We start from the raw sequence: 72,089 nt of genomic DNA, 5'->3' as shown, positions 1-72,089 counted from the left end.
TTATTGCTTGTCCTCAAGCAATTCAGTTAACAACTGAGCGATAAAAGAACTTTCACGAACACACTTGCTCATATGATGTATATATTCTCATGCTATGGCTAATACTTAAGCAGTTCATAATGAGGTACATGCAAATAAGATCATCTAACAGCTATGTTAATCATGGAGAGGTACCAACAATTAATAATAAGCATCATGAATCATGTATATAAGCAGGATTGCAATGTTCATAAGAGAGTATGATAAAGTGGTATCTCACTTGCCTGTATTTGATTGGCAAAACATAAATGCCCGGGCACCTCTGGAGTTCATAGAAAGACTAGAAGTAGTGATTGTCAAAGATAAAAGCATCAAAGTTATACCACAATCAATCATATTTTGAGACAAGCATATTATACTAAGAATGACAGTTGTGCTCTCAAGATAGTGCTCAAAGAAATAATGGAGACACAACATAAAAGTAAAAGATTGACCCTTCGCAGAGGGAAGCAGGGATTAACATGCGCTAGAGCTTTTCATTTTTGAAATCAAGAGTAAAATTATTTTGAGAGGTGTTTGTTGTTGTCAACGAATGGTAATGGGTACACCAACTACCTCGCCAACCGGACTTCCAAGAGCGGCTCCCATGAATTATTGCATATTTATTTGGCACTCCTTCCAACCTTTCTTACACAAACCATGGCTAACCGAATCCTCGGGTGCCTGCCAACAATCTCATACCATGAAGGAGTGCCTTTTTATTTTAGTTTTATTATGATGATGACACTCCCCCCAACCTTTGCTTACACAAGCCATGGCTAACCGAATCCTTCGGGTGCCGTCCAACAATCACAAACCATGGAGGAGTGTCTATTTAAGTTAATTAATTCGGGACTGGGAATCCCATTGCCAGCTCTTTTTGCAAAATTATTGGATAAGCGGATGTGCCACTAGTCCATATGAGAGTCCGTCAAAAGTAAATGACAAGGTTGAAAGCTTAACACCACATACTTCCTCATGAGCTATGGAACATAAACACAAATTGAGAAGCATTTTGAAGGTTTTAAAGGTAGCGCATGAGAATTTACTTGGAATGGTTTGAAATGCCATGCATAGGTATTTATGGTGGACACTCTGGAATAACTTGGTTTTCATGTGTTTGGAAGCACGAGCAGCGTTCCCGCTCAAGACAAGTGAAGGCTAGCAATAGACTAGGGAGCGACAAATCAAGAGAGCGAAGAATCGTCATAATCATGCTTGCGGCAAAATAAATTAACGGAGGCATAAAAGTGATACAAGAACTCTGAAGCAATATAGATCATCGAGGCTTAATTGACTTTTTGTTCAGTCATATGCATGCGTGAGCATGTTCCAAGTCGATATAAATGAATTATTCAGAGGAGGATACCACAATGCCATACTTACTTATGAATAAAACAATGCAAACAAACATCCATGACATGCTACTCATATTAATAGATTGGAGCTAAACATGAGAGATCATAAACTACTAGAATTTCTCAAATAACATATACCTCACATGAACCAACTAAGCATGCTCACATGGATGAGTATATGTACAAAAATGAAAACAAATAGAGTTCATACCAGCCTCTCACCACAATCAGATTGTCGTAGATCGTCATTATTGCCTTTTCACTTGTGTAGCTTGGATAATATGAAATGAAAACCACGCTCCAGCCACCGAAGACCATTGAACTCATAAAGAACTTTACAAAACCAAAGAAGAACAGCAAATATTTTTGGTGTTTTCAAATTGCAAACAAGAACAAGAGGAAACAAACAAACAAAGCAAAATCTTTTTGGGTTTTCTTATAGCAAACTGGCAATAGCAAATAAAGCGAAACAAATGCAAGAAACCAAAGCAAACAAATGGTGAAGAGAAACAACAGAAATATTTTTGGTCTTTTCATGTTTTGGGAAAGAAACAAAGCAAAAACAAGAAATAGCAAACTAGAAGAAACACAGAAAAGCCAGATGGCAGAAATCTGCCAAAACCTGACAGCAGTACAGAAATCGATTTTTACAAAAATCTTACGTTACTCAGCTAGAAAAGTGTTCAACTAATGAAAGTTAGATAACAACCTGGGGAACCTGCAAAAAAATTGGCAGCTCAAAATAACGCTCTGGCTGTGCGCACGAATTTTTCTAGTAACAGTCCAGAATCTGTTTTCAGGCAGCACTTCCCCAAATATCATCTTCCTCTCATTAGAAAACCACTCAAACGAACAAAACAAATATGTACAAGTATCCAGCAACCATAATATGCAAAGAATGAGTGATGCCGGTATACCTCCCCCCAAGCTTAGGCTTTTGGCCTAAGTGGAGTTCAATCCCATCGAGACCATGAGGTAGTATCTCCGTAGTATGACGAAGATGGATCGTATTCCGGGTATGTGCTAGAAGAAGCACCCGGATACGTGACGGTGTAGTCGTGGGAGGCCTCAGCGTCCTCGGAGTCATGCTACTGGTGGAAGTCTTGTATCTTCATATGTTCATCCACCTCCTCCTTAGTGCACGACCATGATTGCCTGTCAATACTGAACAAACCTGGTTGGGGAAGAGGGATTTCCTTCTCATCCCCGTCAGCAAACAACATTCTATAGACCATATTATCTAAAGTAGAATCAGTGGTAACAAAATGATGACTCTTCATAGCAGCAATATCGAGTCTCCTAGGGGCCAATGGCACATCATTAGGATCAAGAGGAAGCCTTAGATATGTTAAAACGCGCAGTGCAATAGTTCCTCCAAAAATAGGCCCTCTATTAGATAGGCGGCGAGCAATAAGAGAACCAAGGTGATAAGATGTCCGACCAGTAAGTGCAATATTCAAGAAAGCAAGATGGTAACTAGAAATATTGCTAGTGTTCTCCCTACCAAGAATGCTAGTAGCAATGTAATATGCAAAATACTTAATGGCGGGGAGTTGAATGTTCCTTATCTTGCCACGCTGAATGGTGCGACAATCATCATCGGTAATCCCTCGATAGAGCTCCAACAAGTCCCGGGGGTTGTCATCAATCCTACTTGCTGTACCTACAGGGGCAATATCCAATGCACGACAAAAATCTTCCAATTCCATAGTAACAGGATTACCATAGATCTTGAATGCAACTGTCGGCTCATATTGCTTGTTGTGGAACTTGAAGCTCTCGACGAAGATTTTGGTGAGCATGTAGTATTGCTCCCTTTCGTCTTCCATGTAGGTGGCTAAGCCCGCCCTGTTGACAAGGGTGAAGAAATCCTCCAATATCCCTGCATTCCTCAGAAAATCATAGCATGGAAAAGACGAAGCATTAGGAGCCCCGTTGTCCTCTTCGGGCGCGAAGCTAGGCGCGATGATATCCTCGTTGTACGATCGCCTAAGCTGGGTGGCAGCCCTAGAAGGTCTCCCGGTGCTGGTTGTTCCTTTCTTGAACAACTCTCCAAAGTTGAACTTCTTCATCTCTTCTCTGAAATTTTCAACAAGTGATATAAAATTTGATTTGGTGACATATAATTGAGGGAAACTACCATAGGAACTTGCTAGAGTACTAATCATGCATCAAAACTAGTTTATACAACTTAGAACAAGCATGCAAGCTCACTAAACATGTTACCTACAGCAGCAAAATATTCAAGATATACTCAACCAAACAAAATTCTACTTGGATGGGTGGAGGAGTCACATACCAAGGAGCAAATGTGCCAAATTTCAGCAAGAAATCTGGGCTGAGCAAAGAGATCGAGAAATCTGGAGCTCTTGAGCAAAAACGCGAGTGAGAGGAACACAGTGCGAGTTTTTTCGGGAGAGAGAAGATGCGGGAGAAAGAGATGAGATAGTGGGGCAAGGAGGGGCCCACACCACAGGGTGGCGCGCCCTCCTTGGCCGCGCCGGCCTGTGGTGTGGCACCCTCTGGTGCCCCACAGTCATCCCTCTGGTGCTCCCAGGTGCCTCGTCGAAAAATAGGACCAACGGTATAATTTTTGTGAATTTTTGAAAACTTTGAAAAATGCACATTTCTGGGTATTTAGTTTATTATTACTGGCCAGGAAAATTTTTGAAATCTCCAATTAACTAAGGAACTTTGCAAATTAAGAGTGCTACAGCAACTAGAGCAAGTGGAGGAAGAAAGAGATGTTGTTTACCTCCTCTATGCATATAAAAAGTATTTGTTAACAAGGTTGATCAAGTCTTGCCACCAAATAAATTTTACATAGCATAAGAAGAAATAAACCTCAAATCAATCATGTTACCTTGAATTGTATTGATATGGATCCAATCACGAGAGTTTGATATTCTTCCTTAGGCTCATATATAGGACAATCAATAGTTCCCACTTTGATAGTTCTCACATTAAAAATAGTATTGACTCCACATACTTTATCAATCTTCTTGGGGAAATAAACGGTATGCTCCCTATCATCAACATTGAAAGTAACCTTTCCTTTATTGCAATCAATAACAGCCCCTGCGGTGTTAAGAAAAGATCTCCCAAGAATAATAGACATATTATCATCTTCAGGCATTTCCAACACAACAAAATCAGTTAATATCAAGCAGTTAGTAGTAACTTGAACAGGAACATCCTCACATATACCAACAGGAATAGCAGTAGATTTATCAGCCATTTGCAAAGATATATCAGTAGGTATCAACTTATCTAAATAAAGTCTCTTATAAAGAGAAAAAGGCATAACACTAACACCGGCTCCCAAGTCACATAGAGCAGTTTTAACATAATTATTCTTGATAGAACAAGGAATAGTAGGTATACCTGGGTCGCCCAACTTCTTTGGCACTTTGCCATTGAAAGAGTAATTAGCAAGCATAGTGGAAATTTCCTCATTGGGGATTTTCCTTTTGTTAGTAACAATATCTTTCATATACTTTGAATAAGGAGGCAATTTAATAGCATCACCAAAGGGATTTGCAAGAATAAAGGTTTCATCCAATCACAAAATTTATTATAATGTTCTTCTTCCTTTGATTTTAGTTTCTTAGCAGGAAAAGGCATTTGCTTTTGCACCCAAGGTTCTCTTTCATTACCATGTTTCTCAGCAATAAAATCTTCTTTAGTGTACTTTTTATTTTTAGCATGCTTTTCAGGTTCTTCTTCAACCTCTTCTTTATCAGGAGCATCATTCTTATCATTATCTTTATCATGTTCATTACCACTTTCAGTTTCAGCATCAGAAATAGAAATACTATTAGGATCATTAGCAGGTTCTGAGGGTTCTACAACATTTTTATGTTTCTTCTTCTTTTTCTTCTTAGAAGGAGCACTAGGTTCAATGTGTTGAGAATCTTGTTCAATTCTTTTGGGATGCCCTTCAGGATATAGAGGATCCTGGGTAGAGACACCACCTCTAGTTGTTACTTCATAAGCATGTTTCTCTTTAGAATTATTCCCTAACAAGTCATTTTGCACTTTAGTGAGTTGATCAATTTGAGTTTGAACCATATGAAAATGTTTAACAAGCATCTTAACATCATTGGAGGTTCTCTCTACAATATCATGCAATTCACTAATAGCTCGAGAATTTTCCATTAAATGATTCTCTACTCTCATATTAAAATTTTCTTGCTTAACAATATAATTATCAAACTCATCTAAGCATTGTGCAGGGGGTTTCGAATACGGAATATCTTCCCTAGTAAAGCGTTGAAGGGAGTTTACCTCAATCATGGATGAAGGGGGAATTATCTCACATATATCTTCTATGGGAGGAAGATTCTTCACATCTTCAGATTTAATACCTTTCTCCTTGAGAGACTTCTTGGCTTCCCTCATATCTTCATCATTCAATTTAATTAAACCCTCTTCTTCAATATTGGCGTTGGAGTTGGTTCAAAGCGCAGTCCAATCATCATGATTCCGGCCTATTTTAGCCAATAATTCTTCAGCGTCGTCTGGAGTTCTTTTACTCAAAACACAACCAGCACAACTATCCAGGTATGCCCTAGACTCAATGGTTAGTCCACTATAAAATATATCAACTAAATCATGCTTTTCCAAATCATGATCAGGCCGAGCTCTAATAAGAGAGCAAAATCTCGCCCAAGCCTCGTGCAATTTCTCTCCATCTTCCTGGTTAAAATTCTAAATTCACTGCAAAGCAATATGTTGAGCACTAGCAGGAAAGTATTTACGGAAGAAAACATCAAGCAATTCTTTTGGACTTTTAATAGAATTAGGTGGCAAACTATTATACCAAGTTTTAGCGTCATCCTTTAATGAGAATGGAAAGATTTTAGCAACAAAGTAAGTACGCATCTTGACATCATCGGAAAACAAGCTACTTAGAGTAGATAACTCAGTCATGTGTTCAACAAAGACTTTCTTTTTCAGTACCACAAAAGGGTGTTTTCTCAACAATAGCTATATGAGATAGATCAAGAGAAAAATCATAATCTTTATCCTTAATGTTTATAGGAGATGTGGCAAACTTAGGATCAGAGACAGCTTTATATCTAATAAAGCATGTTCTGCAAGCAACTTTTTAATTTTTCTTGCATCAGTAGTAGCATTGCATTTTTCAATAAAATCATCATTAAGCTCCACATAATCTTCATCAGGATCATCACTAAAATAATCAAGTTCAGGTGAATTAACAGTGTAGTAGCATTAGGAGTTTCGGTATTTTCAATTTGTCTAGACCTAGCAATTGTAGCATCTAGAAAAGATCCCAATGAACCACTATCATCAAGCACACAGTAAATATTATCAATATTATGAGAGTTTTCAGATTCAAAAGTACCCGCATGTGAAGCATGTGGCGGTGAAACAAGTTTATCAATCACGAGATGGTGAATCAAGAGCAGCGGAGGTATTCGTAATTGTACCTTTTCTTGTAGTGGATGGTAATATGGCGACCTTAGTATCGCGAGGTTTACCCATGATGGAGAATTTGCAGCGAACAATATCAATCCAAGTGAACTTCCAAATAAAGCTATGCTCCCGACAACGGCGCCGAGAAAATACTCTTGATGACCCACAAGTATAGGGGATCGCAACGAGTCTTCGAGGGAAGTAAAACCCAATTTATTGATTCGACACAAGGGGAGACAAAGAACACTTGGAAGCCTTAACGAGCGGAGTTGTCAATTCAGCTACACACAGAAACAGACTTGCTCGCAAGAGTTTATCGATATTAACAGTTTTATAGCGATAGCAGTAGTGAAATAACAATGAAATGAGTAACAGAGCAAATAGTGATTTTAGTAAACAAAGGATTAAACTACTGTAGGCACGGGGACGGATGACGGGCGTTGCATGGATGAGAGAAACTCATGTAACAATCATAGCAGGGCATTTGCAGATAATAATAAAACGGTGTCCAAGTACAAAGCAATCAATAGGCATGTGTTCCAATTATAGTCGTACGTGCTCGCAATGAGAAACTTGCACAACATCTTTTGTCCTACCAGCCGGTGGTAGCCGGGACTCAAGGGAAACTACTGGATATTAAGGTACTCCTTTTAATAGAGTACCGGAGCAAAGCATTAACACTCCGTGAACACATGTGATCCTCACATCGCTACCATTCCCTCCGGTTGTCCCGATTTACCATAGGGCCATCGGTTCCGGACAGCGACATGTGTATACAACTTGCAGGTAAGATCAATAAACAATGAATATCATGATGAAACAATAACATGTTCAGATCTGATATCATGGCACTCGGGCCCTAGTGACAAGCATTAAGCATAACAAGTTGCAACAATATCATCAAAGTACCAATTACGGACACTAGGCACTATGCCCTAACAATCTTATGCTATTACATGACCAATCTCATCCAATCCCTACCATCCCCTTCGGCCTACAGCGGGGGAATTACTCACACATGGATGGGGGAAACATGGCTGGTTGATGTAGAGGCGTTGGTGGTGATGGCGGCGATGATCTCCTCCAATTCCCCGTCCCGGCGGAGTGCCAGAACGGAGACTTCTGGCTCCCGCGACGGAGTTTCGCGATGTGGCGGCGTTCTGGAGGGTTTCTGGCGACTTCGACTTCTCCCCGTGCATTTTTAGGTCGAGGCCGATAAATAGTCCGAAGGAGGGCGTCGGAGGCCGGCCGAGGGGGCCACACCACATGGCCGCGCGGGCCCCCCCTGGGCCGCGCCGCCCTATGGTGTGGGGCCCTCGGGCCTCCACCTGACTTGTCCTTCTGGCTCCGTCAGTTTCCTGGGAAAATAGGGCCTTCTGCATAAATTCCGAGGATTTTCCCGAAAGTTGGATTTCTGCACAAAAACGAGACACCAGAACAGTTCTGCTGAAAACAGCGTTAGTCCGTGTTAGTTGTATCCAAAATACACAAATTAGAGGCAAAACAATAGCAAAAGTGTTCGGGAAAGTAGATACGTTTTGGACGTATCACACCTCATACAATTTAACCCTAGCATGGTAAAGATTTAATTTCATCAAAAATCTCATTTGAAAAGTTCATGACAAGATTTAAATGAGAGAAACACTCCCATGTTATTGTTAAATAGTTTTGGACAATATCTTTGACTAGAAATAGCCATATAGTCCTTTAATTAATCTAGGCCATGATCATTCAAAGTAAGCATGGCATATTTTTGCATAAACAATTAGTACAAGTGAAATGTGATTTATAGGAGTTGGAATTAACTCAAAAGCATTTCTGGTTGATTTTTAATAATTATTCTAAGTCAGAAAAGTCTCTGTCTTGTTTATTTTGCTACTTTAATCTACAACAGATCTAGCTTTCAAACCTGTGGCATTGTGTAGAGAAAACTCTAAGATTTCCAAATATATAAAATTTGTAAAATTTGGCCAAGTAGATTTGGAGAAAATTAAATTTGAAGTTGTCACCAGTATTGCATTTGATGGAATTGATTTAAATCGAATTTGAACAGCTGGGCCAGCGCGGGAAAACTACTGGGCCGAAAGATTTGAAACAGAGGAAACCAGCCCAGTATCTCTACGGGCTGCTGACAGCATGGGGCCCAGTGGTCAGCGAGTCACTCACCCGAAGCGGTACGCAGGGCTTAAGGCCGTTGGATCAGACGACGATCGAACGGCGCAGGGGCGTCGTCTTCGTCGGGGGGAGGAGCTTGCTGGAGCGGCGGAGGTAGGGGTCGGCGGCGCGCTAGAGCTCCGGCGAGGGGTGGCGACGTGCGGCGGCGACGTTGTCGAGGCAGGGGAAGTCGATGGCACCGGCGGCGTCTCCAATGGTGGCCGCAATCGACGGCTTGCTTGGTGGTGGTGCTGCGGGTCTTCAGCTCGCAATTGGGCGGCTGCCGGCGACGAGGTGGTTGGGAGAGGAGCGGTGGAGGATCAGAGAGAGGAGAGGAGTGGAATGGCGTGAGAAATTTGATCGGAGGGTGCCTCTATTTATAGGGTGAGGGGGTGCTGCGGGGTGCCGTGGAAGGTCGACGACGAGCTCATTGTTCCAGGGCGACGAAGGGGCAAGGCATGGGCGTGGCGTGTTGGCGACATCCAGGCGAGGCTGACGAGAGTGGTGGCGAGGCCAGAGGAGAGACAGGCGCGTCGTCATCTTCTTCGCAACATGGCAGTACGGTGGCGGAAGGTCTTTGACGAGGGCGTCATCTACAGCAGGTCCACGGCCAATTGGCGATGTCCGTGAGGTAGAGGGGACCGTGGTGAGTCGACGGGCGCATGGGGAGAGCGAGGGGAGGCGTGAGGCGATGGGATACGGCGGCGTCCTGTCGCGCTCCGGGGCGTCCTCGTGCGTGTCCTGGCGAGCGTGGGCATGTTCTGGGCGTGGCTGGGCGCGCCAGTCCTGGGCAGTGCTGACACTGGTTCGGTCAAGGGAGGGCATGGTCATGCTCATCAAGGTCGGGGCAAGCTCAATGACATGCTGTGGCTCAGCTGAGGTGAAGGGATCGAGATGGTGATGGCATGGTGGGTGACAAGAGGGCCGGCATGGTTGTGGTTTGGTCAAAGTGAGCAAGGTGCAGGGCTTGCAAGTGGATGGATTGATGCTGAGGGGTGAGAGGATGTTCCAGGGCAGCAGAGAGGGGCAGAGGTGGACTTGGTCCAAGCAAAAAAAATCCAGCATGGGCTTCATAGTTGATTCTGCTCACCAGGTGTTTGTAAAAATGGCCGCAAGAGAAATTTTGTGGAATTTTGGCAAACTTTTTGGTGGATCTCAATCATATATTCAGAGAGATAGAATGGTGGTGGTGGTGGTCAATTTGGTGTTGATTTGCAAAGTTTCAAAAAGGGGGTGAATCTTCTCTTTGTTTCAATGTCTCTACTTGCCTCATCTATTCTGGTCAACCTGGTGAAAGTCAGCACTAGTAGTCAACAGCAAAATGGTTCACCTTGACATGGTCTTGGATGACATGGAGAGAGTTGGTCAAGGTTGGTTTAGGAAAAGTCAAAACCAGGGGTGTAAAGAGGGTAACATTTTATAAAAGGGTCACATGACCATTATCATATGTAAGTTGCATTTGCAAATTTCTTTGATTTGATTCTGGTTCCTTTGATGCATTTGGGTTTGTAATTGATATATAAGTGTTTTACAAACAATGGCACAAGCCAAAGTGGCCTTGATTGAAGATTTGCAAAAATGGCTAAATGTGTATGTGAGTGAAAATGGGATTTTCTCCCTATTTGATTTCTCTCTTTTTGATTTGATTTTTCTTGACTCTAATGTGATTCTTATTAGTTTAGAAACATTTCCAAACCATGGAAACCATTCCAAAAGGTCTAGCTCAAGGATTTGCAAAAATGGCCATAACACATAAGAGGTGATGTGTCAATTTTTCTTAATCTTGTAAATTGTTCCCCTTGCTTTACTTGGGCAAGGTTGAGCGTCAATTTAGTGTTAGATCAGGTTTAGAGATGGTTTCACATCATTTGGGTAAGGTTTAAAGGCATAGAACAAGAATTGGGTATTATGGCTATGTGTCACATATGCCTCTATGCATATGTTGTATTTGATTTTTAATTTGACTTGGCTTGGCCCAATTGATGTTGTTGAGTGTTGAAATGGTATAGAGGGGTGATCCAACCATTCATAACATGTCTTAGGGTCAAGATTCTTAAATTCACAAATTTGCCATTTTACTCTCATATGCCTCTATGGCATTTTTAGTTTCTTTTTATTTTCTTTGGTTTCAACTTGGGTATGGTTTGATAAGTACTAGGTAAGGTGTATGAAGGTTTTCCAAACCTCTAAACAAAGTAGAAGAGCTTAGGGTAAAGATTTATAAATATAGCCATAGGCACATATGCCTTTTTCCTATTTAATTTCCTTTTATTTTATTTTAACTTGGGTGATGAAAAGGGGGGTGAGGTTTAGGGTTTAAGCTCACTTCAAAATACTTTAACAAGCAATCATGGCAATAGCACAAGAATTAACAAGATAACTATGTATCAAAATTAATTGAATAAAAGTTTTTGTTAGTTCCAAAATTTGGAACTAGGGAAATTCATTTGTTTTGTTTTTAAATTTTTGGGATGTTACAGGCATCCCCTTCTTCATCGACAACATTATCAGGTTCCCCTAGTGAAACTACATTTTTATTCCATCACATCTTATGTGCTTTACTTGGAGCGTCTGTATGTTTTTGTTTTGTTTGAATAAAGTTGGATCCTAACATTCATTGTGTGGGAGAGAGACACGCTCCGGTGTTGCATATGGACAAATATGTCCTTAGGCTTTACTCATAATGTTCATGGCGAAGGTTGAAACTGCTTCGTTAAATTGTTATATGGTTGGAAACGGGAAATGCTACATGTGGTAATTGGTAGAATGTCTTGAATAATTTGATACTTGGCAATTGTTGTGCTCATAAGGATCATGTTTAAGCTCTTGCATCATATAATTTGCACCTATTAGTGAAGAAATACATAGAGCTTGCTAAAATTTGGTTTGCATGATTGGTCTCTCTAAGGTCTAGATATTTTCTAGTAAGGGTCGAACAACAAGGAAGATAGTGTAGAGCCTTATAATGCTTGCAATATGTCTTTTATGTGAGTTTTGCTGTACCGGTTCATACTTGTGTTTATTTCAAATAACCTTGCTAGCCTAAGCCTTGTATTGAGAGGGATTACTTCTCATGCATCCAAATCCTTGAGCCAAACACTATGCCACTTGTGTCCACCATACCTACCTACTACATGGTATTTCTCCATCATTCCAAAGTAAATTGCTTGAGTGCTACCTTTAAATTTCTATCCTTTATCTTTGCAATATATAGCTCATGGGACAAATAGCCTAAAAACTATTGTGGTATTGAATATGTACTTATGTATCTTATTTCTTATTAAGTTGCTTGTTGAGCGATAACCATGTTCCTGGGGACGCCATCAACTACCCTTTGTTGAATATCATGTGAGTTGCTATGCATGTTCGTCTTGTCTGAAGTAAGGGTGATTTATCATGAGTTGAATGGTTTGAGTATGCATATTGTTAGAGAAGAACATTGGGCCGCTAACTAAAGCCATGATCCATGGTGGAAGTTTCAGTTTTGGACAACAATCCTCAATCTCTTATGAGAATATTATTTGTTGCTGAATGCTTATGCATTAAAGAGGAGTCCATTATCTGTTGTCTATGTTGTCCCGGTATGGATGTCTAAGTTGAGAATAATCAAAAGCGAGAAATCCAATGCGAGCTTTCTCCTTAGACCTTTGTACATGCGGCATAGAGGTACCCCTTTGTGATACTTGGTTAAAACATATGTATTGCGATGATAATCCATGTTAATCCGAGCTAATTAGGACAAGGTGCGGGCACTATTGGTAATCTATGCATGAGGCTTTCAACTTGTAAGATATAATTTACATAATGCATATGCTTTATTACTACCGTTGACAAAATTGTTTCTTGTTTTCAAAATCAAAGCTCTAGCACAAATATAGCAATCAATGATTTCCTCTTCGAAGGGCCATTCTTCTACTTTTATGTTGAGTTAGTTTACCCATTTCTCTCCATCTTAAGAAGCAAACACTTGTGTTAACTGTGCATTGATTCTTACATACTTGCTTATTGCGCTTATTATATTACTTTATGTTGACAATATCCATGAGATATACATGTTACAAGTTGAAAGCAACCGCTGAAACTTATATCTTCCTTTGTGTTGCTTCAATGCCTTTACTTTGAATTTATTGCTTTATGAGTTAACTCTTATGCAAGACTTATTGATGCTTGTCTTGAAAGTACTATTCATGAAAAGTCTTTGCTATATGATTCAATTGTTTACTCATTGTCTTTACCATTGCTTCGAATCGCTGCATTCATTACATGTGCTTACAATAGTATTGATCAAGATTATGATAGCATGTCACTTCAGAAATTATCTTTGTTATCGTTTACCTACTCGGGACGAGTAGGAACTAAACTTGGGGATGCTTGATACGTCTCAAACGTATCGATAATTTCTTATGTTCCATGCTACTTTATTGATGATACTCACATGTTTTATACATACTTTATGTCATATTTATGCATTTTCCGGCACTAACCTATTAACGAGATGCCGAAGAGTCGATTCTTTGTCAAGTCTGTTTTTGGTTTCAGAAATCGTAGTAAGGAAATATTCTCGGAATTGGACGAAATCAACGCCCAGGGGCCTATTTTTCCACGAAGCTTCCAGAACACCGAAAGGGAACCGAAGTGGGGCGACGAGGCGCCGCCACACTAGGGCGGCGCGGCCCAGGGGGGCCCGCGCGGCCCTAGCGTGTGGCCCCCTCGTCAGCCCTCCGACTCCGCCCTTCCGCCTACTTAAAGTCTTCGTCACGAATACCCCAGTACCGAGAGCCACGATACGGAAAACCTTCCAGAGACGCCGCCGCCGCCAATCCCATCTCGGGGGATTCAGGAGATCGCCTCCGGCACCCTGCCGGAGAGGGGAATCATCTCCCGGAGGACTCTTCACCGCCATGGTCGCCTCCGGGGTGATGAGTGAGTAGTTCACCCCTGGACTATGGGTCCATAGCAGTAGCTAGATGGTCGTCTTCTCCTAATTGTGCTATCATTGTTGGATCTTGTGAGCTGCCTAACATGATCAAGATCATCTATTTGTAATGCTACATGTGGCGTTTGTTGGGATCCGATGAATAGTGAATGCTATGTTATGTTGATTATCAATCTATCATCTATGTGTTGTTTATGATCTTGCATGCTCTCCGTTATTAGTAGAGGCTCTGGCCAAGTTTTTACTTGTAACTCTAAGAGGGAGTATTTATGCTCGATAGTGGGTTCATGCCTCCATTAAATGCAGGACAAAGTGATGAAAGTTCTAAGTTTGTGGATGTGCTGTTGCCACTAGGGATAAACTATCATTGATTTTTCTAAGGATGTATTTGTTGATTACATTACGCACCATACTTAATGCAATTGTCTGTTGTTTGCAACTTAATACTGGAGGGGGTTCGGATGATAACCTGAAGGTGGACTTTTTAGGCATAGATGCATGCTGGATAGCGGTCTATGTACTTTGTCGTAATGCCCAATTGAATTTCACACTACTCATCATAACATGTATGTGCATGGTCATGCCCTCTTTATTTTTCAATTGCCCAACTGTAATTTGTTCACCCAACATGCTATTTATCTTATGGGAGAGACACCACTAGTGAACTGTGGACCCCGGTCCATTCTTTACATTGAATACAATCTACTGCAATACTCGTTCTACTGTTCTTGCAAACATCATCATCCACACTATACATCTAATCCTTTGTTACAGCAAGCCGGTGAGATTGACAACCTCACTGTTAAGTTGGGGCAAAGTATCTTGGTTGTGTTGTGCAGGTTCCACGTTGGCGCCGGAATCCCTGGTGTTGCGCCGCACTACACTCCGCCGCCATCAACCTTCAACGTGCTTCTTGACTCCTACTGGTTCGATAACCTTGGTTTCTTACTGAGGGAAAAACTTGCCGTTGTTCGCATCATACCTTCCTCTTGGGGTTCCCAACGGACGTGTGCTTTACCGTCACAAGCAGCAGGGGTCACCTCTCTCTTTCGGTTACCACCTAGCCCCTAGCAAAAATCCTATTTTCCCACTTGCGACACCGGCGGCGGTGGCGGAGGCGACCTAGACCTGTACTGCCACATCGTACCCTCGCTCTCCTTAAGAGGAGGAGATTCTCTTCTTTGTATCCGGCAAAGACCCGTGTCAACGTGCACATCAAAGACAGAAGTTGATCTCATTCTTGTCCACCTCTAGCTCCTCTCTATCATCCGGCATGGCGGGGGTGAGCGGCAATCTTTTTCTCTACTTTGGCACAGTGGGTAGCATCGATTTGGCTGCTCCTAATTGTAGATCGATTTTAGTAGGACGACCACATCGAGCTTCCGCATCATGTCACAGCACTTATCACTGTCATTCAGGCCTAGATCTTGATGCTACACAAGAGAGAAGCTAGGCATGTTGCCTATTCTCCTGGCACCTACAGTCCAATGTTACCACAAGATCAGGAGAGGATTGCCAACCTGAACTACATCTACAATTTCAACGATGTAGAGGCAATCTAAATGCTATGGATGAGAAGAGCCCCTTTCTATGCACTTGCCAAAACGGTTCAGGGTTGCTCCAAGATAGCATCCACACATATGTGGAAGAGCAAGTCACCATGTTTCTTCATGTTATTGGTCATAACCAGAGGTTCAGAGTGATACATAGCACATTCAAGCGATCTGTGAAGACTATTTTTCGCTGCTTTCAGCATGTATTTTTTGTAGTTGGGAAGCTCTTAGGCGAAATGATCAAGCCACCATCAAAAAGAACACACCACCCAAGATTAAGTACATCTACATGTGGCTCCCGTATTTCAGGGTGATCACAATTCATGTTCGTTGAATTCTTCATTCTCGTCCTATGATCACAAACATGACTGTCTATTCATTAGTTCACATGATTGTATTGGGGCTATCGATGATACTCATGTGACAGGGTGCGCAAAGCACAGGCTTCAGCATTCCAGGGAAGGAAGCACTACACCAGCCAGAATATCCTTGCTGTTGTGGATTTCGATCTAGGGTTCACATATGTGCTTGCTGGTTGGGAGGGTTCAACTCATGATGCATCCATCTTAGATGAGAGCTTATCCACGCCTGATGGGTTGCAAATCCCTGATGGTAAGTTCTACCTAGAAGTTGGTGGATATGCATGCCGACCTATGATTTTACCACCCTTCGAGAAAACAAGGTACCATCTCATCGAGTTTAGTGCAAGGAATATAGCGCGGAATACGAGAGTTGTTCAACCTGATATACTCAAGCCTTAGAGTCAACATTGGGAGGGATTTTGCTGCTTTGAAGAATAGGTTTAAGGTCCTTGACCAGAAACCCTTTCACACTTACGACGCTGCTTGACTTGATGCATTATTCACAACTGGATCTTAGGTTGTGCAAAGATGAGTACTTCGAAGTACCTATTATTCCTGATGGAGTTAAGACCAGCCATGGCATTGAGGTAGGCGACAATGAAGCCTAGAAAATCAAGAGGCTTAAGTGGGCAAAGCCAATGTGGGAGGCAAGAGGGCATACCACCATCTAAGGAGGAGGAGAAGGAGAAGATGAAGAAGAAGAATAAGATGAAGACGAAGAAGAAACTACCCTTGATCCCTCTTTTGTGAACTCCCCTTTCATCCCCCTCTAATGAATCACCCATTTTATTACCGCCCTACTGTAATGCTAAACCTCCATTCGTAGTAGCTAGTGACTATGCTTTTGAACTGCCACTCGTAGTAACTATCTAGGGACTGTACTTATGAACTGCCATACTGTTTAGTTGAACTGATGAACGGTTATGTGTGATGGTGGTGATAGTATGGTTAAGGTTACCAGTCAAGAGATGAGGTGACCGCAACCTTTGCCTGGGTGACTTAAATTGAACTACTCGGACACCAATCCAATCTTGCAGCCCTGAAGGATGGTACGGATGATAAATGATTCTCAAGTTTTTGAATCTTGAAATTATTAAAAGATCAGTTATTCTAATGATTTGAACAGTCGATGAAGAATGCTTATGAAAGATAAACCTTATAATCTGTTAAAAGGAAATATAATTTACCAGGAAAGAAGACAATAAGGCCCTCAGTTTTGGAAACATGGTGTAGGACTTTTTGTCGCAAAAACGCAAAAAGCATTGCATTTTGATGCATTGATAGAAAAGAAAGTTATATGTACAAGCCCAATAATAGACTAACACCGTGCCATATAACTCAACCCACAAAGCTAACTAGGGAGAAGCTGCTGAAGACCCGTGCTGCTGCGCTAACCCACGATTTTGCCTTTGATTTGATCGTGTCAAGCAGCAAGGATACTAAGGTCTAAGGGTTGTCCAAGAGGTCCTTGTTCCGATGCTTCCAAATCCACCATGCCGTGAGCATGATCATCGACAAGGTTCGGCACATCGGGTTGGGGATGGATAGCATCACCAGGGATCACCAGGGACGTTGTAGGACTAGAAGGTGCTGCCCCACGTTCTGGCTGAAGATCATGCTCTCCATCTCTCAAATTTTCTGCTTGAACCAAGACACCAACAGCCCCTACCAAAGCCCGGTTTGCAGGGCTGCGCTTAGCATATTGTTCAAGAAAAGGCTCTGCCTCACTAAGATACGCTGAGGTTGAGAGTGGCTTATTGCCACACTTCTCTCTAATGTAGACAGCCCTGTTTTAGCAAATAAAAATAAAAATTAACATCTGTAGTTTGATAAAGTAACACTTCAAACAATTACTCCTATGAAGAGAAGAAAAGTTAATATACCATTGATCCAACAGTTCACAAAGCTCTTCCTGTTTACGTGCTGATGTTCCCCAATTCATCATTTGCCTATTAACACAGTCAGGACCATTGATATCAGAGGTAACACTGTTCGTATTCAATACAACAGCACCAGCCACAATTTTATGTAGTCACAATTGACAACTCAGCTTTAAAAAAAAAATCACATGGCTGAAACCTTCAAGCATCAAATCATCATTTGTTGAAGAAAAATTCTTGAATAGCATCGAAGGCCCCCCCAACATGGTAGCGGCCTCGCTTTACATGTATTAATATTTCCTACTAACATGCATATCAACTAAGTAGATGTCTGGAGGATGCATTAGCAATGTTTCGGGCGTTACAAAAATTATGGGCCGGACGAAACTAAATCAAGACTAGTAACTGCAATGCTCATCTATTTCAACAAACTGCAGAAGAAACAGTGGAAAGGTGAAGAACGAAAAATTGAGATTTGAGTACATGACATACCTCAGGTAATAAGTTTGATAATCAGATAGGCCATCTTCTGTGAAAAGGGTGGAGAGGCCATCCCGAATTAAAATTGTCCTGATCTGTCAGGTAGCCATGTAAGAGTACCGTTAGAAGATACAGATGCATATCAATCAGTTCAAACTTTTATGACTGCAGTCCTCTCCAGCGTCCAAGAATAAAAAAGCCTCTAAAGAAAAGAAGTCCATACAGATATGCCAAGCATATAAGCATTATAGTGACTATGTAATACTTATTTTACATGTGCATTGAATGTCAAAATGAAAAAAAGCAATCCAGAGTAAACATCATTTGTACTCATACATCAAGAAGTGACCAATGAACACCTAAGCTCAAAAAGAAGCTTAAAACAATGACAATGAAGTACCTTATAATTCAGGAATTTTAGTTTGAGCATCAAACTTGAGTCCTCACCATCCAGACCATCCCTAGCTGACAAACTTGAATTCAAGGCACAGTCAATAATTTCCAGTGAAGTGTTACTGTCTTTGGAAACTTCAGCAGCCTTCTTATTGTTCACCTTGAACAGGTTTATATCAACGAAGAAACCTAACCATGAAATATTGCATCTGTCAAAGCCACGCGGTCTTATTTTATTAAGAAGAATTTTGAGTCACATCGTCCATCTTACCCCTGTACAGTGGCCATAACCCCTGATTTTTCCTACAGATATACGTGACTGATTAAATCTAATAACAAATACTACTACCTCCGTCCAAAAATAAGCGTCTTACTTTTGTCTAGATTCGGATATATATTTGTAGATACATCCATATCTAGAAAAAGTTGAGACACTTATTTTTGAACAGAGGGAGTAATAAATCTAGAAAGGCAAAGAAAAAAGGTACTGCAACGAATTAAGGTACGCGAGATTGACTTCGCAATCGTACCTCATCTGTTGCTGATAACGTCTAAAAATAGAATCACTGCGCACATGGATAACCATCTTGTAATACAAGTTATCAGCATTTTGGTATTTCAAGTAACATTTGAACGCTGCAGGGAAATGTCTCTGATTCATCAAACGAATCATCTCCTGTAACAGTGCAGAAGAAATAAATGATCATGTGGAACTAGTTATTGGATGCTGACATTTGCAGTTATAAAACATCTACCATGTAAGTATGCCTGTTATCTACAGCAATTGTAAAAGACTTATTGCTGGACAAGAACAAATAAAAACTACTAACCTGCAATTTCTTAGTTGCATAGTCTGTAGGATGTGCTTCCAAAAAGTAAGTGACAAACGATTTATCAGCGCTTGGAGACTGAGCATCAAGCCAATCAGAGTGATCTGGACACAATGAAGATCCGACATATTCAAGAAGTGCTTTAATTTTCTGTTCATGTAAAAGTAATAAGAAGTTACAGCAAGATAGAACCGATACAAAATTAATAAAAATCATGAATAAGGTGAATACCACTTACAACATCAAATAATACCTGTTTTTCATCTGACCTATTAGCCGCACATATTTCACGTAAACTTGGTCCTAAATCGGAGTCAACTGCACAGGAAAGTTACTTTGTACATCAACGATTAAAGTATAATGTATTTACAGTTCCACATCTCGACTGCACTGAGAATTATTTACTATAACATGTTCAGATGCATCACAAAATATTTATTATGAAAAATACAATGTGTCATAAAAAGTGAAGGGTTTTTTTCCCGAGAAATTGCAAAAGCATGCTATAATATGTTCAGATGCATTGCAAAAAGTGAAGGGTTTTTTCCCCGAGAAATCACAAAAGCATTGCGTCTTGTTGCATTAAAAAGGATGAAAAGTATTTTCAAGCTAGAGAGGCTGGGGTACAACTTACGCAAAGATAAAATTAATGCACATCCCAAGTTCCTGGCAAACACAATCGAAGCCCTAAGCTCATATGCCCAAAGCTTTTGCTTCATCCCTAATGCGATTGAACAGACCGTTGCAGTCCAGCCGTACGGCATCGATGGTACACTCGAAAATTGCTAGATGATATTATTATTTGTACGTCTGTAGCAATCAAAATGAGAACTTGGGGGATCAAGCGATAACCAAATAAGAATAGCAGTATTTTATTCCAGTATTTGACATTTTCTCCTTTCTCAGCATTTTTATTCTATCCTTACTTCCATATTATGCAAAATACTAAACAAGGAGAATTTCCTCGTATCTTTTATTTATCATGATCTCGTTTAATCTCTCTACTCCAGGACTTCTCACATGGGGTGTTCGCGGAGGCCCCCCAACCCTAGAAAAAATACCGCCCCAGCTCTCCTCTCCCTGCCGCCAACGAATGCGGCGGGTGGGCTGAGCACGCCCTGGCGGACAGGGGCAAAGCTCCTAGCAGGGCAAGGTAGGGCAGCCACCCTACCTTGATTTTTGGTGAAATATTTCAGATGTACTTGTTTTTTCTGAACAATTTGAGCGGTCATACGTCGAAAACAGACTCCGTATGAGAGAGTTATGCTTGTTTTAGTGAACACTGTGTATTATCAATTTCTAACCGAAAGCAGTTACTAGATCTAGTCTAGTCAGAAACCAACCCTTTCTCTATCAAATTCTCAATCTAACAAAAGCTGACTCTAAGCAATGTTTTAGGTGGGGTAATTAAGGAGGACTCGAGGGCTTGAGATTAATTTTGGATCTTATTATAAGCATGAGCGTGACCATATACAAACCTTGACCTATTCATTATTCCTACGCGCAAATTTGAAGACTTTAGAGATTGCCTTGATATTTTAAAACCACACAATGTTTCATGCTGTTTATCGCCTCATTGAGCTGGTATTGCTTTTACTGGTAACGACGATAACAACCGAAAGGGATTTTTCGGCCAGAAAGATCATCAAGAATGAGTTGCACAACAAGATGTCCGTGATTGCTTCTTGATGACTTGACGATGTGGTACATCGCGCTACGGATATTCAGAAGTCTTGATCAATGATATTATGGAAGATTTTCAAAAAAAGATAGAGCCTTTCCATTGCCTTTTGCTGAAATTTGCTTACATATTTTTGCACTTCACTAACCTAACTTGGAGAGATTGGCTACTTTACCACTCACCCTACCCCATACACCACTCTACCAATTCATCCTACCTTGCAAAGATGGTCAAAACGCATATAAACACTCTTAGACTCATTACCCAATGCAAGGTTAGCAATGTACACTCCACCTAATTTTAGCTAGATAGATGGATTCTCCCAGAACCCCTAGCTACTGCTTTCCCTGACATTTACTCACACCACTTCCACCAAAATGCCTTTGTTCACTCTGTGTTTCAGGATGGGATCGATTTTGGCCTTCGTAACAGACTAACCTCGGCCGCTGCCGATGAGCTCGCTTCTCTTTGCTCTTTGTTGCAGGGGTTGCTGCTTGGCGATGCTGCGGAAGACATGACTCTCCTCGATGGCAACAGATTCTCATCCCGTGGAGCTTACTCTGCTCTCTCCACCCAGATGACTGATGATAGGGTGGGACCTGTATGGTCACATTTGCTCTGCAGTAATTGAAGATTTTCGGTTGGCTCCTAAGCCTAGACAGGCTGAACACTAGAGGCAGCTTGTTCAAGAAGCACATCCTAGATTATCAGTTTTGACCCCAGTGTGGGGCTGGCTGTTAAAGACCAAGACCATCTTTGTTCACCTGCCTGCATGCTGTCACTGTTTGGACACGTCTCCAGATTTCTCTAGTCTTCTCCGGCATCACCGACCTTTTGACTTCGACGGCTCAACACCACCTACCTTGATCGATTTTTCCATCTGTTCTTCTAATAATTCAATGAAAAATCTGGGACTCTAGGAACACAAAGATCTTCAGACATCACGACCACGCTGCCTATGCTACGATCTCAAGTGTAATACTCGCTTTGATCCAAATTACTTGTCGCGGATTTAGGCAAACTGTTGCCTAAAATCTGTTAAGGTTCATTGAATCTGCGACAAGTAATTTGGATTTGAGGGAGTAGATGATCTCACTTCATGGTCAAACCGGTGTAAGGATCCGGTCTCAAAGGAACATGCCGGCCTGTGGCGTGATTTCCTCTCCTCCCATCGCTCCTAAAAACATTTATATGTTGTTCTTTTGAAGTAATATATTCAAGTAGAGAAACTCTCTTGTATGGCTCATCAATTTCACTCAAAAAACAAGGGGACATAATTTTCTGGCTTACCTCCATGGAATGGAGTCTCTGAGAGGCTTCTCAAGACTTCTTTCATTTCATCTGAACTTTGATGACTAACAATACGGGCAACCAGACCTTCAAGTATCTCACCCTGTACCACTAAATGATCCTTTGACCCTACAAACAAACAGAAACATGAAAACATATTAGAACAGCAGTGAGAGTGTAAGACAGCAATTACTATTCAAGATAGACTTACCTGGTACAGATATGTCAGCTATTTTATCAAGGGCTTTGCAAACTTGTGTGGCAGTCCCCTCTTCACACAATGCATCATAGGCACCGAAAAAAGAAGTGGCAGATTCCCTTGCAAAGATATAAACATAAAGAATAATACTCCAATATTAAGAGAAGACCCAGCAGTGTACAGATGTGCACTTTGTGAGGGCACCGCAATAATGGCTTGAACAGATGAATGACACGATGACGTAGACACTAAAAATCAGTTGACCAATGTCTATCAGTATGTACAGTGTAAAGTAACTTCACAGCTACAATAGTTTATCCCCCAAAGAGGTGCATGCCAATGTAAAGAGTAGTTGACGGTACATGGGAGAACAACACAAATGTTCAATAAATTTGCTAGCATTGGCATAGATGAGTGTATGATTCATATCGAAGCAACAATCCATTGTGATAATGAACTAAAAAACTGACAAGACAGGCACTTAGTTATGGAAACACCGAAAGATTGCAAAACATGAGAAGAAAAGTCAAATTTGACATTTGTATCATCAGAAGGTGTTGCGTGAAATGCTCATACAAGGAATATCACTAAATAATAATTTTTTCGAGAAAACGCGTTTCTTTTCACTGAAAAGGTGAAGTTTTGGTTACAAGCCTCCTAGGAGGCGTATTACAGCATGATGACATCTCGTATCAAACAGCTTTGGAACGGAAACTTTAGCAAATGAATTTTCTTAACATAGAGTAGTCAGATGGTCACCTTGTGGAAAATAGCCAGACATGATTTGTTGATAGGCGCCATTTTCGACAAAAGGCAATCACGGCTGGAGTAGAATAGAACTTCGGTTTTCCATGACCCAACTCTGTTACAGCTGTGACCACGGCTTCATAAAGGCCAAAATACAACTGATATAAATATGCATTCAAGAAAGGTAAAATCTAAATATAATGGACTGAAAAATAGTGTCATAATCAAATGGGTAAAGTAACCTCTCCAAAATAGAAGCAAGAAAAATACCAGGATAATGTTGCAGGCAGAATAACATGAGCAGAAAAAGGATGGTGCTGCTTTTTTGTTGAGTTTTTTTAACACCCCAAATAGAACCATATTACTACGTCAATGCAAACATTAAATTTCAAGTTTACCCAAGGAAGCTTCCTACAGTTGTTAGTTTCCTAAATAATAAAAACGTTTCTACTCCAGTGATTTTAGTTTATTCATTATATCAGCAGTTGTGGCAATCTTATCACAAAACGATAATTTTATCTTTGTAAATGAAACCCAATCCCCCCCCCCCCCCCAATAATATTTGCCCCATTTATTATTCTTACATACATCACCTATCCACAATAAAGTGCAGAAAAATGTATGCTTCATACATTTGAAGTTATAACTTAATGAATAACGATGAATAAAGTATGTGGGGAGCACAATTTGCATGAATCAGGGGAATTGGTAATTTAAATGAATCAGGGGAAGAAGGGGAGCATACCATAATCATCCTTTGGCCGTTGCCCATGGTCTCCTAATTCAGCCGTCACAAGTTCCATTGAAATGTTTATCCGGTTTTTCTGGAAGCATAAAACATCGGCAAGATCAGGAATCTTAAGAAAGCTGCTGAGAAGCAGAAATGCGAACGATGAAAATCCCTATGAATAAACTGAACATTGTCGATGAGTGTCTAATTCCAACAAACTATGTATCAAAGGAAGATTAAACGGCATAGCTACAATGGTGATTCCTAATGACCATTCACAGGGGCAAAGGCCAATACATGTACATGTGTGGTACTATGCAGGAAATCCCTTATACACCGGGGATATAGGAAAAGGGACTATACATCTCTAACAACGCTCATCAAACTCATGGTGGATCAACAACACTGAGTTTGGAGAGAAAGAACTCATGTTGCGCTCTAGTCTAGGTCTTCGTGAAGAAGTCAGCCCACTGTAACTCGGAAGGCACATATTGTAGAGCGAGAACCTGATCTTGCACAGCAGCGCGCACAAAGGAGGCATCAACACCTATGTGCTTGGTAAGCTGATGCTTCACTGGGTCACGCGCAATGCTTATAGCGCCAATATTGTCACCTCTGCCCAAACAAGAGAGAAGCTGGGGCGGCAGCAGAAACAACAAAATCCTCTAATAACCAGCGTAACCAAGTCACCTCCGCTGTCAAGAGAGCCATGGCTCGCAAGTCAGCCTCTGCACTCGAATGGGAGGCTGTGGTCTGATTCTTCATCTTCCAAGCAACTAGTAGGCCTAGGGCTGAAGGAGCTGGAACGAGGAAAGAAGAGTCGGCGAGAGATCGTGTCCCGAAGATATTGTGGGACATGAAGGAGGTGATGGTAGTGGACAGTGGTGGGAGGAGACATGAACTGACTAAGAATATGAACAGGATAGGAGATATCTCTACGAGTGACAGCAACGTAGACAAGGCTCCCAACCAAGTGACGATAGCGCTTCAGATCAGACAGGGGATCACCATCAATGGCACGAAGGTGAACATTGAGCTCCATAGGAGTCTCGATAGTGCGCTCATCACTGGGAGCGGCACGAGTAATGAGGTCAGGAATATACTTCTCCTGGGAGATATAGAAGCCATCGGAGGTAGAGGAAACCTCGATCCCAAGGAAGTAGCGAAGAGGACCAAGATCAATCATGAGAAACCGGTCACGAAGACGAGCCTTGACAAAGGTAATGTACTCAGAGTCGTCAGCAGTGATGATCATGTCATCGGCATAGAGAAGAAGAAGAGTCCGACCACGAGAAGATGTGTGGACAAAGAGAGCCGAATCATGGGCGGTAGGGGCAAAGCTAGCGGCAGTCACCACATAGGCAAAGGGCTCAAACCAAGCGCGAGGGGCTTGCTTAAGGCCATAGAGGGAGCGCTAGAGACGAAAGACCATGCCATCAGGAATAGAGTACCCTGGAGATGGTTGCATGTAAACCTTCTCACGTAACTCGCCATTAAGAAAAGCATTCTACATGTCAAGCTGAAAGACATACTAGTGAAGAACATAAGCGAGCCTTGATCTTGTAGACCCACTTGCACGTGATGGGACGAACAAAGGGAGCAGGGGTAACAACATCCCAAGTGCCACTGCGCTCAAGCGCGACAATCTCCTCGGCCATCGCTAGTTGCCATTCGGGATGAGGAACATCATCGCGATAAGAAGTCAGCTCAGAGACAGCAAAAAGACCATAGCGAGTGGGAGAATAGCGATCAAGGGGACGAGGCCAAGCACGAAGATTGTGAGGCGCCTCAGGCGGAGAAGATGACACACGATGACACACCAGAAGTGGAAGGCATGCCAGGAGCATCATCATCATCTTGTGGATGCCGGGAGCATAGTTTTAAGAATCAGACCGGGCCAGCGGTCGGAACAAAAAAAACCGAAACCAGCGAGTTCTCCGGTTTTTTAAGAAGAACTGGTCAAAATTGTAAAAAAACACTAAAAATAAAGGAAACTAAGATGCGCTAGAGGAGAATCGAACCTGGGACCTTCACAAAAGCTACCCTACGTCTTATTCATGAACACAACCGGCTGCGTTGTGTTTGTATTGATGCTATATATTCGATTTTAGTTTAACTTTTTTCGAAATTACATTAAATACTTACAAATTACACTGGTTTTTTGTCGCTCATGAAGCAGATGAACCGGCGAACCGTGAACCAGCAGCTTGACTGGTTTCCGTTTTAATAACTATGGACATGAGTGGTGAAACGGTAAGGGGGGAATCACCGTAGGCAAGGAAGATGAAGAGTGTGGTGAGGAGGGAGAGGAGGAGCTAGTGGGTGAAGAAGGTGGTAGATCGGCCGTGGGTGGACTCGGTGGAGTGGTGACATGACGCACAAAAGGAGGTGAATCTAGAAACATGAGAAAAGAGATGTCCTCCATAGAGAAGGTCGAGGAGGAAGGACGATGATAGAATGGTTGGGACTCACCAAAAGTCACATCCCGATAAATGCGCATCCGACGACCAACGGGATCCCAACAACGATAGCCCTTATGCTCCTCACTGTGTCCAAGGAAAACACACTCAACGGACTGAGCGGTCAGCTTGGTGCATTCGCGCGGACCTAGAAGAACATAGCAAACGCAACCAAACAGGCGAAGCGCCGAGTAATCAGGAGAGCGGCTAGAAAGATGCTCAAGAGGAATGCCCACCTATAGGGCAGTTAAGGGTTGAATGTTAATGAGATTGGAGGAAACAGACAGAGCTTAAGCCCGAAAGTGAGGAGGAAGAGGCGGTAATCATCATCGCATGAGCCGTCTCAAGCAAGTGGCGATGCTTGTGCTCAGCTACGCCATTTTGAGCATGGGCGCCGGGACGAGAACTGGGCAAGAGCATCTTGCTTAGCAAGGAAACCACGCAACATCTGGGAGATATACTCACCAGCGAAGTCAGCTCGAAATGCACGAATAGGCGTAGAATACTAAATATGGACCATGGCAACAAAACACTTATATATAGAGATAACCTCACCTCGAGATGTCATAGAGTAGAGCCAAGTGTAGCGAGAGAAATCATCAATAAAAATAGCCTAGTAGCAATGGACCCCCTTCGAAGCAAAGGGAGTCGGACTCCATACATCATAATGGAACAAATCAAAAGGACGCTTGGACACTGACTCGCTAGTGGGATATGGTAATTGAGTTCGTTTGCCAAGTCTAGAACCTTGACACTGTAACGAGACATTTCCTGAGACATGCCCCAGAAGACCTCGACGAACTTAAGATGACAGACGAGAATCACAAAGATGACCAAGTCGATGAAGCCACTACTAAAAGGAGGAGGTAGTGGAAGCAGCAAGAGCACATGGATTGGCGGGTGTAGTAGCAGCAGGGAACACGAAGCTAGTCGAGCACCCCAAGACCCTAGGAGTCGCGGCACCAAGGGCCAGCCCCAACTAGAGCCCTAGTGTGACGATTCTGGACAGAGGAAGAATCATCATCAAGAATGACACGACAACCGGAATCAGACAAATTCATGATAAGACGGGAAACATGAGAAACATCAGGGACAGAAAAGTACAAAGTGGAAAGGTTGTCGCGACTAGCAACAGAAAGACAAGTGATTAACACGAAGATCAAGGGGTCAAAGAGAAGAAAGAGCGGAAGAATCAGAAGACATGTGAAAAGAATCTCCAGAATCCAGAACCCACGGAGATGTACCTCACTTTGTAGACGGTGGACGCTCATCGCTAGAAGCAGCAGTCATAGAGCACACGTTGAAGAGGAGCCAGAGGAGGCAAGTGCGCGCTTAAGCCGCACAATGTATTGCTCTGTGAAAGAGGCCGCTGCAGGAGGAGCCCGAGTACCAAGAGAGGAGGTGGGCGCACTGTTGCGCAGGTCCAACATCTTCTTGAAGCAATCAGTCTCTCGGTGACCTGGCTTCTAACAATATTTACATGGCATACCAGGACGAGATCGCCCCCTACCGCGAGAAGAACTACAGCTGGGCATGGGCAGCCCGACCCAGCCCGACCTGGCCGAGTCGGGCTTGCACTTCAGGCCGGGCTCGGGCCTGAATTTTGAGCCCGAACGTCGGGCCGGGCCGGGCTCGGGCTTGCAGTTTTTGCGATTTAGGTAAGGTTCGGGTCGGGCTTCTCGATCCGGGCCGGGCTTTTGCCAGTTCGGGCCAGGTTTGGGCTCAATTTATAGGCCCGACGGTCGGGTCGGGCCGGGTTCAGGCTTGACATTTCAGCTTCGGGCTTTTTTAGGCTTGGCCCGAAACCCGACCCGGCCCGAGTTTTGCCCAGGTGTAAGAAGAACGGCCTCCACGACCAAGCAGCATGGGCAAGAGTGGTGGAATACTGTAAGGAGAGGGCACTAGAGCAGCACGAGTGCGAGCAACGAGTATTGTGGGTATGGTAAGTAAACCAGCACCACGTAGATGAGTCTCCTCAGCATGAAACTCAGACAGCACCTCTGAGATCATAACACAGCCTCGAGCAATCAACTGAGCGCGCCTGGGATCAAACATATGCGCTGAAACTCCACATCAGACCTGGCAGTCCGGCAACACGCTGCGGAGGTAGTCAAGCTGACACCAGATCTATGTGTACAACTCGTCAACAGTGGAGTCACCCTCCTAACGAACGACATATAAGTATAGAGAGCCACCAGAAGGCTGATAGCATTGACGACGGTGAGACTATATCTCAAAGACAGTACCAAGGCCCATAAACTGGTTGAACACTTTGAGAGAGAACTGCATCAGCCTTGGCATCCTCATCACACCACTGAGTATAAGTAGCACGATCATCCCGATAGATACCGAGGGCATCTGAGTAGGTAAGTACCTGCTAATCATAAGTATCATCTGCAGCAGCCTCGGCATTCCCGATGGCTTCCTTATCAGCCTAAGCATCAACGGGAAGGACATGTGGCATGGGTGGCGCAAGAGTCACAGGGTCTGATGAAGAAGATGCCATAGTGGGACTATGCTCTCACATTTTTTTGGCCAACCCTCACAGACCAGATCGGGATATGTGAGTTACGAACATAACCGGAGCTCGCTCGAAGTGAATGTACAAGAAAAGGAGCCGATCGGCCCTGACGTGGGCAACGGGGGATGTCCCCAACCAGGAGAGACCGGAATCGGTAGCCGGCAGCCTGATCTGCGAGCGGCGGCCAGGAGGCTTGAGGAAGCTCAGCGATCCGCGCACGAAAACGAGCTAGCGACAGCTGGAATCGGGCCAGCGACGGCCAAGGGCGGCAGGTGGCGACCGGAATCGGGTCGAGATCGATCGGAAAGTGGGCTCACGCGGCCACACAGAACGAAGAAGACCACACATTCTCAACGAAAACGACAGCACGAATCGGAGTAGAGAGAGGAGCACGACGGACAAGTAGAGATTCAATCAGCGAAGGTGGAGAGCAGCACGGAGTTGCAGCATGCAAGAGAGACCCTAGCTGTTGGGAATGAGCAACAATCATTCACAAGGGAGAAAGGCCCATACATGTACATGTGTGACACTATGCATGAAACCCCTTATACACTAGGAAAATATAGGAAAAGTGGTACATCTCTAACAACATTTTGGTTAAGCACGGGGATTAAGGTGGCCATGATATCAAGAGAGCGATAGAGATAAATGACCATGGTACCCATGATTGAGATTTCTCTATTTGTTGAAGGTGGGAGTCATATTTGAATAGGAAAGTTGGGCTCGTTCACTCACAACTTTCTTTGATTATCAATGACTTGGCTTCTTTCTCAAGTAAGCACCAGGCATAACTAATGGCTTGGGGACTAAGGTGGCCATGATTTTGTGTGTGTGTGTCTATGTGTGTGATGTAGGCATATAGCTCGACCTTCGGTCTTCACCACATGTGCGTCAACACCAACACGTCACGCAAAGGTGAATCTTCTTCTTTATGTGTGCCTAGAATTGTCTCTCTTGAATGGTATGCTACTTAATACTCCGTCCTATGTTTACGGTAGGGATGCGTCGACAAGTACGGAGGGAAGGGAGAATGCCATGGAGGCCTGAGGACTCAAGGAGGTCACAAAAGCATGGAAGAGAAGAAGGAAGATGCTCCACGCGAAGCTACATCGGAGTCTCCGGCCTACAAGAACCGGAGTCTCCGACCCATCGACTCGACACCAAAGTCTCAGCCCAGCAACCCCAACTGCCTTGCTCTCAGTATGGGGGTTCGGAGTCTTGGCGCGCCTTCTAGAGTCTTACACCGAAGTCTCCAGCCCATGAAGATCAAGAGCGGAGTGCCCATGAAGATCAATACCGGAGTCTCCGGCCCTTCCTTTGCGCCAAGCATATGGCCACAGGCCATGTACCCCTTGGATGGTCCAACCAGGCCAGTTCGCCCCACAGCAGCCTCTTGTGCCCCTTAGCCTATATATAGGACTCCTTCTCCCTAGAAACCATAGGCATGATGATATGTAGAACTTGACTTATGCCTCCACCTCCCGTGGGGAACCCAACCTCTCTAAGACACAAATGTATGAGTTATATCCAAGGCCCTCTTTATGTGATTGTTTTTTCGTGTGTATGATTCTAGTATTGCAAAGTCTCTTCCGATTGGGAACTCTACTTACCTCTACTCTTTCATACTTGTGATTCTACCATTTGCATACCAATCTCTCTCGAAGATTCTACCTCGTTGTTTTCTCTTGAGATTCTATCGGGACAGTGGTTCAGTCCGTTGAGAGCAAACCGGATTGTATAGAGTTGTTTGTGCATGTGTTCATCGTGTTCTTGTTCGTTCTCCGTGTTTATCCCTCACCCCCTCCTTTTCCTTGGTCAATTCGTAAGATCGGGTCACCCTCGTAGGCTTAACCCGCATCAGTGTGCGCGTATTTATTATAAATATTGAAGAGTGGGGAGAGAAAAAACTTATGAATTCAATCTGCAAGCCTTGTGATTTGAAACAAGGTCCCAAAATTATAGGCCAGATAATTTGAAACGTAGAGCATAGACAAGCTTGGAATTACTCATATGAGGTCTTAAGCTACTTAGTTTGAGGATCTGCCAAATTAAGAACTATAGTGAATAAAATAGAAGAAGTGAAATATAAAATGGAAAATAATATTCTCCTTAGGTGAAGGTTCTGCGTCATTACTATATGTTTATAAATACTCAATGTATCAAGTACCAAAAGATCCCAAGACAAGAAACACAAAAATATGAAAATACAAAGTCAAAAGGCGAGTAATTCTAAAGGAAAAAGGCATGGAATACCTGGAGATAATCATTAAATTCAGCTTGCATTTGAGGAGCTTCCTTCCCCCAAGCTTTATGAAACATACGGTCCAGGACAAAAACGCCCACAGCAGTGTAACTATAAGCAGGAATTACACGTCAGTTAAATAACTCAACAAAAATCAAGACAAACTAGCACAACCTACATGTTTCCAAAGCTATTCTTGGAATATGCTCCACGATAACCAGCATACATGAATAGAGATCCTGAATGCTTCAGCGTAACCTGAACAAACACTTATCTTTTTAGGTAAACAAGATTTAACCATCATTATAAGTAATTCAATAAAATAAAATCAGTAATTAATCAAAAGATGATAAAAGAAAATATCAAATATACCTCCATGGTAGCAAAGCCACGCGACACCATCTCAATCATCCGTTTTCTTGTCTGCCATCACAAAAATGGGGTTAAGGTTCCCACTAAAGGTTTTGAATTACAACTCCATTCAGTAAATGTGAGTAATAAACCCCCATAGTGCCAGAAAGCAGTACTATTACAAGTTTACTACTGTATAGCCAATTCATTAAACATTTCTATGATAAGATAAGCCAAATGAAGTTACATTAACCAACATTGAGGCCACACAGATTGCAGAGAGCATATACAAGAGTTCATCAATGGCTAAAAAGTAGGGCTCACAGTGTGTAGCAGATAATTTCATTTGAATTACCCAGAAGTAAAAGAAAACCTTATTATTCATCAACACAATGGTAACCTATACCAATTAAGCAATGGATGATATAGAAACTAAGCCTGGATTTAGCCATGCTATTTATTATGATAGTCTAGTTTGGTAGAACTGCTTTTAGATTTTTGGGGTCTGCTGATTTTTGTTAATTCGCTCGCAACCAAATAAATTATGGTTTTCAAAACAGTATGAGATGAAATCTGAGGCGACAATCATTGTCACAGAATTTATCCAACTTTAATATGACTTGCCAAACAGAGTCGAACAAAGTAGAGTAGCTGGACTTCTGATACATTCTTTTTCAGGAATATAAGCATAGCAACAACATGTCCCCAGCAAATTAAGGTAATCATTAACTCATAAATACAATTCAGGTCAAAATATTGAAACAGAGAACACAACTCACAATATGGGTAACTTCGACATGTATTGTCTGATCACCAAAATAATCATGGGGGAAAACTCCCAATAATTGCTCAGGAAACACTTAGCATTGTTTGTCACAAGGTGATGGAAGCAAGGAGCAATTCACGCACCTCTTGATCGGACTTCTCGTTCTCGAATTTGGGGTAGAAAGCAGCCCTGATCTGCGCCTGCGCGAATGTGTTATTGTCCACGGCAAAGTCCGCGGCCCCCGTGAACAACCTCGATGCGCCACCCTGCTCAGCCGCCACCTCCGAGGACCAGGGGTGGGCCCAGGTTCTTAAACTTGTACAATATATAGAGGTATAACACACATTTTTTTAGCATAACATCGTAAATTCATAGAATTGATAATAACATCAACAATTGTTCAACGTATCAAAGTGGGAAACATCTGGAAAATTGAGAGGCTACAAAACAAAAAAAAATGATAAGGAAGCTTACAGATTACATACCTTCTGAATGCTTCAGAAATTAGGGATGTTGTCGCCATGCTTAACTAGCAAGAAGAATTCTCTTTTAATGAATCTAACCAAGCCCTCATATGATGTACCTCAAGAGCTGGTTTGCACTTTGCAACATGCAAAGCTTCAATTATTTCCTTCCAATTCAGCTATAGTGACCAAACGTAACTATGCAAGCTGAAGAATCAAAATAAAACAACAATAAAGTCTTTTAAATTTCGGATCAATTCAAATCAGCATTGCAGGTTTCTGAATTTCAGACCAGTTCACTTGTTCGCATCGATCCACAGTTCGACATTGACAAAAAGAATAAAAAATTGTAACATAACAAGAGAGCAAACATGTCAATATGTTACAACATACGAATAAAGTGGATATTATTGACAAGCATAATTAAGCACTAATACTGCTAAAAAAGTCAATAATAAGCAGGAATCCTACTAGGGCAGTTTTTTATTGTGCTTCAAGGAGTTTATTTGCATGTTTCAACCTACCAATCAAGAGATCATCAACGCAGGCAAAACAATAATCTGAGTTTAATAGAAGACCCTATCAATCACTAAATTTAAAATATGTTTGAAAAAAAACAAATTCCAAATCATGGATTGTTCTGATCCAAACTATTGATGGTACATACTCAGCGAAAACTGAAAATACAAACGAATAAATTTGCATCTTCCACTACAGAAAAATAAAGCTAGATCAAAAGAGACAAATCATGAACTCAAGTTACTAAAAATCTACAGAACAATCCAAGCAAGTGAGGATTTTAATAAAGCAACAAACATTGCATCCAATCCCATAGTGTAATTTAGTTACTCATGCTAGAGCTAAAGTTTTATATATCAAAAAACATGCAGCAATCTGACACATTCAATAGGTCAAAATGTGATTAACTAGCGGCAGTTATAGTAGCAGAAACATTGTACACTGTGGAGCCATTTTCTTAAGCTGGAAGTGTTGACCTTAGTACCAAGTATTAAACCATTCGACCCAAATCAGTTAACCGAACATTTACACTCCTAGAACTAAAGAACTAGAGGTATCTTGGCAACAACCGAGAAACTACAGATTTAGAAAATGAAAACAAATCACAAAGCTACAGATTTTAGACCAATTAATTGAGCAGAGCTACAACCCGTCAAATGATACAGAACTACAGATTTGCATAATTGCCTAGTCTGGTCCTTGACACAATCTACAATGGAGACACATTCATGTTTCCAGGTTAATTAAGTTCCTAGTCTGGTCCTTGGCGCAAGGACGAATCAGCCAGGCAATCTAGTACTTGTTCTCTCTAACCTCAAGTTAACCCTAGCACAAGACCGGTACACGTTATTAGTTCAGCCCCATCCTTAATCACATTTTAGTTGATTCTATGGCAACTAAGCAGAGCAAAAATCTAGAACTCCATACTCGTAACAATACAAGAATTCAGAACCGAAAGTCTAGGTGACTGCTACTTAAGTGCTCGGTACAAACTCCACAAGACAGCATCTATTCAAATTAACCTTCAGGATTCAGTTTAGGCCAAATGGTGCCAAACATATCAGGTAAACTTCCACTGCAATCAACAATCTTACGAATGCAACTGAGGTTTCTAAACAGAGCAGGTTCTCAACATCCAACAGGAACGATTACACTAAGATTTACATTACCTTACCAATTTTAACTATAAAGACAACTCGCTGACAGTTTGTTCATCAAACATATTACAGAACCAAACTAGCCAGCAACATCACAAAAAACTAATTCACGTGAAAGCAGCTACTTTGACCTCTTAAAAGTTCCAGCCTCGTCATGTAAATCCAGCTGTAACGAATGCAAAGTAAACCCTAGGTCTAGATATTTTATAACAATCAGTACATTTGGAAACATTTCTAATGGAGCATCAACATGGCTTCTATTCAGCATCTGCACCACAAAGCCAAACCAAAGAGGTTCACTTTTTATCAGTCCTTTTTCAGCCAACCAAGCTGCTATCTCACGGGCTCTACACTCTGTACAATCAACCGGGCTTACTATCAAATACTCATTCCAGGAAAAAAAATTAAAAAAAAAAACAGGTTCTAGCTCATATTTGGAGCCAAGAGAAATCTTGTTTTGGATTGCTAATCGAGCAAGCCAAGAGAAATCTCTTCATTCAGCAACCAGCAAATAGCACAAGGGAGGGTTGTTGAGCAATCATCCATATATTGGCCATACACAAGATACTAAACAAACAAAGCAACATGTCACAATTTGATATCTGTGAAACTGAGAATATACGCACAAATGTCATAAGCTAGAAGGATGAATCCAGAAACTGCGTTCATTCATTCATCCTTCATCAATTAACTAACCCACGTAGATCGGGTAGCCTACACAGCCAAGCAAGAATAACTAACATCACGGCAGAGAACCAAATAATCAACAAAGGGACAAATAAACAAATCAATAACTGACACCACGGGGACGGACAAGCTCACTGACATTGCGACGAAGATCACGAGAACACCATAGCGAAGTGGAGGAGGGAAAGGAACAAGGACGAAGACCTTACCGGAGAGAAATCTAGTGTGCTCCAGGTCGGAGAAGCGTCCAGCGGCGGGAGGATGGGGCGGATCGGGGAAAAACGTTGTACGGCCGGGCGGTGGGACTCGCGATGAGAACGGAGAGGCTGGGGCAAGCGTCGGCGTTGATGAGGCTCCTGCAAGCGTCGGGATGTTGGCGGCGTCAGTTTCTATACGGCGTCGCCGTCGCCGCCGCCGCCGCCGCTTCGAGTGGTCGCCAAAACGACAAAAACCATTAAGACCCGTCAAACATATAGGTCGGACCAGAAACCCACGGCCCCACGGGTATGCAGTTTTTTTTTTCCGCAACAGTACGCCCAATATTTTTTTTCGATAAAGAAAATATATTAATATCAAAAGATACCTATTACACTTAGCATCTGCAACAACGGCCCACCCTAATGGCAGTACGGATGCACATAGCCAAAAAAAGAAAAAAAACTAAGAAATAAAAGTCCCGCTACAGCCTTCTAGAACCTAGCAACAGCAATACAACCACCACCGTAACAACACCTGAAGTACAGACTCTCCAAAAGCGACGTCTCCAAGAAGGAAACAGTGCACCAGCGCCGTCGTCGCCCGACCAAAGGTCTTAGGATTTCTCCCTGAAGATAGTCCCCACACTGAAAACAATGCCTCCAATCTTTCACCCTAAGAGGTAAGACTCCGAAATTCCCCTGTGTCGCCGCCCCCACATGCATATCACTGCTGCAAGCCCGGAACGCCAAGCAGATCCCTCAGCATCACGTTGACTCGAACCTCCTTTAGTCAGTCCACCAATTCGGCTTTCATGATATTCCTTCTTCTGACTTCACCATAGACCAAAAAGCCACCAGATGTCAACACAGAATATAGTTTCGCGGCGCTCCCTCCATAACCAAACGGGCGGAATAAAAACATGGGTGCGCGCGACCGAATACCACCCGATCCAGCAAACTGCATGCAAAATATGCACTGCTCCATTCGCCAGCGGAGCTTTCCGGAACTCATCTCTCCATCCAGATCAAAGCAAACTGACCTCCGGTAGATCTTCACCTTCGCTTGCAAGAAACCCGAGGACCGCCACCAAAAACAAAGAAAGACCAGCAGCCCCCACGCCGCCAGTCCCTCTTGCCAGATCACCAGGGAAGAAGACGGCGGCGCGGATCATACGTACCACCACCGGGGGCGGAGGCCGCCATCGCTCCACCGAATCCTCCATGACTACCGACGGAGAGCATCAAGCCCCGGCCAAGTAGTCGTGCCGCCCGGCTTCCTCCACCGGCGCTTCATCGCCTCCCATGGAACGCCACCGTGGAAACCCTCTCCTCCCCCTCATCATTCGACGGAAGGGACGCCGCCACCGCCGCCGTGGCCGAGGCCAGGGCTGTGGCCGGGCCGGGGCCGAAGCCGGGGCCAAGGCCAAGGCCGGGGTTGGGGCCGAGGCCGGCAGCAGCGGTGGCTGAGGTGCGGCGATCCGGGGGCGGCTGCTCGGAGCGGGGCGGATAGATCCTCCACCGCCGCCCGGGAGGGGGGCGGGAGAGGAGGCGGCGGCTAGGTCAGTACGCCCAATATGAAAAGAGTATTTATATGAGTCGCAAAAGAGTACAGACAACATTGACACTTTGACAGCACATGTGCAAATACGAAAATAAAGGAAGGATACAAGCCGTAGAGCCATACATTACAGAAGACAGCCATACACTACACCCAGGCGCAACAGAACCGGCGATATACCAGAAGTTACACTTTTCAGAAATACACTTAGCTACTATCTCCGTCCAAAATTAAGTTCCTTTATCTATGAATCTTAGTCTTAGAATCGGCGACGTAGAAGGTAATTAATTCTCCATTCTCAAAATGCATGTCCCGCCCACACAAACTTTATATACGAATCGTAATCTTAGAATGCAAAGATGTACAGGAAAACTTACAGCATGCAAGATCCGTATCTACATCAACTGAACCAAGGCCTAGAGCATTACATGCTAATCCACAACTATTCAAGTAAAAGCTTTCAACCCGGTGCACATCAAGGCCTACTGGGCGCCACCCACTGCCTCCAGCTCCCTCTGCCGCGGTGGCTCACTCCGCCGTCTCCTCCGCCGTGCAGTGCCAGGAGGTGCCTAAACAATATGCACCAACAGTTCAGGCCATTAAATGTTGTCCAGGCAAAACTCACAGGATGAACCTCATTCATGCTGCCAGAGGCGATTATTCTTACCTTCTCGTCAGCGTTAAGCGAGTCCACCAGATCTCCCATTCCTGCAATTGCTTCTTGCCCTTGCATCATACCCATCAATTTCTGCATTTGAGCGCGCATCTGGAAGAGCTGGGCTACCAATTGGCCCACCTGATATGGAAAATGACAACCATTTTAACTCCATGGAGGGGCTGAATGATGATGGCATAAGAAAAAACAATGTGATATGATCACAAGAGTAGGACTGAACCTCTTGTTCTGTCTTTTCGGATTCCTCAGCTACCCTAATCCTCCTCTCCCGCGATTCAGCCAGTAACTCTGGCTTTTCCCTTTCCTCTGCAAAATTTAAGGATTAAATGTAGTGACATATGGAACCATCACTACTGCTACAACCTTCATATGTATAACAGCTGTTTATGAGGAACATACCAGCTGTCATTGCATTGATCATCGACTCTACAAATGCGAGTTTTTTCTCAGCTTCCCGGATTTGTGCAGGGGTTATCTATATATAATGAGAAGTGTTCTCATGTCCTGGGATTTTATCATATCTAATTCATCAACTTCAGCGGAATGAATGAATCCCACAGGTTCATATACCTTGTTCATGCCTGGAATCATTCCAATTACACGGCTCATGGAACCCATTTTGGCAACATTTTGTGTTTGCTTTAAGAAGTCATTGAAGTCAAATTTTGCACTCAGAATCTTCTTCTGTAATTCCATGGTATCCTCTTGACGGACCTATTTGCAGCATCATTTAAAATGCATAAAACCATCACAATATTGCTTCGGACAAGACCAGAAGAGCAGTCTTACAGGAAGCTACTTACGACTTCTTGTGCTTTTTCAACAAATGAAAGGACATCACCCATTCCCAAAACACGTTGTGCCATGCGATCGGGATAGAAAAGCTCAAGGTCCTGCATCCGTTCTCCTCGTCCTACAAACTTGATGGGCTTTCCAGACACCTACATGAACGATTAAATGATAAGTACTGATGCTGTTACATATACTTGGAGACAAATAGGGGGAAATAATTTATCACAATACTTGGACACCTCACAGGTATACTAAGGATTTCGAATAGAGTGAACATATATGATATATATGTGTGCAAATAGATAGCCTGGTGATAAAACATAGATATTGTATCACCGATAAAATATAGATATTCTTCAACATACAAGTGAAGACAATATACACAATTGTACACTGATGCACACAGCGCAAAAATTGCATCAGTAATGAATCCAGCATCTGCAACTGCTGAACCAGCCATGTACTGCTCAACAATTGGTGAAAGAAGCAAGGAAATCCAATGAAGTATATTTTTAAAAAGGAATTCACAGCTCGGGCCAATGTAGATGAACAATAGTCCTATCTAAATTATCAACTTATCATGAAAGCATGATAGGTGATATCCTAAGCATTCACAGATATGATGGCAAAAGAAGTTTCTGGCAAATATAACCTCTTTAACACTAAGTGCTGCCCCACCCCTGGAATCACCATCCAATTTAGTCAATATAGCACCAGATATACCAATTTCAATGTTGAAGGTGGTGACCAATGCTGCACAACATGAAAGAAGCAGTGTAAGTTGTTACAACTCTATTAAAGGAAAGTACTCTTTGAGCATACAAAATTATAAAATTAGCAGAACAGCATCCTGCCCTATGAACACATTAGGAACAATAACAGTTTTACAGAATTGTCGGGTAGTTAACTTTCAGGCCTGTAGTTGAGTTCCTATATGTCCATGGAGCAAGGACATTGGAATGTTGGATATTTTGGTGATCTAGGCTGCTCTCCTAGGTCAGATCTTTTTGGGCTGCTACAGTAGGGCGGTGCTACAGTAGCTACAGTAAGGCGGCGCTACAGTAACGCTACAGTAAATGGCCACCTATCCTTATGTGGTGTCTTGATCGGAGACATCGATTTTGATCCAACGGTGCTGGTTCCCCTAGTGCATAGTGCTAAACATATATAAAGGGGTCAAATGACCCTAGAAGAGAGGAGAACACACGGCTGCTCTCAGCTCTCTCTCTCACTCTCTCTCTCACACAAATTAAGCCACCGATCAGGCTAGCACTAAAGCACTGGGAAGAACCTAGCACAAATTGCTCCATCCTGGTGTGAGCAATTAAACAAGAGGAGACATGGCATCATCTTCAGATCAAGGTATTTCTGATCTTATTCTTTTGTGGCTCAAACTAGAGCTAGTTGATCCTGCTGGATCCAACAATGGTATCAGAGCATCTAGCTCTTAAGTTTGAGCCCTCTTATGTTAAGATTCATGCTTGATTTATCAAGCCAAGATCAAGATCAAGGGCATATGCACATACCCATGTGTTTATGTTGTCACCAAGTCAAGGCATATGCCCAAGTTGCTTCTGTGAAAGAATTTTATGCTTATGTTTAAAGGCTGTTCTTCCTGGTTATTAATCATGCCTTAAGTTTAAGCCCTGTTTTTTCACACTCTAAGCCCTAACAGATTATGTGACACTCTAGGGTTTCAATTTGAGTTATTAACTAAAGAAATTAAAGCTCTTATGTTAAATTCCTATTTTTTCAAGAAACCCTAGAAATGTTGTCCTCTTTTCCCCTCCTCAATTATGAGCTTCTGGTTTAAGATTGATTAAGATTTAAGGGGAAACAAGTTAATTATGCATAAATCTTGATGTTTTTTCCCAATCCGAAACCCTAAAGTGATGAAATTTTCCCCTATTTTGATGTTTATGGTTTCGGCTAAGTGTGAATTGAAGTGGGGATGGATTGATTTGATGCCGTGATCAACCCTAAAGCAAAATCCCCAATTTACCGAAACCCTAAATCATGAAATTCCCCATTTTGGAGGAACCCTAACCCTAACTTAAGAATCATGGCGGTGGAATTTACCTTATGGGTGTCGTCGCCGTCGCTGGCCACGGCGGCGCCGGTGCCACCATTTAATGATGGCGGTTCTGCCCGGGCATGTACCCGAGCAAACCTGCCGACCACCGCACCGGGCCCTGGCGTTCCTTCCTCGCGCGCACGTCGCCGTTGAAGGCCGCCGCGGTGCCGGACTTGCGCTGGCGGTCGACGCTGTCGCGGGGACGCCCGCACGCGTTCGCTCGCCTCGCGCAGGGTGCCGTCCAGAGCCGCTCGACGGAGCTGCGCGCTGGCCAAAGCTGCACGCAACTCCGGCGAGAGGGCCTAGATGACGCCGAGTCTTCTTCCCCGTCGCGTGGTACTCGCCGCCGCTGTCGCTTGGTCGCTCGGCGTTGCCGCCGCTGTCGGGAGAGGAGGAAATGAAATGGGCTAGGGTTTCGCGGGGGCCAGGCGACGGCGGGCTGGTTTTGTTCCGGCCCATAGTCAGTTCTCGTCGTCGGATTGCATCCGACGGTCCAGGTCGTCCTGGCACGTTGCTAATGGGCCAAGGCCCAGGAGGGGATCAGGGGGAGTTAAAGTGCTGGGCTGGGCCAATTTTGGCCCAGTTCAGCAGGATTATTATGCTAATATTAATAAAAAAAAAAAAAAAAATTAGGGCTGAAATAAATATCTTTTCAGGGCTATTTTTCTGGATGAATTGATTATGCTTATTATGTTTATTTTAGGCCACAATTTTAATTGCCATGCTTAGATAATTTGCATGTTGTTATTATATTTATTATTTAGTTTATTTATGATTAATGAATTATGGTGATATTTATCACTATAATTATTATGTGATAATGCTTCCGCTGCAAAATAAAGTTTATGGATCCTCAAATAAAGTGTGGTTTTATGCCTTGTCATTCTGACCAAAGTTGTTTGACGGGCATTTTAACTGCAAAATTCTTTTATTGGTCTGTTTCACTTCTGGCCAAAGCTGATGTGAACCGGGTCGGTAAAAGAAAATAATGAATGAGGATCATTAATGTGTGGCTTCTATTTATCAATTTGGCCAAAGCTAATTGATGAATATTTGTCCACAAAATTTTGTTGTTCATTTTCATCTCTGGCCAAAGCTGATTTGAATTTGATCAATAAAATTTAATGATGATTATGATGATGCTTACTAAAGCATTTTGAATTTTTTTTCTTTTGCAGCAACTAATGTCTCTAATATTGCTGGAATGCTAAATGGCATCGAACAAAAAATGGCAGCAATTATGTCACGTGGAAGGAGAAGCTTGAGATCACTATGGCCTTACTCAGTATTGATTATGCTCTCCTTAATGATCCTCCTGAGGTGCCTAAAGAAAATAATGAAAATTATGAAGCCCTCAAGAAGGAATATGACATTATTAAGGCTAAGTGGGATGACTCTAATCGCAAGTGCCTTATGATGATAAAGGGCTCCATTACACAGAAAGTATGAGGGGAGCCCTTCCGATTGTGAGACAAAGAAAAGGGTACTTTGCAAAAATTGAGCATCAATTTAAAGGGTCTTCTAAAGTCTATGCAACAAGTCTTATCGAAGGCTAATTGATGAAAAATATGATCCCACCGAAGTCTTCGAGAGCATATTATGAAAAAGTGCAACATGGCCGCCAAACTAAAGTCAATGGAGATGGAAATCTCTAATGGTTTCCTCGTCCATTTTATTATGTCATCTTTGCCTCCCAATTTGATCCATTTATGATCAACTATAATGCGATGGATGTTAAATGGGAGATTGATGAAATGATGGCGCGATGTGTGCAAGAAGAAGAAAGGCTTAAGGCTGACAGAATTGATCATGTTAATCAGCTTGGTCATTCACAAAAGAAGAAGTATAGAAAATTTGTGAATGAATATGTGAAGCCCAAGCCTTATAAGTTCAAGGAAAAAGGCCAATCCTCAAAAGGTTCACAAGAAAAGAAGCCGTAAAAAGCGCCTAATGTCGAAGGAAATAATTCCAATGCTTGCCACTTTTGTGGAAAAGGTGGGCATAGGCGAAAAGGATTGTTTTGGCTTCAAGAAATGGCTCAAAGAAAGAGGTACCGACACTATTACTGTTGTTGAAGAATCCCTTTATGTTAATTATGCCACCAATACTTGGTGGATTGATCTCAGTGTGCAACAATTCATGTTGTAAATTCACATGTGGATTCAATATGAGGAAGACCCTAAAAAGAGGGGAAAGAACAATTAGAGTTGCTAATGGTGTTGAAGCTTATGCCGAGGCGATTGGAGACTTCACTCTTACACTTCATGGCGGTTTTAAGCTTCAAATAAATAATGTTCTTTATGTACCCTCGATGAAACGGAATTTAGTTTCCGTCTCATGTTTAGATGATGATAGTTATGAGTGTCACTTTGGGAATAAGCGGTGTATAATTATGTATGACAATAATAATGTTGGCCTTGCCTCGTCGATACACGACAAACTTTATGTAATTTCCCTTTGTGATGATATAAATAATGTGGGTTCTACCTCAAATATAAATGTCGTGTACCAAACGCAAACGTAATAATAATGAGACTTCTTCGAAATTATGGCACTATCGTTTAGGCCATATTTCGAGGGGAGGATTGAGCGTCTCATTAAAGATCAAGTTCTTCCTTCTCTTGATTTTTCGAATGCGGATGTTGATCATTGTATCGATCGCATCAAAGGAAAATATGCCAAGAAAATTAAGAAAGGTGCAAACCGAAGCACGGAGTTTTGGAATTAATTCATACGGATATATGTGGTCCGTTTAATGTGAGATCGGTGGACGGTTATAATTCATTCATAACGTTCATCGATGATTTCTCCCGTTATGGATATATTTATCAAATCAAAGAAAAATCGAGGCATTAGACAAGTTCAAGATTTTCAAAGCTGAGGTTGAAAATCAATGTAATAAAAGAATTAAAGTTGTAAGATCTGATCGTGGTGGTGAATACTACGGCAGACATGCAACTTATGGTCAAATTCCTGGACCATTTGCAAAATTCTTACAGAAAATGGCATTGCCGCCCAATACTCAAAGACTGGTGAACCTCAAAGAAACGGTGGCTGAAAGGAGAAACCGCACACTTATGGATATGGTGCGGAGTATGTTAAGCCACTCCACTTTACCGGTGAATTTATGGATGGAAGCCCTTAAAACAAGAAAGACGTATTCTTAACGGTGGTTCCCAGAAATCGGTGCCCAAAACACCGTATGAATTATGGATCGGAAAAAGCCAACCCCGAATTATTTTCATGTATGGGGCTGTCCCGCCAAGCAAGGATTTTTAATCCGGTTATGGGAAAATTAGACCCCAAGACAAACAGCTTGCCATTTTATTGGTTATCCCGACAAATCTAAAGCATATCGATTTTATTGTCCAAATCAGACAACGAAATTTGTTGAAACAAGACACGCCGTGTTCTTGGAAAGTGATATGATGAGGGGGAGCATGACTCCCAGAGAAATAGTCTTGGAGGAAAACAGAATATGTCCCGATGCCTCGTAATCCAAGAGCCAAGAGTTTCCAAAGACATACCGAAATTGCACCTCAAGTTTCAGCTCCCGTAGTCGATGGTGCTCACATAATCGGACAACAAAAGGACCAAGAACAAGAATTACGAGTGTATTCAAGAAGGCAACGTGTCGCTAATGCAACACCCGCCGATACACCGGCTGATCGGCTCCAGATGTCACAACTAATGATGCTCTTATTGAAAATAATCAGCGGTCTCAAACTGTTATTAATGTGCCGAATAATGAGCCTCTTAGAAGGTCACAAATGGGCTAGAAAGCCTGCTATTCTCGATGATTATCTCACCTACATGAGTGAGGATACAAATGAGCCGTTGTTGGATAATGATCCCACCTCATTTAAGGAGGCTATGGAAAGTGAATATTCGTCTAAATGGCTCGATGCTATGAAAGATGAAATGAAGTCCATGAGCACTAATGATGTATGGGACTTAGTAGAAATCCCTGAAGGAGCCAAAACAGTTGGATGCAAATGGGTCTATAAGACCAAACGTGACTCCAAGGGTGATATCGAAAGGTTTAAAGCAAGGCTTGTGGCAAAAGGATTCACTCAAAGAGAAGGGATTGATTATAATGAAACTTTTTCACCCGTCTCTTCGAAGGATTCATTCGTAATAATTATGGCACTCGTGGCTCATTATAATTTAGAGCTACATCGATGGATGTCAAAACGGCATTTCTAAATGGTGACTTACATGAAGATGTATACATGGCACAACCTGAGGGTTTTGTTATGGAAGAAAATAAACATTTAGGATGTCATCCTAAGAAATCCATCTATGGTTTGAAACAAGCATCAAGAGAGTGGTATCTCAAATTTGATCAAGTCATAAAGAAATTTGGCTTTAAGGAAAATAAGAAGGACAATTGTGTTTATGTTAAGTTCAGGGAGTAATTTTATCTTCCCGATATTATATGTTGATGACATACTCTTGGCCACAGTTGATAAAAATATGTTGATGGAGACCAAGAGATTTCTGTCTTCAAAGTTCGATATGAAAGATCTCGGTGAAGCAACTTATGTTTTAGGAATTGAAATTCACCGGGATAGATCCAGAGGGATCTTGGGGCTATCTCAGAGAGCATATATTGAAAAGGTACTGAAAAAGTACAATATGTATAAGTGCTCACTCTCGGCCTGCTCCTATTGTTAAGGGCGATAAATTTGGGACTTTCCAAAGCGCCCAAGAAATAATTATGAATCACAAGCAGATGAAGTCAATTCCTTATGCCTCAATTGTTGGGAGTATTATGTATGCACAAGTGTGCACTCGCCCTGATTTAGCTTTTGTGACCGGGATGCTTGGCAGATATCAGTCCAATCCAGGTCTGGATCACTGGAAGGCTGCTAAAAAGGTCTTGCGTTATTTGCAAGGTACTAAAGGCCTCATGCTTACTTATGAGAAATCTGATAACCTCGAAATAGTGGGTTATTCAGATGCTGATTTTGCGGGGTGTGTTGATACTAAGAAATCCACATCAGGTTATATCTTCACCCTTGCAAAAGGAGCTATATCATGGAAAAGCTCAAAGCAACTGTTATCGCATCGTCGACAATGCAGCAGAATTTGTAGCATGTTATGAGGCAACCGGCAAAGCGGTATGGTTGAAGAATTTTATCCCAAAGACTAAGAGTGATTGACAAGATTTCCAGCCTCTCACTCTATACTGCGATAATCAACCCGCAGTGATCTATGCGAGTAACAACAAGTCAAGTGCAGCTGGCAAATTTATTGACATTAAGTATCTTGTTGTGAAAGATAGAATCCAGGATCAAACAATAGATATCAAGTACATTAGTACTAAATTTATGTTAGCGGATCCGCTCACGAAAGGCTTACCACCCAGCGTATTTAGAGAGCATGTTGCCGGCATGGGTTTGGTTGAAAGCTTTTAATCCTGGAGAAGTTGGAACTATTATGGCACCATCTCCCCAAAAGGGGCTCATTTTGAGATCGGATGGGAACCATAGTCATTTGGTTTAGCAGTACTTAATTGACTGTTGTAACCTATTGTCTTGGTGTACCATTTTATCAAAAGATGAGTCTGTAATGTCTATGATGTTTATGTAAAGAATTATGTAAATTAAGTTAATATATGATGTGAATAAAGTTTATGGAGCTCATAAATTAAAGAGTTTCATTTTGATATGAAGTAATGTGCTATAGTCACTAGATTAAATGGTACCTAACAGACCATTATAATCTTTTCGTCTTAAGTGCATTATTTTGTTGAAAAATGAGCTTATAATGATCAGCCTTACGATCAAGGGGGAGAATGTTGGATATTTTGGTGATCTAGGCTGCTCTCCTAGGTCAGATCTTTTTGGGCTGCTACAGTAGGGCGGTGCTACAAGAGCTGGCTACAAGGCGGCACTACGAATCGCTACAAAGAAATGGCCACCTATCCTTATGTGGTGTCTTGATCGGAGACATCGATTTTGATCCAACGGTGCTTTGGTTCCCCTAGTGCATAGTGCTAAACATATATAAAGGGGTCAAATGACCCTAGAAGAGAGGAGAACACACTACCGCTCTCAGCTCTCTCTCTCACTCTCTCTCTCACACAAATTAAGCCACCGATCAGGCTAGCACTAAAGCACTGGGAAGAACCTAGCACAAATTGCTCCATCCTGGTGTGAGCAATTAAACAAGAGGAGACATGGCATCATCTTCAGATCAAGGTATTTCTGATCTTATTCTTTTGTGGCTCAAACTAGAGCTAGTTGATCCTGCTGGATCCAACAATGGTATCAGAGCATCTAGCTCTTAAGTTTGAGCCCTCTTATGTTAAGATTCATGCTTGATTTATCAAGCCAAGATCAAGATCAAGGGCATATGCACATACCCATGTGTTTATGTTGTCACCAAGTCAAGGCATATGCCCAAGTTGCTTCTGTGAAAGAATTTTATGCTTATGTTTAAAGGCTGTTCTTCCTGGTTATTAATCATGCCTTAAGTTTAAGCCCTGTTTTTTCACACTCTAAGCCCTAACAGATTATGTGACACTCTAGGGTTTCAATTTGAGTTATTAACTAAAGAAATTAAAGCTCTTATGTTAAATTCCTATTTTTTCAAGAAACCCTAGAAATGTTGTCCTCTTTTCCCCTCCTCAATTATGAGCTTCTGGTTTAAGATTGATTAAGATTTAAGGGGAAACAAGTTAATTATGCATAAATCTTGATGTTTTTTCCCAATCCGAAACCCTAAAGTGATGAAATTTTCCCCTATTTTGATGTTTATGGTTTCGGCTAAGTGTGAATTGAAGTGTGGATGGATTGATTTGATGCCGTGATCAACACTAAAGCAAAATCCCCAATTTACCGAAACCCTAAATCTTGAAATTCCCCATTTTGGAGGAACCCTAACCCTAACTTAAGACTCATGGATGTGGAATTTACCTTATGGGTGTCGTCGCTGCCGCCGGTACGCTGGCGCCGGCAAGTGCCACCATTTAATGATGGCGGTTCTGCCCGGCATGTACCCGAGCAAACCCGCCGACCACCGCATCGGGCCCCGGCGTTCCTTCCTCGCGCGCACGTCGCCGTTGAAGGCCGCCGCGGTGCCGGACTTGCGCCAAGTGGCGTCGACGCTCGCCGCTGGGATCGCCCGCACGCTGCTCGCCGCTCGCGCAGGGAGTGCCGCCCAGAGCCGCCGACGGAGTCGCGCGCCGCCAAAGCCGCACGCAACTCCCGGCGAGAGGGCCTAGATGACGCCGAGTCTTCTTCCCCGTCGCGTGGTACTCGCCGCCATTGTCCGCTTGGTCGCTGGCGCTAAGCCGCTTGTTTCAGAGAGGAGGAAATGAAATGGGCTAGGGTTTCGCGGGGCCGTGCGACGGCGGGCTGGTTTTGTTCCAGGCATGCTGCTCTCGGCCGTCGGATTGCATCCGACGGTCCAGGTCGCCCTGGCACGTTGCTAATGGGCCAAGGCCCAGGAGGGATCGGGGAGTTAGTCGGGGCTGGGCCAATTTTGGCCCAGCCAAAGCAGGATTATTATGCTAATATTAATAAAAAAAAAAAAAAAATTAGGGCTGAAATAAATATCTTTTCAGGGCTATTTTTCTGGATGAATTGATTATGCTTATTATGTTTATTTTAGGCCACAATTTTAATTGCCATGCTTAGATAATTTGCATGTTGTTATTATATTTATTATTTAGTTTATTTATGATTAATGAATTATGGTGATATTTATCACTATAATTATTATGTGATAATGCTTCCGCTGCAAAATAAAGTTTATGGATCCTCAAATAAAGTGTGGTTTTATGCCTTGTCATTCTGACCAAAGTTGTTTGACGGGCATTTTAACTGCAAAATTCTTTTATTGGTCCTGCTTTCACTTCGGCCAAAGCTGATGTGAACCGGGTCGGTAAAAGAAAATAATGAATGAGGATCATTAATGTGTGGCTTCTATTTATCAATTTGGCCAAAGCTAATTGATGAATATTTGTCCACAAAATTTTGTTGTTCATTTTCATCTCTGGCCAAAGCTGATTTGAATTTGATCAATAAAATTTAATGATGATTATGATGATGCTTACTAAAGCATTTTGAATTTTTTTTCTTTTGCAGCAACTAATGTCTCTAATATTGCTGGAATGCTAAATGGCATCGAACAGCTAAATGGCAGCAATTATGTCACGTGGAAGGAGAAGCTTGAGATCACTATGGCCTTACTCAGTATTGATTATGCTCTCCTTAATGATCCTCCTGAGGTGCCTAAAGAAAATAATGAAAATTATGAAGCCCTCAAGAAGGAATATGACATTATTAAGGCTAAGTGGGATGACTCTAATCGCAAGTGCCTTATGATGATAAAGGGCTCCATTACACAGAGTATGAGGGGAGCCCTTCCTGATTGTGAGACAGCAAAAGGGTACTTTGCAAAAATTGAGCATCAATTTAAAGGGTCTTCTAAAGTCTATGCAACAAGTCTTATCAGAAGGCTAATTGATGAAAAATATGATCCCACTGGAAGTCTTCGAGAGCATATTATGAAAAAGTGCAACATGGCCGCCAAACTAAAGTCAATGGAGATGGAAATCTCTAATGGTTTCCTCGTCCATTTTATTATGTCATCTTTGCCTCCCCAATTTGATCCATTTATGATCAACTATAATGCGATGGATGTTAAATGGGAGATTGATGAAATGATGGCGCGATGTGTGCAAGAAGAAGAAAGGCTTAAGGTCGACAGAATCTGATCATGTTAATCAGTTTGGTCATTCACAAAAGAAGAAGTATAGAAAATTTGTGAATGAATATGTGAAGCCCAAGCCTTATAAGTTCAAGGAAAAAGGCCAATCCTCAAAAGGTTCACAGCAAAAGAAGCCAGAAAAAGCGCCTAATGCTGAAGGAAATAATTCCAATGCTTGCCACTTTTGTGGAAAAGGTGGGCATAGGCGAAAGGATTGTTTTGGCTTCAAGAAATGGCTCAAAGAAAGAGGTACCGACACTATTACTGTTGTTGAAGAATCCCTTTATGTTAATTATGCCACCAATACTTGGTGGATTGATCTGTGTGCAACAATTCATGTTGTAAATTCGTTGCAGTGATTCAATATGAGGAAGACCCTAAAAGAGGGGAAAGAACAATTAGAGTTGCTAATGGTGTTGAAGCTTATGCCGAGGCGATTGGAGACTTCACTCTACACTTCATGGCGGTTTTAAGCTTCAGCTAAATAATGTTCTTTATGTACTCCTCGATGAAACGGAATTTAGTTTCCGTCTCATGTTTAGATGATGATAGTTATGAGTGTCACTTTGGGAATAAGCAGTGTATAATTATGTATGACAATAATAATGTTGGCCTTGCCTGTCGACACGACAAACTTTATGTAATTTCCCTTTGTGATGATATAAATAATGTGGGTTCTACCTCAAATATAAATGTCGGTACCAAACGCAAACGTAATAATAATGAGACTTCTTCGAAATTATGGCACTATCGTTTAGGCCATATTTCGAGGGGGAGGATTGAGCGTCTCATTAAAGATCAAGTTCTTCCTTCTCTTGATTTTTCGAATGCGGATGTTGATCATTGTATCGATCGCATCAAAGGAAAATATGCCAAGAAAATTAAGAAAGGTGCAAACCGAAGCACGGGAGTTTTGGAATTAATTCATACCTGATATATGTGGTCCGTTTAATGTGAGATCGGTGGACGGTTATAATTCATTCATAACGTTCACCGATGATTTCTCCCGTTATGGATATATTTATCAAATCAAAGAAAAATCGTAGGCATTAGACAAGTTCAAGATTTTCAAAGCCGAGGTTGAAAATCAATGTAATAAAAGAATTAAAGTTGTAAGATCTGATCGTGGTGGTGAATACTACGGCAGACATGCAACTTATGGTCAAATTCCTGGACCATTTGCAAAATTCTTATGTGAAAATGGCATTGCCGCCAATACTCAAGACCGGTGAACTCTCAAAGAAAACGGGGTGGTCAAAGGAGAAACCGCACACTTATGGATATGGTGCGTGAGTATGTTAAGCCACTCCACTTTACCAGTGAATTTATGGATGGAAGCCCTTAAAACAAAGAAGACGTATTCTTAACGTGGTTCCTGCAAATCGGTGCCCAAAACACCGTATGAATTATGGACTCGGGAAAAAGCCAACCCCGAATTATTTTCATGTATGGGGCTGTCTCGTCAAGCAAGGATTTTTAATCCCAAGTTATGGGAAAATTAGACCCCAAGACGATCATTGCCATTTTATTGGTTATCCTGACAAATCTAAAGCATATCGATTTTATTGTCCAAATCAGATAACGAAATTTGTTGAAACAAGACACGCTGTGTTCTTGGAAAGTGATATGATGAGGGGGAGCATGACTCCCGTGAGAAATAGTCTTGGAGGAAAAACAGGAATATGTCCCGATGCTCGTAATCCAAGAGCCAAGTTGTTTCCAAGTACATACCGAAATTGCACCTCAAGTTTCAGCCTCCTGTAGCTGATGGTGCTCACATAATCGGACAACAAAAGGACCAAGAACAGCAATTACGAGTGTATTCAAGAAGGCAACGTGCTGCTAATGCAACACCTGCCGATACACCGGCGATCGCTCCTGTATGTCACAACTAATGATGCTCTTATTGAAAATAATCAGCAGCCTCAAACTGTTATTAATGTGCCGAATAATGAGCCTCTTAGAAGGTCACAAATGCTAGAAAGCCTGCTATTCCCGATGATTATCTCACCTACATGAGTGAGGATACAAATGAGCCAGTTGTTGGATAATGATCCCACCTCATTTAAGGAGGCTATGGAAAGTGAATATTCGTCTAAATGGCTCGATGCTATGAAAGATGAAATGAAGTCCATGAGCACTAATGATGTATGGGACTTAGTAGAAATCCCTGAAGGAGCCAAAACAGTTGGATGCAAATGGGTCTATAAGACCAAACGTGACTCCAAGGGTGATATCGAAAGGTTTAAAGCAAGGCTTGTGGCAAAAGGATTCACTCAAAGAGAAGGGATTGATTATAATGAAACTTTTCACCCGTCTCTTCAAGGATTCATTCAGAATAATTATGGCACTCGTGGCTCATTATAATTTAGAGCTACATCGTGATGGATGTCAAAACGGCATTTCTAAATGGTGACTTACATGAAGATGTATACATGGCACAACCGGAGGGTTTTGTTATGGAAGAAAATAAACATTTAGGATGTCATCTGAAGAAATCCATCTATGGTTTGAAACAAGCATCAAGAGAGTGGTATCTCAAATTTGATCAAGTCATAAAGAAATTTGGCTTTAAGGAAAATAAGAAGGACAATTGTGTTTATGTTAAGTTCAGGGGGAGTAATTTTATCTTCCTGATATTATATGTTGATGACATACTCTTGGCCGCAGGATAAAAATATGTTGATGGAGACCAAGAGATTTCTGTCTTCAAAGTTCGATATGAAAGATCTCGTGAAGCAACTTATGTTTTAGGAATTGAAATTCACCGGATAGATCCAGAGGGATCTTGGGGCTATCTCAGAGAGCATATATTGAAAAGGTACTCGAAAAAGTACAATATGTATAAGTGCTCAAATTTCTACTGCTTCCTATTGTTAAGGGCGATAAATTTGGGACTTTCCAAAGGCCCAAGAAATAATTATGAATCTGCGCAGATGAAGTCAATTCCTTATGCCTCAATTGTTGGGAGTATTATGTATGCACAAGTGTGCACTCGCCCGATTTAGCTTTTGTGACCGGGATGCTTGGCAGATATCACCCAATCCAGGTCTGGATCACTGAAGGCTGCTAAAAAGGTCTTGCGTTATTTGCAAGGTACTAAAGGCCTCATGCTTACTTATGAGAAATCTGATAACCTCGAAATAGTGGGTTATTCAGATGCTGATTTTGCGGGTGTGTTGATACTAAGAAATCCACATCAAAGGTTATATCTTCACCCTTGCAAAAGGAGCTATATCATGGAAAAGCTCAAAGCAAACCGTTATCGCATCGTCGACAATGCAGCAGAATTTGTAGCATGTTATGAGGCAACCGGGCAGGCGGTATGGTTGAAGAATTTTATCCCAAAGACTAAGAGTGATTGACAAGATTTCCGTGCCTCTCACTCTATATCACATAATCAACCCGCAGTGATCTATGCGAGTAACAACAAGTCAAGTGCAGCTGGCAAATTTATTGACATTAAGTATCTTGTTGTGAAAGATAGAATCCAGGATCAAACAATAGATATCAAGTACATTAGTACTAAATTTATGTTAGCGGATCCGCTCACGAAAGGCTTACCACCCAGCGTATTTAGAGAGCATGTTGCCGGCATGGGTTTGGTTGAAAGCTTTTAATCCTGGAGAAGTTGGAACTATTATGGCACCATCTCCCCAAAAGGGGCTCATTTTGAGATCGGATGGGAACCATAGTCATTTGGTTTAGCAGTACTTAATTGACTGTTGTAACCTATTGTCTTGGTGTACCATTTTATCAAAAGATGAGTCTGTAATGTCTATGATGTTTATGTAAAGAATTATGTAAATTAAGTTAATATATGATGTGAATAAAGTTTATGGAGCTCATAAATTAAAGAGTTTCATTTTGATATGAAGTAATGTGCTATAGTCACTAGATTAAATGGTACCTAACAGACCATTATAATCTTTTCGTCTTAAGTGCATTATTTTGTTGAAAAATGAGCTTATAATGATCAGCCTTACGATCAAGGGGGAGAATGTTGGATATTTTGGTGATCTAGGCTGCTCTCCTAGGTCAGATCTTTTTGGGCTGCTACGCAGAGGCGGTGCTACAAGAGGCTACAGTAAGGCGGCGCTACAGTAACGCTACAGTAAATGGCCACCTATCCTTATGTGGTGTCTTGATCGGAGACATCGATTTTGATCCAACGGTGCTGGTTCCCCTAGTGCATAGTGCTAAACATATATAAAGGGGTCAAATGACCCTAGAAGAGAGGAGAACACACGGCTGCTCTCAGCTCTCTCTCTCACTCTCTCTCTCACACAAATTAAGCCACCGATCAGGCTAGCACTAAAGCACTGGGAAGAACCTAGCACAAATTGCTCCATCCTGGTGTGAGCAATTAAACAAGAGGAGACATGGCATCATCTTCAGATCAAGGTATTTCTGATCTTATTCTTTTGTGGCTCAAACTAGAGCTAGTTGATCCTGCTGGATCCAACATGGAATAGTAGCCACAAGCAACAAATGGATACCTGCAGCTTCCTGGCCAGTCATGGCATCAACAACAAGCAAAATCTCTGTAGGATTAACTGCCTTCTTTACTTCTTTCAGTTCAACCATCATTGCTTTATCAATCTGAATGTGAGAAAGGTGATCAGGTACCAACAATATTGATGGAGAGGCAGTAGTTTCCATAAGTAAACTGAAAAAAGGCTTACCTGCAGTCTTCCAGCAGTATCCACTACAATCGCATCGATATTATTTCTTTTTGCCTCTTCCACGGCATTCTTAGTTATTTCTGCAGGTTTAGCTGCAGTTCCTTCCGAATAAACTGGCACACCCACCTGTCAATGTCATTTTCTTAGCCAAGCGAAAACTGTAGTATTGCATTCAGAAAACAAATGTAGTTTGGTAGCTTTAACTTTTCAGTTTAAAAACAACCCAAGCACACATTGACTTTGTAAGTCAGTCGAGAGTTACAGTAGCACGCACTACAGCTTACCATAAAAGTAAAGTTCATCAAAGAAGTACCTGTTCCCCCAGTACAGTTAGTTGATCAATGGCAGCTGGCCTGTAAACATCTGCAGCGACCAGCATACAACTCTTTCCCTGTAACCTAACTCTGGTATAAGTATCTACAGGTTATCGTGTACTGACACGCTATTAAAATTCTCGAAAGTAAAGGCTGAGGAAAGCACCAGTTTCTTCAGATAGAATGCAAGTTTTGCACAAACAGTAGTCTTCCCAACACCTTGCAGACCTGCCAGTAAGATGACCGTTGGGCCAGTTCTCGCGAACACCAGGTCTGATACTTCTCCACCCATCAGTTGAACAAGTTCATCATGCACAATCTACACGGACGATTAATAAATTAGTTTGAAAAGGTAGTTACCAGCTCACCATAATTACTAAGAACAAGCTATTAACATCTCATATAATGAAACGGTTTAAGCATGTTACAGCATTTTACTTGCTAGTGTGACTGTGAAAGGAAAGAACTTTTCATTTGAAAAATTATTCAATTACTTAGCTGCAGAGTGCAGACAACAGCAAAGTCAATCATATGAAATCATCATCGCAAACAAACATAGTTTGTTTAGTTAAATCCTTAGGGGCATCATCCCGCGATATACATTTTCATTTTTCAGTGAGCAAATTATCCAACATGCAGTAACCTAGTTGCAGAAAACAACAAATTCAGACACAATCATCACAGAATACCTTGACTAATTGCTGCTCAGGTCGGATTCCTCGGATAACATCTGAACCTAAGGCCTTCTCACTCACAGACGACACGAACCGTCTCACGACCGGCAAACTTACCTGCAGGAAGCAAGAGTAGCATCACACGAAGTGCTTGTATACAGGGACAGAAATGAATACGCAAAGCTGCACCTACATCTGCCTCCAGAAGCGCTCTTCTGATGTCCCGCATCGGCTCCGCAATGCTTTCCTTGGACAGCACATCTTAAATCACAAGAGCATTGCATGGAACCATCAAAAATCTTTTGCGGTACACTGTACACTGGGAAGCTAGAGACAGCAACCGAGAGCGCGGGAAGCTTTGTTCCGCCGGCAAGAATGGAGAAGGATGTTAGGGTCACTCACCGACGCCGCGCAGCTTGTTCCAGGCGGACTCGAGCCCGGTGGTGAGCTGCCCGAACGTCTCCGCGCGCACCACCAGCCCGCTCCCCCTCCGCCGTCGCCTCGACCCCTGAGTTCCACAAGGATGGTGGACGGGTAGAAGGTTACGGAAAGAAACAACAATGCGTACATTTACGAGTCCGTAGGAAGAGCCAATAGAGCGGGGCGGACCGAGGAGAGGGCACGTGATGCCGGGCTCTGGGCAGCGCGGAGGCGCGGACTGCGGACGGGAAGGCGGCAGAAGTGGAGGGCGGAGATGGTTTCTCTCGCCGGCGAGCGGCGGGCCGCGGCGGCGGGGGACGAGGAGAGCGTGAGTGTAGCGGCGGCCTCCATTTCCGCAGAGGTTTTGGGAGGGTGGGAGGGAACCGTAGAGGAGGATAAGACCAGCGGTGGCTGTTTGGTTTGGGACACTGCATGTGGGCCTCCTCCCGAGAAGATGAACATGAAGAATTGAAGATGAAGGCATAGCAGAAAGAAGGTCCGGCCATGTATAGAACCCGACTAAAACTTGGTTACATAGTTGTTCGACTTTTAAGTTACTGAAAAATATTGTTCTTGTGAGTTGTCTTCATACTATTTATTTGAAACTTGTCATTTTTTTCTAAACTACATACTTTTAAATTTCAGTATGAAAAATGGCACGCACGTACATACTTGCATCCTCTACGCGCAAAATTTTGGTTCGGAGTTTTTAAAGCTCTAGATATACGGTTTTTGCCGCTACAGTACAACGGGTTTCTGTGGACCTAAGTTCCACTGTGTATTTCCGGCTCGGCCATGGTGTTTTGACTCATAGTTTAGGTGCACTTATTATGAAATAAAGATCTATCATTTCCACTCAAAAATATGAAAGATGTATTTTAATTCTATTTTAAAATGTTAACAAATTGAAAAGAAATCTTGGGTGTACATCTAGACATTTTATGTTCACTCGTCAAGTTTTAAGAAAAAACATTTTTTAGGCTATGTAAAAAATAGGAATATATTGTCTCCTGAAAAAACTATTTTAGATCACTGAAATTGTAATTTTTACATATTCCACAAAAATAAAATTCTTTTTACAGCGAAACTATGTGTGTGAACATAAAATATCTTGATAAAATGTCTTGATATACATTCGAATTACTTATCAAAAAAATTAGACATTTTGAAATATATTTTTTAGATGGTAGATGCATCTACACTTATGAGTCAAAGTGGTTTCCGCGGCCAGTCGTCGTTGCTAAATTATTTTAGGGCTACTTTTCCTTTTGCATGGCTCTAAAAATATTGACAATGTTACACTGCATTTTGGTATTTGGTATTATAATCCATCTATTTTGTCTGTTTGTTATTTGATTCACCTTAATTTTTTGTATAGCTAATTTTCAACAATGGACTATAAATATAGCACAACGTACCACGGTCAACAATCGTGAAGTGAGCACAAGGTTAGACTCGCGGTTGGCATATCAATGAATTATCAAAACCATGTTCGTCCTAATTTTTTTGTTTTGGTGTTTGTTGGACTCATTTACCTAATTATGTACCTACTGAGCCTAACAAGCATCTAAAAGACATGCAAATCTCACTTAGTGGCCCTAACGGATGCATATTATGTGGTTTTTTGTGTTTAATTGGACTTGGGAAGACACCGTGAGAGTTTCTAGAGAGTAAGTAACCAAATATCACAATCCACAAGGATTTTGAACTTTAGGGACTCCTTTAAATGCACAAACACTTAAAAAAGCCTCCTACCCGACGGATTCTGGGCTGCACGTCGTAAAAGTCCCATCAAAAGTATTTTACCCGGCGGATGTACCTTCCGTGGTGGCTAGAAAGGACGACATATGGCTATTTGTTGTGGTATTATTGATATCGGCATATAATTATGTTACGGATGTGGAAGGAAAAACAGCATTCGTAGACGCCGTAGTTTAATGGGCGCACGAAGATTTAACGTCGTCGTGTATTCTAAAGGACCTACACAGTGGATCCGGTGCAGGTGACTGGATTACCGTGTTACACTCGGTGGAAGCATCGGCTAGACGGTTCTTACTATGTGATCACTGCGTCTGTAAACCTCTCCCTACTTCGCTTCCCTTCTCTCCTCTCTACGTAGGAAAGCTTCAATAGGCTGTTGCGGGCATTGGGCGAGCTATGTCGAGCTACGAAGTTCTCAGCCGCGAGATGCTGGTGAGCGTGCATTACTGGTTATTAATTTCAATATAAGCATACATTTGGGGTTTCTTGATCTAGACCGATATGTCTTTTCTCACTTTGGGAAAACCTTGAGTTTACACACTGCATCACTCTTTGCAGTTTTCATACGAGTTGAAAGTACATGGAGCCCTCGTGGGTGGTTTTGGTAATTAATGACAATCTCTATGGACTAAAGTTTGCATTGAGTTTTGTTTGTCGGATTTGTCCATAGACAATGATTGAACCACTTGTTGGCTTCAAGGCTCAAAGAAGAAGATAAAATGATGACCAAGGCATTAATCAAGGAGTGACCCGAAGATTGGTCATGAGAGAGGATTGAGTCTATGGCAAGTATGTTTTGAAGACATAGATTGAATGGGCTCTCATGTGTATATTCAAGACGTCAAGAAGATGAAGAAAGAAAAAACAAAGTCCAAGTTCAAGATAGACCATCTTGTAGAGACCATGTGCTTGAAGCGTGCCATCCATGTGGTGATCATGGATATGCATGTGAAGATGTACCGAAGAAAATCTCTCCCATAGTATGGAGGAGCAATTCACAAGACTTCACTAAGCAAGGCAATTAACAAAGGTGTTTCATCTTGAAACGATCAAGATCTTCATCATCAAGCTCAAGTGGAATGTGTAAGACAAAGGTTTGCTCTTTGTAGGGTTCTCTCTCACCGGTCTCGTTGTGCTAGTTATGAGACCGGCTTATAAGTTAGTTTGTCGAACTATCAAGAGAGCTCTCGAATGAGTAACTTGATCGTATCATTTGGAAGGAACTTAAACCTTTGCATACTTCGCATCATATTTCTTGGTTGTTATTTTGATCTTCTCCATATGGTGTTTTAGATATTGTGGTTATTCTTATGATAGGCTCTAGTTCATCAAAAATGGATTTCGCACGAAATACTTGTTGCGTTTTTTATATTGGTGTTTTTACCGGTACTTAGTGTTGAGAGGTTTCACCTCTAAATTTGTGGAAAAATATACTCTAATTCAATAGCCTGATGATCGGCGGTGTCAAGTCGGGACACCATCATCGCTCCGTGAGCAGGACCTGTTGCGGCAAGGGTGTGGTGGTGGCATCGGCAGTACGAATCGGGCCCTAGGATTCTCGTGGAAGTGGAGATCACGAAAGATCTCCATGAAGGATGCCGGGTATCTCTTTTTTTTTATCTTTTCAACTAGAACGGTTTCACCTCAAACGGAGTTTCCAAACTCTAATTTTTGCAATTTTCGTAAGCAGACTTTGGACCGGAATTTCCGCTTGGGAGGCCCGTACTACCGCATGTGGACAGTTTGGATGTTTCCCTTACCCTCATGAAAAGTGTGATGGCCGATACTACCACTCAGAGGTAGTACCACGCTCTAATACTGCCACCACTACCAGAAATGATGTTTTCAGCTATGTCTCGACTCTGCAAGTTGTTTGGGTATTTCTGGAAGTTGGTCTGCTCTACTTGGACAGTATTACCACCCGACACTTCCGACTCTTTTAACCGTTGAGATGATGTTCTACCTGGTAGTTCCCTGGAAGTTCTGGTCCCACGAAGTGGAACTTCCGGCTCTACAACTTCTACTCACAACGATTGGATTTTCGAGGTTCCTATTTAAGGGGATTTCTTCCCCAATGGTACTAAATCTTGCATAGCTCAGTCTTGCCATGATAACTGCAAGAGCACAGATCAAATGCACCTAGTTTCAAAGTAAGAGTATCGAACCACGGAGAGCAGTTGGTAGAGGTCTTAATGCCCCTCGCTACTATTATCTGGAGAGTACTTCTGATTTATTCTAATTCCAAGATAAAATATATAAAGGTTGTTTTGTGTTGATAGAAAAAGTAAACAAGAACAAATAAGTAAACTAATGTAACCGAGAGCAGCGAGTATGGTTGTGGGAATGAAAATATGGCTAAGGAGTTCTCAGGGATTGTTGGTTCCACCACTAGCATTAACTAAAAACGCGAACTAGATAATCTATATCTTTGCTCTCGTTGTATGTGGGAAAGGCTCGAAGTTGAAATATGTACCTCATAACATATCCCTGAATAACCGCTGCAATGACCTTCGGCAAGACACCTATTGATCCATCACAATTAAGGGGTTACCCCCGTGGTTATTCGTTAAGCGTTGCGACTCCCTTCTTATCTCCTTCTTCCATACAATAGTGCACCGCACATGGGGTATCACTTCCCGCTGTATGCACTACCATACTTTCAAAGGTAGTTTCCTCTCATGACCAAAGGCAAATATTACATGGTCGACGTCATGCAACATCACAAGAGAAAACTAACATACAATCATAGTACAAAGCCATAAATCATCTTTATTCATATCATAATATAGCTAGCTAGGGTTTCTACATCTCTCCCCAAGAACAAAGGAACTACTCACACATGAAGGCAATCAACATGATCTCAAACATATGAATGGAGTATGACAGTACAATTGAATACAAGATGAGATCCACAATAGGGATTGGATTGCAACCGAGTAAACAAAGGGGATTGGTGTTGGAGACGGTGTTGATGATGATGATGATGATGATGATGATGATGATGATGATGTAGATCGGTGTTGAAGCCTTCAAGATCCAAGTCCCTTCTCCTCTTGAGTGGTGGTGATGGATGAGATCTTATGGAGGCGGCGGCTATGGAGTCTTCAAGGCGGCAGGGCTTCGTGATACGTCTCCGATGTATCGATAATTTCTTATGTTCCATGCCACATTATTGATGATATCTACATGTTTTATGCATACTTTATGTCATATTTATGCATTTTCCGGCACTAACCTATTAACGAGATGCCGAAGAGCCAGTTGCTGTTTTCTGCTGTTTTTGGTTTCAGAAATCCTAGTAAGGAAATATTCTCGGAATTGAACGAAATCAACGCCCAGGGGCCTATTTTGCCACGAAGCTTCCAGAAGACCGAAGAGAAGACGAAGTGGGGCCACGAGGCGGCGCCACAGTAGGGCGGCGCGGCCCAGGAGCTGGCCACGCGGCCCTAGCGTGTGGGCCCCTCGTGACTCTCCCGACTCTGCCCTTCCGCCTACATATAGCCTTCGTCGCGAAACCCCCAGTACCGAAAGCCACGATACGGAAAACCTTCCAGAGACGCCGCCGCCGCCAATCCCATCTCGGGGATTTCAGGAGATCGCCTCCGGCACCCTGCCGGAGAGGGGATTCATCTCCCGGAGGACTCTACACCGCCATGGTCGCCTCCGGAGTGATGAGTGAGTAGTTCACCCCTGGACTATGGGTCCATAGCAGTAGCTAGATGGTTGTCTTCTCCTCATTATGCTTCATTGTCGGGTCTTGTGAGCTGCCTAACATGATCAAGATCATCTATCTGTAATCCTATATGTTGTGTTTGTTGGGATCCGATGGATAGAGAATACTATGTTATGTTGATTATCAATCTATGTATTGTTTATGATCTTGCATGCTCTCCGTTACTAGTAGATACTTTGGCCAAGTTGATGCTTGTAACTCCAAGAGGGAGTATTTATGCTCGATAGTGGGTTCATGTCTCCGTGAATCTGGGGGAGTGACAGAAACCCCTAAGGTTATGGATGTGCTGTTGCCACTAGGGATAAAACATTGATGCTATGTCCGAGGATGTAGTTATTGATTACATTACGCACCATACTTAATGCAATTATATGTTGTTTGCAACTTAATACTGGAAGGGGTTCGGATGATAACCTGAAGGTGGACTTTTTAGGCATAGATGCATGCTGGATAGCCGTCTATGTACTTTGTCGTAATGCCCAATTAAATCTCACAATACTCATCATATCATGTATGTGCATTGTCATGCCCTCTCTATTTGTCAATTACCCAACTGTAATTTGTTCACCCAACATGCTATTTATCTTATGGGAGAGACAACTCTAGTGAACTGTGGACCCTGGTTCTATTCTTTTACATCGATACAATCTACTGCAATACTTGTTCTACTGTTCTCTGCAAACAATCATCATCCACACTATATATCTAATCCTTTGTTACAGCAAGCCGGTGAGATTGACAACCTCACTGTTTCGTTGGGGCAAAGTACTTTGGTTGTGTTGTGCAGGTTCCACGTTGGCGCCGGAATCCCTGGTGTTGCGCCGCACTACATCTCGCCGCCATCAACCTTCAACGTGCTTCTTGGCTCCTACTGGTTCGATAAACCTTGGTTTCTTACTGAGGGAAAACTTGCCGCTGTACGCATCACACCTTCCTCTTGGGGTTCCCAACGGACGCGTGTTGTACGCGTATCAAGCTCTTTTTCTGGCGCCGTTGCCGGGGATCTGAAGAAAACTTACACCCCAGAGATTGCCAACTCCCACGGCAACAGCTCTTTCTCGGCGCTGCTGGGAGATCAAGACACGCTGCAAGGGGAGTCTCCACATCCCAATCTCTTTACTTTGTTTTTGTCTTGCTTAACTTTATTTACCACTTTGTTTGCTGCACTAAATCAAAACACAAAAAAATTAGTTGCTAGCTTCACTTTATTTACCGTCTTGTTTGCAATCTCTATATCAAAAACACAAAAAAATTAGTTACTTGCATTTACCTTATTTTTATTATCATGACTAGTCCTGTAGTTGTTACTCTGTCACCTGAGGAATCAATCTTCACTTTTAAACAAGGTGGTGAAGAGAATTTTAAAGAATCTTGGTCTAGAATTTTTGATTCTTATAGTAAAACTGAACCTAAAATGACCCTAAGTTTGCTTCTTAGTAACTTTTACTTTGGTCTTATTCTTCGCTATAGATATGCCTTAGATGCTGTAGTGGGAGGAGATTTCCTTCATTGTGATGGGGATCAAGCTTTTAATGCCATAAGAAAATTGATTACATTATCTAGCTCCGATAATAATTTTGATCCATCCCATGCTAGCATGCATAATATATTAAACACTCTCGAAACAAATATATCCTGTTTAAAAGAAGTGTACAACCAAATTCGCGAATACTATGATTATGTTCCATTAAGCTTCGAACCTTCAATGTGGGTGCCTACCGTTAAAGTTGCTATTGGTGGTGAAACTTTTCATGCTCGTTGTGATATTATGTCTGAGTTTTGCCTTATGCCTAAAAGTATTTATGAATCTTTGACACTTTGGGAACTTACTGAAGGGGGAGAAGGAATAACTCTTACTGATAATTCTGTTGTAATTCCTAAGGGCATAGCTGAAGGTGTTTTCACAACCTTTCTTGGAAGGACGGTATCCACTGATTATCTCGTTATTGAATGTGTAGGGACAGGACAAATCACGCTTGGAAGATCCCTGCTGAAACTCATGGGAGCAATCATAGATGTGGGGAAAGGCACTCTAAATTTTACCTCTACACCCGGATGCGGTCATATATTCCCTAGACCAAAGAGTAGGAATAAGAGTAAGAAGGGTAAGAGCAACGCCCCTGGTAAGAATGTCAATGCATCATCTCTCGATAATACTTGATACACACTTTCTGCGCCTAGCTGAAAGGCGTTAAAGAAAAGCGCTTATGGGAGACAACCCATGTTTTTACTACAGTACCTTTATTTTATATTTGAGTCTTGGAAGTTGTTACTACTGTAGCAACCTCTCCTTATCTTAGTTTTGTGCATTGTTGTGCCAAGTAAAGTCGTTGATAGTAAGGTTCATACTAGATTTGGATTACTGCGCAGAAACAGATTTCTTTGCTGTCACGAATCTGGGCAAAATTCTCTGTAGGTAACTCAGAAAATTATGTCAATTTACGTGAGTGATCCTCAGATATGTACGCAACTTTCATTCAATTTGAGCACTTTCATTTGAGCAAGTCTGGTGCCTCAATAAAATTCGTCTTTACAAACTGTTCTGTTTTGACAGATTCTGCCTTTTATTTCGCATTGCCTGTTTTGCTATGCTTGATGGATTTTTCGATTCCATTGACTTTCAGTAGCTTTGTGCAATGTCTAGAAGTGTTAAGAATGATCATGTCACCTCTGAACATGTAAATTTTAATTGTGCACTAACCCTCTAATGAGTTGTTTTGAGTTTGGTGTGGAGGAAGTTTTCAAGGATCAAGAGAGGGAGATGATACAACATGATCAAGGAGAGTGAAAGATCTAAGCTTGGGGATGCCGCGGTGGTTCACCCCTGCATATATCAAGAAGACTCAAGCGTCTAAGCTTGGGGATGCCTTGGGCATCCCCTTCTTCATCGACAACATTATCAGGTTCCTCTAGTGAAACTATATTTTTATTCCATCACATCTTATGTACTTTGCTTTGAGCGTCGGTTTGTTTTTTTGTTTTTGTTTTGTTTGAATAAAATGGATCCTAGCATTATTTGTGTGGGAGAGAGACACGCTCCGCTGTTGCATATGGACAAGTATGTCCTTAGGCTTTACTCATAGTATTCATGGCGAAAGTTTCTTCTTAGTTAAATTGTTATATGGTTGGAATTGGAAAATGATACATGTAGTAATTGCTATAATGTCTTGGATAATGTGATACTTGGCAATTGTTGTGCTCATGTTTAAGCTCTTGCATCATATACTTTGCACCTATTAATGAAGAAATACATAGAGCTTGCTAAAATTTGGTTTGCATAATTGGTCTCTCTAAGGTCTAGATAATTTCTAGTATTGAGTTTGAACAACAAGGAAGACGGTGTAGAGTCTTATAATGTTTACAATATGTCTTTTATGTGAGTTTTGCTGCACCGGTTCATCCTTGTGTTTGTTTCAAATAAACCTTGCTAGCCTAAACCTTGTATCGAGAGGGAATACTTCTCATGCATCCAAAATCCTTGAGCCAACCACTATGCCATTTGTGTCCACCATACCTACCTACTACATGGTATTTCTCCGCCATTCCAAAGTAAATTGCTTGAGTGCTACCTTTAAAATTTCCATTCTTCACCTTTGCAATATATAGCTCATGGGACAAATAGCCTAAAAACTATTGTGGTATTGAATATATACTTATGCACTTTATCTCTTATTAAGTTGCTTGTTGTGCGATAACCATGTTCCTGGGGACGCCATCAACTACTCTTTGTTGAATATCATGTGAGTTGCTTGATGCGTGTGGTTGACACGTCCGTTGGGAACCCCAAGAGGAAGGTGTGATGCGCACAGCGGCAAGTTTCCCTCAGTAAGAAACCAAGGTTTAATCGAACCAGTAGGAGTCAAGAAGCACGTTGAAGGTTGATGGCGGCGGAATGTAGTGCGGCGCAACACCAGAGATTCCGGCGCCAACGTGGAACCTGCACAACACAACCAAAGTACTTTGCCCCAACGAAAGTTGAGGTTGTCAATCTCACCGGCTTGTCTGTAACAAAGGATTAACCGTATTGTGTGGAAGATGATTGTTTGCAGAAACAGTAGAACAAGTATTGCAGTAGATTGTATTTCAAGATAGAGAATTGGACCGGGGTCCACAGTTCACTAGAGGTGTCTCTCCCATAAGATAAACAGCATGTTGGGTGAACAAATTACAGTTGGGCAATTGACAAATAAAGAGGGCATGACCATGCACATACATATTATGATGAGTATAGTGAGATTTAATTGGGCATTACGACAAAGTACATAGATCGCTATCCAGCATGCATCTATGCCTAAAAAGTCCACCTTCAGGTTATCATCCGAACCCCCTCCAGTATTAAGTTGCTAACAACAGACAATTGCATTAAGTATTGCGCGTAATGTAATCAGTGACTACATCCTTGAACATAGCACCAATGTTTTATCCCTAGTGGCAACAAGACATCCATAATCTTAGAGGTTTCTCGTCACTCCCCCCCATTCACGGAGACATGAACCCACTATCGAGCATAAATACTCCCTCTTGGAGTTACAAGCATCTACTTGGCCAGAGCATCTACTAGTAACGGAGAGCATGCAAGATCATAAACAACACATAGACATAACTTTGATAATCAACATAACAAGTATTCTCTATTCATCGGATCCCAACAAACGCAACATATAGAATTACAGATAGATGATCTTGATCATGTTCGGCAGCTCACAAGATCCGACAATTAAGCACAATGGGGAGAAGACAACCATCTAGCTACTGCTATGGACCCATAGTCCAGGGGTAGACTACTCACTCATCACTCCCGGAGGCGACCATGGCGGCGTAGAGTCCTCAGGGAGATGATTCCCCTCTCCGGCAGGTGCCGGAGGCGATCTCCTGAATCCCCGAGATGGGATTGGCGGCGGCGGCGTCTCTCCGGGAAGGTTTTCGTATCGTGGCTCTCGGTACTTTGGGGGTTTCGCGACGGAGGCTTTAAGTAGGCGGAAGGGCAGGTCAGGGGGGCCACACGAGGGCCCCACACTACAGTGTCGGCGCGGCCAAGGGGCCGCCGCGCCGCCCTAGGGTGAGGCCGCCTCGTGGCCCCACTTCGTCTCCTCTTCGGTCTTCCGGAAGCTTCGTGGCAAAATAGGACCCCTGGGCGTTGATTTCGTCCAATTCCGAGAATATTTCGTTACTAGGATTTACGAAACCAAAAACAGCAGACAAAGAATCGGCACTTCGGCATCTTGTTAATAGGTTAGTTCCAAAATGCACGAATATGACATAAAGTGTGCATAAAACATGTAGATAACATCAATAATGTGGCATGGAACACAAGAAATTATCGATACGTCGGAGACGTATCAGCATCCCTGCTTAGTTTGCTCCGTCCCGGCGGTAAAAACGATAACAAAGATAATTTCTGGAGTGACATGCCATCATAACCTTGATCATACTATTTGTAAAGCATATGTGGTGAATGCAGCGATCAAAACAATGTATATGACATGAGTAAACAAGTGAATCATAAAGCAAAGACTTTTCATGAATAGTACTTCAAGACAAGCATCAATAAGTCTTGCATAAGAGTTAACTCATAAAGCAATAAATCAAAGTAAAGGTATTGAAGCAACACAAAGGAAGATTAAGTTTCAGCGGTTGCTTTCAACTTGTAACATGTATATCTCATGGATAATTGTCAACATAGAGTAATATAATAAGTGCAATATGCAAGTATGTAGGAATCAATGCACAGTTCACACAAGTGTTTGCTTCTTGAGGTGGAGAGAAATAGGTGAACTGACTCAACATAAAAGTAAAAGAATGGTCCTCCATAGAGGAAAAGCATCGATTGCTATATTTGTGCTAGAGCTTTGATTTTGAAAACATGAAACAATTTTGTCAACGGTAGTAATAAAGCATATGTATCATGTAAATTATATCTTACAAGTTGCAAGCCTCATGCATAGTATACTAATAGTGCCCGCACCTTGTCCTAATTAGCTTGGACTACCGGATCATCGCAATACACATGTTTTAACCAAGTGTCACAATGGGGTACCTCCATGCCGCCTGTACAAAGGTCTAAGGAGAAAGCTCGCATTGGATTTCTCGCTATTGATTATTCTCAACTTAGACATCCATACCGGGACAACATAGACAACAGATAATGGACTCCTCTTTTATGCATAAGCATGTGGCAACAATTATTATTCTCATATGAGATTGAGGATATATGTCCAAAACTGAAACTTCCACCATGGATCATGGCTTTAGTTAGCGGCCCAATGTTCTTCTCTAACAATATGCATGCTTAACCATAAGGTGGTAGATCTCCCTTACTTCAGACAAGACGAACATGCATAGCAACTCACATGATATTCAACAAAGAATAGTTGATGACGTCCCCAGAAACATGGTTATCGCACAACAAGCAACTTAATAAGAGATAAAGTGCATAAGTACATATTCAATACCACAATAGTTTTTAAGCTATTTGTCCCATGAGCTATATATTGTAAAGGTGAATGATGGAATTTTAAAGGTAGCACTCAAGCAATTTACTTTGGAATGGCGGAGAAATACCATGTAGTAGGTAGGTATGGTGGAGACAAATGGCATAGTGGTTGGCTCAAGGATTTTGGATGCATGAGAAGTATTCCCTCTCGATACAAGGTTTAAGCTAGCAAGGTTATTTGAAACAAACACAAGGATGAACGGCGCAGCAAAACTCACATAAAAGACATATTGTAAACATTATAAGAATCTACACCGTCTTCCTTGTTGTTCAAAACTCAATACTAGAAATTATCTAGACTTTAGAGAAACCAAATATGCAAACCAAATTAGCAAGCTCTAGGTGTTTCTTCATTAATGGGTGCAAAGTATATGATGCAAGAGCTTAAACATGAGCACAACAATTGCCAAGTATCACATTATCCAAGACATTATAGCAATTTACTACATGTATCATTTTCCAATTCCAAACATATAACAATTTAACGAAGAAGAAACTTCGCCATGAATACTATGAGTAGAGCCTAAGGACATACTTGTCCATATGCTACAGCGGAGCGTGTCTCTCTCCCATACAGTGAATGCTAGGATCCATTTTATTCAAACAAAACAAAAATAAAAACAAACCGACGCTCCAAGAAAAGCACATAAGATGTGATGGAATAAAAATATAGTTTCAGGGGAGGAACCTGATAATGTTGTCGATGAAGAAGGGGATGCCTTGGGCATCCCCAAGCTTAGACGCTTGAGTCTTCTTGATATATGCAGGGGTGAACCACCGGGGCATCCCCAAGCTTAGAGCTTTCACTCTCCTTGATCATATTGCATCATACTCCTCTCTTGATCCTTGAAAACTTCCTCCACACCAAACTTAGAACAACTCATTAGAGGGTTAGTGCACAATCAAAATATACATGTTCAGAGGTGACATAATCATTCTTAACACTTCTGTACATTTCACAAAGCTACTAAAAGTCAATGGAATCAAAATATCCATCGAACATAACAAAACTGGCAATGCGAAATAAAAGGCAGAATCTGTCAAAACAGAACAGTTCGTATTGACGAATTTTATCGAGGCACCAGACTTGCTCAAATGAAAATGCTCAAATTGAATGAAAGTTGCGTACATATCTGAGGATCACTCACGTAAATTGGCATAATTTTCTGAGTTACCTACAGAGAAAACAGCCCAGATTCGTGACAGCAAAGAAATCTGTTTCTGCGCAGTAATCCAAATCTAGTATGAACTTTACTATCAACGACTTTACTTGGCACAACAAAACACAAAACTAAGATAAGGAGAGGTTGCTACAGTAGTAAACAACTTCCAAGACACAAAATAAAAACAAAGTACTGTAGTAAAAACCATGGGTTGTCTCCCATAAGCGCTTTTCTTTAACGCCTTTCAGCTAGGCGCAGAAAGTGTGTATCAAGTATTATCGGAGGGTGGTGCATCTACAGCGGCGTTTGGAGTTTTCTCAGCCAAGCATAGTATATTGGATACATAAGTTTTAGCGTCTCCCTTTTCATTAGTCTTAGGCTTGCTACTCTCATCAAACAAATTTTCCGGAACAAGCCAAGCATAGTTATTTTCTAGTGCATCATTCATCGCTAGGAGCTTACATGGTATTGGTGCTTTGATCTCCCCACCATCATTAATATTATTAGTGTACTTTATTCTATCCATATCCATCTTTTCAAGGAGACTAACAAAATTGGTATAAGAACCAAGCATATTATATTTAGCAAAGACCTTTCTAGCCTCTCTTGCTATACCACCAAATTCTCTAAGAAGGGTTTCTAAAACAAAGTCTTTCTTTTCCCCTTCTTCCATATCACCGAGTGTAAGAAACATGTGTTGGATTATAGGATTGAGATTAACAAATTTAGTTTCCATCATACGAACTAAAGCAGCAGCGGCAATTTCATAAGTAGGAGCAAGTTCTACCAAGTGTCTATCTTCAAAATCTTCAACGCATCGACATGATTGAAAAATTCTTCTATATTATTTCTCCTAATTATAGACCCACGTCCTACCGGTATGTCTTTCGTGGTAAAATTAAAAGGAAACATGATGAATCAAGTAAAGTAAATGCAAGTAACTAATTTTTTTTGTGTTTTTGATATAGAGTGCAAGACAGTAAATAAAGTAAAGCTAGCAACTAATTTTTTTGTGTTTTGATATAATGCAGCAAACAAAGTAGTAAATAAAATAAAGCAAGACAAAAACAAAGTAAAGAGATTGGGAAGTGGAGACTCCCCTTGCAGCGTGTCTTGATCTCCCCGGCAACGGCGCCAGAAATTTGCTTGATGCGTGTGGTTGACACGTCCGTTGGGAACCCCAAGAGGAAGGTGTGATGCGCACGGCGGCAAGTTTCCTCGATAAGAAACCAAGGTTTAATCGAACCGGTAGGAGTCAAGAAGCACGTTGAAGGTTGATGGCGGCGGAATGTAGTGCGGCGCAACACCGAAGATTCGGCGCCAACGTGGAACTCGCACAACACAACCAAAGTACTTTGCCCCAACGAAAGCAGTGAGGTTGTCAATCTCACCGCTTGCTGTAACAAAGGATTAACCGTATTGTGTGGAAGATGATTGTTTGCGAAAACGAGTAGAACAAGTATTGCGGAGATTGTATTTCAAAGATAGAGAATTGGACCTGGGGTCCACAGGTTCACTAGAGGTGTCTCTCCCATAAGATAAACAGCATGTTGGGTGAACAAATTACAGTTGGGCAATTGACAAATAAAGAGGGCATGACCATGCACATACATATTATGATGAGTATAGTGAGATTTAATTGGGCATTACGACAAAGTACATAGACCGCTATCCGACATGCATCTATGCCTAAAAAGTCCACCTTGAGGTTATCATCCGAACCCCCTCAAGTATTAAGTTGCTAACAACGAGACAATTGCATTAAGTATTGCGCGTAATGTAATCAGTGACTACATCCTTGAACATAGCACCAATGTTTTATCCCTAGTGGCAACAGCACATCCATAATCTTAGAGGTTTCGTCACTCCCAGATTCACGGAGACATGAACCCACTATCGAGCATAAATACTCCCTCTTGGAGTTACAAGCATCTACTTGGCCAGAGCATCTACTAGTAACGGAGAGCATGCAAGATCATAAACAACACATAGACATAACTTTGATAATCAACATAACAAGTATTCTCTATTCATCGGATCCCAACAAACGCAACATATAGAATTACAGATAGATGATCTTGATCATGTTTGGCAGCTCACAAGATCCGACAATTAAGCACAATGGGGAGAAGACAACCATCTAGCTACTGCTATGGACCCATAGTCCAGGGGTAAACTACTCACTCATCACTCCGGAGGCGACCATGGCGGCGTAGAGTCCTCCGGGAGATGATTCCCCTCTCGGCGAGGAGTGCGGAGGCGATCTCCTGAATCCCCAGGAGATGGGATTGGCGGCGGCGGCGTCTCTGGAAGGTTTTCCGTATCGTGGCTCTCGGTACTGGGGGTTTCGCGACGGAGGCTTTAAGTAGGCGGAAGGGCAGGTCAGGGGGCCACACGAGGGCCCCACACTACAGGTCGGCGCGGCCAAGGGCTGGGCCGCGCCGCCCTAGGGTGTGGCCGCCTCGTGGCCCCACTTCGTCTCCTCTTCGGTCTTCTGGAAGCTTCGTGGCAAAATAGGACCCTGGGCGTTGATTTCGTCCAATTCCGAGAATATTTCGTTACTAGGATTTCTGAAACCAAAAACAAAGAAAACAAGAATCGGCACTTCGGCATCTTGTTAATAGGTTAGTTCCAGAAAATGCACGAATATGACATAAAGTGTGCATAAAACATGTAGATAACATCAATAATGTGGCATGGAACACAAGAAATTATCGATACGTCGGAGACGTATCATTGCTATGCATGTTCGTCTTGTCTGAAGTAAGGGAGATCTACCACTAAAATGGTTAGAGCATTGCATACTGTTAGAGAAGAACATTGGGCCGCTAACTAAAGCCATGATCCATGGTGGAAGTTTCAGTTTTGGACAAATATCCTCAATCTCATATGAGAAAATTAATTGTTGTTGAATGCTTATGCATAAAAGAGGAGTCCATTATCTGTTGTCTATGTTGTCCCGGTATGGATGTCTAAGTTGAGAATAATCAATAGCGAGAAATCCGATGCGAGCTTTCTCCTTAGACCTTTGTACAGGCGGCATAGAGGTACCCCTTTGTGACACTTGGTTAAAACATGTGCATTGCAATGATAATCCAGGTAATCCAAGCTAATTAGGACAAGGTGCGGGCACTATTAGTATACTATGCATGAGGCTTGCAACTTGTAAGACATAATTTACATAACACATATGCTTTATTAATACCGTTGACAAAATTGTTTCTTGTTTTCAAAATCAAAGCTCTAGCACAAATATAGCAATCGATGCTTTCCTCTTTGAAGGACCATTCTTTTACTTTTATTGTTGAGTCAGTTCACCTATTTCTCTCCACCTCAAGAAGCAAACACTTGTGTGAACTGTGCATTGATTCCTACATACTTGCATATTGCACTTGTTATATTACTCTATGTTGACAACTATCCATGAGATATACATGTTACAAGTTGAAAGCAACCGCTGAAACTTAATCTTCCTTTGTGTTACTTCAATACCTCTACTATGAATTATTGCTTTATGAGTTAACTCTTATGCAAGACTTATTGATGCTTGTCTTGAAGTACTATTCATGAAAAGTATTTGCTATATGATTCATTTGTTTACTCATGTCATTT

The 72,089-nt window shown here is 42.0% G+C and overlaps 3 protein-coding genes across 5 annotated transcripts; 1 reads left to right on the top strand and 2 right to left on the bottom strand.

Annotated features, from left to right (window-relative positions):
* Positions 1-16,984: 16,984 nt before the first annotated feature.
* Positions 16,985-35,670, bottom strand: LOC127294317 (tRNA ligase 1). Of its 3 annotated transcripts, none has more exons than XM_051324107.1 (18): positions 35,426-35,670; positions 32,875-33,060; positions 32,533-32,704; positions 31,645-31,695; positions 31,451-31,530; positions 31,284-31,383; positions 24,066-24,144; positions 23,333-23,456; positions 22,586-22,692; positions 22,375-22,503; positions 19,642-19,721; positions 19,404-19,553; positions 19,104-19,249; positions 18,845-18,876; positions 18,581-18,762; positions 18,193-18,275; positions 17,704-17,769; positions 16,985-17,607 (listed from the first exon to the last, which is right to left on the bottom strand). In XM_051324107.1, the coding sequence occupies exons 2-18, from the start codon at positions 32,910-32,912 to the stop codon at positions 17,244-17,246; spliced, it is 1,983 nt and encodes a 660-aa protein (XP_051180067.1). In that variant the 5' UTR covers positions 32,913-33,060; positions 35,426-35,670; the 3' UTR covers positions 16,985-17,243. The 3 variants fall into 3 exon arrangements, with proteins under 3 accessions (XP_051180067.1, XP_051180068.1, XP_051180069.1); XM_051324108.1 differs by having other exon boundaries at positions 19,657-19,721; XM_051324109.1 differs by having other exon boundaries at positions 31,499-31,530.
* Positions 35,671-37,245: 1,575 nt separating this feature from the next.
* On the bottom strand, positions 37,246-55,723 carry LOC127294316 (signal recognition particle subunit SRP54, chloroplastic). The gene is made up of 15 exons (XM_051324106.2): positions 55,517-55,723; positions 55,310-55,415; positions 55,101-55,168; positions 54,923-55,024; positions 54,400-54,552; positions 54,233-54,310; positions 53,920-54,045; positions 53,734-53,836; positions 39,092-39,192; positions 38,451-38,588; positions 38,218-38,361; positions 38,047-38,122; positions 37,868-37,953; positions 37,639-37,767; positions 37,246-37,540 (listed from the first exon to the last, which is right to left on the bottom strand). Exons 1-15 carry the CDS (start codon positions 55,676-55,678, stop codon positions 37,454-37,456), a joined length of 1,659 nt encoding a protein of 552 aa, XP_051180066.1. The 5' UTR covers positions 55,679-55,723; the 3' UTR covers positions 37,246-37,453.
* On the top strand, positions 46,570-49,530 carry LOC139830545 (uncharacterized). Its single transcript, XM_071818869.1, has 2 exons — positions 46,570-46,719; positions 48,610-49,530. Exons 1-2 carry the CDS (start codon positions 46,698-46,700, stop codon positions 49,239-49,241), a joined length of 654 nt encoding a protein of 217 aa, XP_071674970.1. The 5' UTR covers positions 46,570-46,697; the 3' UTR covers positions 49,242-49,530.
* Positions 55,724-72,089: the final 16,366 nt, after the last annotated feature.

This window comes from Lolium perenne, chromosome 4 (assembly GCF_019359855.2).
Source record: "Lolium perenne isolate Kyuss_39 chromosome 4, Kyuss_2.0, whole genome shotgun sequence".
Taxonomy (NCBI): domain Eukaryota; kingdom Viridiplantae; phylum Streptophyta; class Magnoliopsida; order Poales; family Poaceae; genus Lolium; species Lolium perenne.
Note: the sequence above shows the minus strand (reverse complement) of the source record. Positions and strands in the feature narration are given on the sequence as shown.

What these genes read in the sequence shown, in the direction of transcription:
- LOC127294317 (XM_051324107.1), bottom strand. Translation starts at nt 32,912, where the DNA reads ATGGCGACAACATCCCTAATTTCTGAAGCATTCAGAAG. An exon ending in GTCTGGCTATTTTCCACAAG is followed by an intron (nt 22,693 to 23,332) that starts GTGACCATCTGA and finishes TATCTTTGCAAG; the next exon opens with GGAATCTGCCACTTCTTTTT. An exon ending in AGAGACTCCATTCCATGGAG is followed by an intron (nt 19,722 to 22,374) that starts GTAAGCCAGAAA and finishes TTTCCTGTGCAG; the next exon opens with TTGACTCCGATTTAGGACCA.
- LOC139830545 (XM_071818869.1), top strand. Translation starts at nt 46,698, where the DNA reads ATGGCATCATCTTCAGATCAAG. An exon ending in GGCATCATCTTCAGATCAAG is followed by an intron (nt 46,720 to 48,609) that starts GTATTTCTGATC and finishes TTTCTTTTGCAG; the next exon opens with CAACTAATGTCTCTAATATT.
- LOC127294316 (XM_051324106.2), bottom strand. Translation starts at nt 55,678, where the DNA reads ATGGAGGCCGCCGCTACACTCACGCTCTCCTCGTCCCCCGCCGCCGCG. An exon ending in TAACTGTACTGGGGGAACAG is followed by an intron (nt 54,046 to 54,232) that starts GTACTTCTTTGA and finishes TGACATTGACAG; the next exon opens with GTGGGTGTGCCAGTTTATTC. An exon ending in GATCAATGCAATGACAGCTG is followed by an intron (nt 37,954 to 38,046) that starts GTATGTTCCTCA and finishes TAAATTTTGCAG; the next exon opens with AGGAAAGGGAAAAGCCAGAG.